At 43.8% G+C, this 72,089-nt stretch overlaps 1 protein-coding gene across 1 annotated transcript; it reads right to left on the minus strand.

Moving 5' to 3' along the window:
• Nucleotides 1–24,854: 24,854 nt before the first annotated feature.
• Nucleotides 24,855–59,643, minus strand: Rpia (ribose 5-phosphate isomerase A). The gene is made up of 9 exons (XM_051154683.1): nucleotides 59,359–59,643; nucleotides 52,458–52,518; nucleotides 50,539–50,594; nucleotides 44,590–44,649; nucleotides 43,152–43,216; nucleotides 42,079–42,147; nucleotides 41,304–41,445; nucleotides 29,779–29,878; nucleotides 24,855–24,963 (listed from the first exon to the last, which is right to left on the minus strand). Exons 1-9 carry the CDS (start codon nucleotides 59,620–59,622, stop codon nucleotides 24,869–24,871), a joined length of 912 nt encoding a protein of 303 aa, XP_051010640.1. The 5' UTR covers nucleotides 59,623–59,643; the 3' UTR covers nucleotides 24,855–24,868.
• Between the last annotated feature and the right edge of the window lie 12,446 nt (nucleotides 59,644–72,089).

Below are 72,089 nucleotides of genomic sequence, written 5' to 3' on the forward strand. Positions count from 1 at the left end.
ATTTCACAAACTCCTAAGGGACAGAATCTATTGTCTGTTAAGCAGAAACTGACACTGTTCCATTAAAAGCACCAAAGCATTTGATGATTGTAATCATAGAGGACTGAGAGAAAGTCAACCTTGATGTCCATGCTTCAGCTTGGAAGTTGTCTACCACTCACTGGAAACCTAAACTAGGAATTTTCAAACCTTGAACTTTGTGTAACTGTATAGGTGTTCCAGAGCTTTGTACAAAGCATAGTGCCTTGGTCAGACAAGCATCTGTTGAATAAATGAGCAGATGAACAAATGAGTTGTTCGCAGCTGTGGACCTATGTTTGTCAGGGTTTATAAGATTGTTTTTCAGTAAGCATGGGTGTGTTTGTTTGTTTTCTGGATACACTGACTGACAGCGTGTGACATTATTATTACCTTCTGCTTACAAGTGAAGAAGCAGAACCACCTAGAGACTCACTCATGTGGAAATCACCCCTCGCACCTGCCCTATGCAGGCTTTCTGTGCACACAACCAATTGCCTGGATCAATATCACTGGCTTCACGGTCCTGCTGCACAGGCAATCCACTCTCTGTTTATTTTTCTACTGTCCTTGTGTCACATCTGGGCATTGTTACCTGAAGCTCCAGAGACACTTTCTGTGAGAAAAACAGACTATGCCTTCTGGATCCAGACATCTAGAAATCATCTTTCACTTCTCCTGACCCTGGATAATCCAGTACTATTCCACCAGCACCACCTTCCACCCAGTACCATGGCCAAACTCACCATCTCTGAGAACACATAGCCATTTGCTGTTAGAGTCAAGAAAGCAAGTCTACACTGGGTCGGGTGATTTGATCCCATGTAAGAGTTCACTAAGTTGACAGGGAAAAAATGGCTTAGTCACTCTGAGTGCTTTAGAATTACTGGTGTTTCACAAGTAGAACTGGTTTGTGTGTGTGTGTGTGTGTGTGTCTGTCTGTCCAGGCAAATTTCTCAAATAACCTCACTTAATTATAAGAATAAATCTTTTTTTTAAAACTTTTCAACATTTGTTGCAATATATACATATATATGTATGATATGTAAACATTCCAGCTTTACTAAAAATTTTCACCACTTTTCACTTAAGTTACAATTGTTCTACAGACATGAGAAAGAATCTAAAGGATAAAGGTGGTGCATGCCTCATAGCAGTGGCCTGACTTACTCAGCCCCATTAGTAGCTAACACTAAAACAAGACTAAAAAACAGGTCTCAGGACTTTCCATCCTGTTCTTTCTCTATACTCTTAACCTAGCATAGGCCAGGAGGCCATGAAATGCTGTCAAGTGGCATGAGAAATGGCCATGAGCATCCCTCAGGTATGAAAACAATAGAGCATGTCAGCCACTATGCTTAACTTCTAATTCAGGCAAGAACTTGGTCACTACATTCACTGACACAAACACTCATGGATTTAGGTGACAGTTGCATTGAACAAGTTTCCCTGGGTTGGCTTGGATTAAACTGATGTGACTTGAATTACACTAATATCTGGAAGGCTGGCAAATGTCACAGTTGTATTGTGTGATCTCAGGTTCCTCTCCTCAGCAACAACCCAGCTGTTCAAGTCCCAGAAGGAGAAGCCCCAAGAATGCACCGTTAGCCATAGCATAAGGTGCTACATGGAGTCAGCACATTGCTAAGGAGCCAAATTTTTTAGTTTATAAGGAGTTCTTTTGAGAGTAAAGCCTCCATCAGCCAAAAAATGTAGAGATGGGGAGATGCCCCAGTTGTTAAAGCACTTATCATGCACACAAGCATGAGGACCTGGGTTCAGATGCCCAGACACAGTAACACACCCTTGCAGTTGCATCACTCCTACAGTGACATGGAAGGTGGAAACAAAAGAATCCTTGGAAGTGCACAGGCCAACCAGCCTGGAGTATGCAATGGCAAACAGGAGACCCTCTCTTTTACAACGTGAAGGTGAGGACCAGGGCCCAAGGTTATCCTCTGACTTCTACACAAAGCATCATGTGTCTGTATTCACATAGAACACACACACTTCAAATGGATGATAATCCTCTCCTCCCCTATTGTCTACTCGGCAAGTTGACAGTTACCATACTGCTTCTTTTTTTTTCTTTTCCTTTAAAGGATTTGTACTTCTATTGGAACTGACTAGTTCTTAGAAGAACTGGGCACTTTCCAAAGGAACAGTAGAACAAACACCTGAAACCTGACATCAAAGCTCCTAGAGCCTCCCCCTCCTTTGGAGGATCTAGGAAGGCAGAGCCCCAGCAAGACAAACAGGAGAGAGTCCCATTATGCACTGTGTGTGTTGCATTCTGCACTCTTTAATAAAACCATCCATCCAAGACTAAGACACAGTGAAAACCAAAAAGGAAGCTCTGCCCCAGCCAGAGATGGATGGAGATCACAGGCAGGGACTGCTTGATTATTCAACCCAGTTGTTATTTAACATTTTTAAAAAGGTATCTTGTCAATTATTATTAAAGAGAAAGCCTTTGAATCCACCTATAAATCTCTATCCCTGGCATCTACTACCTTCAGTTCTCACATTGTGTTCTCCTCCAATATTTATCTGCATATCCCATGCATAGCCCCTGGTTCAGCCACAAAATTACAATTTCATGCTCAACTCTATGTAGGCAGAGCACTTTTTTCCTATCTACGCATTGCATAGATCACATTGAATGCTGCACGTTATTACCATCCTAACAGTCCAAAGTTGACTTAGCCTTTTCTCTCTTGTTACAGCTCTGATCTGTGGTCTTAACTTTTCCCTAGAATGATCAGCCATGCTGGCTCTCTGTGGGAAGCTGAAGCTATCACCCTTGCTAAGATGGTGCCTGGCAACCTGCCAGGCAGGATGACTTGCAATTCTGCTCCTGGTAAACAAGTCCTTATTTGGGTTGTGGGCCGTGCTTTGCTCTGACGTATGCATCCCGCTTTGTCAGGAACCAATTGGAGCTACCGACGTAAGGGCTGCTGATTGGGTGAGGCAGAGGATATAAAGGGGCACTGAGGTGTTGGGGGAGGGAGGAAAAGGGAAGGAGAAGCGAGCGAGCGAGGAAGGAAAAGCTTGCTGAAAAGGTTCCTGAATAAACTGCCTGGAGAAGAACGTTCGGGTAGCGTCCTTATTTTCTGCTGGTCGGAAGGGTCGCGACAAGAGTGGTGGCTCGTACGGGGACCCTCGTCATTTACGAGCGCTCAGAACTCCTGGTGGTCAGGGCAGTCGACTGGAAAGTTCCCTGGTAAGCAAGGGACAAATAAAGTTCTCAGATACAGAGACTATAAGGTTCTGGTTAGGACTATAAAGACTGGGTATAAGCGATGAAGTTCCCTGGTAAGCGAGGGACAAATAAAGTTCTCAGATACAGAGACTATAAGGTTCCGGTTAGGACTATAAAGACTCGGTACGAGCGATAAAGTTCCCGGCAGCGGACAAAAGCGAAAGTAAAACGGGAAAAGTACCATTCAGCCCTGTGTTTATCGCACTTAAGGACTTGTTAAGAGCAAAACCTGCAAAATCTGTAACATCATCAGATTCAGAGGGGGAAGACTCAGAAGAGGAAGTAGAAAAGCTGATTCGGAAAATGGAAAAGCTAGAATCCAGGGTGGAGCCTTCGGCTCCTGGGCCGCCTCTACCTGAGTTGTCTTGGCCTCCTCCCTATGCTCGAGAGAACGGCTCGGGGACAGGATGGGGGACAAGGCCTCTGGGCCCGTGACGCACGGCAGGCCGCCAGCGGGAGCACGAGCGGCTGAGCAGCGGCGGAGGTGTCTCCACTGAGAAGATGCTCCCCTTGTCGCTGCTGAAGACAACACAGAATCAGCCCATGCTGGTGGAGCTGAAAAATGGGGAGAAGTACAACGGGCACCTGGTAAACTGCGACAACTGGATGAACATCAACCTGCGGGAGGTCATCTACGCGTCCTGGGATGGTGACAAGTTCTGGCGGATGCCTGAGTGCTACATCCGTGACAGCACCATCAAGCACTCATGCCCCCAAAGAGGCTGGAGATCAGACCTCTACTCCCACCTGTTGCGTTTTAAAATAAAGAAGGGGGAACTGTGGGAAGCTGAAGCTATTGCCCTCGCTAAGATGGTGCCTGGCAACCTGCCAGGCAGGATGACTTGCAATTCTGCTCCTGGTAAACAAGTCCTTATTTGGGTTGTGGGCCGTGCCTTGCTCTGACGTATGCATCCCGCCTTGTCCGGAACCAATTGGAGCTACCGACGTAAGGGCTGCTGATTGGGTGAGGCAGAGGATATAAAGGGGCACTGAGGTGTTGGGGGAGGGAGGAAAAGGGAAGGAGAAGCAAGCGAGTGAGGAAGGAAAAGCTTGCTGAAAAGGTTCCTGAATAAACTGCCTGGAGAAGAATGTTCGCGTCACGTCCTTATTTTCTGCTGGTTGGAAGGGTCACGACAGCTCTCCACAGTCTCCATCACTGTGAGAATTCACCTGGTCTTCCTGGGGTATGTTTTAGCCAAGCCATCAATTGTTCATTTTCTAACAATCTATTTTGTAATTGTTTCATCTGTATTCATTTGGTCTCATGAAAACATGGCTGGCTGGTTTGATAATTGCAGTACAATGTTTGCTGGCATATCCAAGGCCCTCAACTTGATCACCACAACAACAACAGTAAACAAATAAATAAAATTTCTAGCTTAGTTGAGATGAGAGAGCGGCTCATCTTAAAGATTTTCAAGCCTTGTAATTAATCACAAGCTAGTGCTCATAGCAAAGGAAATGGAGTCAACAGTTTGACCCAGAGTGACTATTTTCTTGATAGTTAGCCAGACACTTGCTAAGTAGTACTGTGATTTCTTCTCATTTAATGTCCATAAAGCACTGTTAGATCATGACCCTCACTGTCTTCTTTGTAAATTAGTAATAATACCCTATTCTTGGAACTGTTGTAGAAATTAATACACTTTAATAAATACTAATGTTTTATAGTACAATCTCTCGAGATATTGAGCTTCTGAGAAGAAGCTTTAGTGTTTAAGCCAAAAAGTAAAAGCAGCTGCCACAGAAAGACCCATCCCAAATTTTAAACTGTATCATCTCTCATTTTCTGTGACTCTAAACATACAGATGAGCATTTAACCAAGCTTTGGGATGTAATTAACCATTTTAGAGGCATCACAACAGGGTAAACAGTGATGTCAAAACAGTGAGACAATGCATCAAAAAACATGGTTAGCCCCAGCTATCCTTGCCAGAACAGCATGGCTGGGAGAACCAAACAAGGCAAGGAGAATTCCAACGTCAGAGTCCTAACAGAAACATGAGCACAGAAAATCAAAGGTAGGAAGGATCTTAACACCACCAAGAGTGAGTCCTGGTCTACAAACAGAAAAACTAGACAAGCCAACTGAGAAATAAAATATCTCATAAAAGCCAAGAAAATGCCACAGAAAGGGACAGATCACCATTTCATTAATCTGAACATGAGATAATGAAGTCAGGGCTTTCCGTTATGCCACATCACACAGAATAAAGCTTCTATTTTAAGAGCCCCACCCTGCACCTGTGCAGAACAGATGGACTTTGCAAAAGAAGAAATGAAAACAGGCTTTTCTCATTGCCAGGCTGGCATGAAGGTGCAGGACACAGGCTAGATGGGCAAAGAAGAAGGAACCAAGTATGACTGGCATACAGGCCACAGGCATGGGGAGTCTTTTGCCGTATGATTCCCAGTTTTTCTCTCCCATAGATTGACCCCCAACACCAAGGAGGAAACAAGGCAAAGGCAGAGGGAAGAACTGTTAATATCCTGGCTCTCATGTAGTCCCCGTGTTTGCTGATTGAGCAGAAAGAATGGGATATTAAATTAAAGATTGTAGTACAGTGCTGTTGGCCAGAAGGGTGGGCCTGGGGCTCTGTGCTCCCTGCCCAGCAGCCAAGGGGAAAAAAACAGTTAGGCCTTGGAATGATTTGTCAACAAACACAGGAAAACATCTAAATCATGGTATCTTTAGTGTACTAACAAAACTACAGTGGAAAAATGACTAACTGTAAAGCCAGCAAACCTGATTATGGCCCTGGCACTTCCACAACCTGAGTGACTAGCCTTGACCAAATTGCTAACATTACTTACAGTTCAGTTCCCCAACTTGTAATGCTTTAATATAATAACAAAGCACACTTCTGAATGTGATTATAACTGTAGTGATAATAAAACAGCACCTAGGGAAGGAACCAAGTGGAAGGTAAATGCTTTTGTTAATTTTTTATATTATTTATTTGTTCATGTACAAGAGCTCACGCTCGCGCACACCCACTCATGTCCAAGTGTAGCACAGCATACATGTGAAAGTCAAAGGACAATGTGGGGGAGTCAGTTCTCTCCTTCTACCGTGTAATTTCTAGGGCTTAAACTCAGGTTGAGAGGCTTCGTGGCATGTGCCTTCGCCCACTAGGCCATTTTGCAGGTCTCAGTTCTCACTGTTATCAGTACATGTGAACACTGCTGAACGAACTCCAGAGCTCAGATAAGAGGCTCCTCTATTCTGTGTCTTCACACCAGAACATAAGCAATACTTGTCTGTAGCATCTCACCAGTGACACACAAAGGCCAGGTTGTACTAGCTTCCTTCTTCAGAGAATCTACCACTCAAATTGGAAAGAGTTTCAAATTTTAGCTTAAATCATGTCATTAGACCATCCTTTTCTATCAAAACCTGATTATTTAAGACCTACTGTACAGTGTTTTAAAACCTGCAAACTTGATTTCTTTAGCAAAAAAGAAAAATATGAAATCAAGGGTCTGGGGAGATGGCTCAGTGGGTAAGAGTACTTCGTGGCCAAGCATGAAGACTTGAGTTCAAATCTCCAGCACTCACATAAGAAAAGATGAAATTTTAAAAATCTCAATTCAGGGGCTGGAAGGGTGTCTCAGTGCCTGGGGTACTCCCTGCTCTGGCAGAGGACCCAGCTCAAGATCCCAGCATCCACGTGCGGTGGTTCACAGGATCTGACACCCTCTTAGGGCCTCTAGGAATCCATACACATGTGGTGTAAATAAATACACAGACATACATACATACAAAATTGTTTTATCTCAATTCAGAGCTTGGAATATATCTCAGTAAGAATAGTGCTTGCTTTGTAAGTTGATGTCCAGATTCCATGTAAAAACAGCCAGAAACAGTGACACACACTTGTAATGCCGGGACTGGAAAGGAAAGGTAGACTCCTGGGACTCACTGGCTGGCCTTCTTGGTGAGCTCCAAGCCCATGAAAGGACTTGCCTCAAAAACATAAAGGTGGACAGCCCTTGAGAAACAACACCTGAGGTTGTCCTCTGGCACCCACACACACATACATCCACACACACCTGTGCACACACATGTATACACAAAATCACACACACAAAAAAAACTCAGTGTAGAGATAAGGAAATGCCCAGAATTTGCTAGGGAACCTCAGAAAATTCCACATTTGCTGCCTTACTTAAGGAATGAGTGCTTTGAGTTAATATTAATAGTTTTAGGATCATGACTAAAATAAAATAAAAGCAGTATATATAGTTTCCTTTCATTACTGACTTTTTCCTTTCATAATTCATAAATTACAACAAAATGTTATTTTTAAAAAGCTAGTGAATTAAGACTATTTCCTGAACTGTTAAATAAGCCTTCTTCTACATATCCATGCTTCTGTGTGTTTAAAAGTTTACTGACTACAAAAGGCTCCATAATTATAAGGAGCTCCCAGTTGTGATTGACAGTCGCTGGGTCTGTTCGCCCAGAGACTAAGCACCACAACAAACACCAAATGGCCATAGAGGTGTCATAGACACTATACAGGAGCCTCTGTTGGAATCTACTTTGTTCACAACCGTGGGCAATCACTGGGCCTCAGTTTCCCTGTCTGTAATGCAAGAGGACTGATTGGATTGGGTACTGGGAAGATCTCATCATGTCTAACAAGCTGCTGTCTCTGCATGGCAATGTGAAGAGTGCTCATAGCTCTTTGAGCATGATCGCGTGGGAAGAACCACCTTACCATGAAAAGGGGTCATGCAGTATTTCCTATGGAGCTGATTTGTTAAGTTTTACCATATGAAAAATCACTTAGAGAAATACATCTCTAAGAAATAGGACTGGCAAAGAGAAAATAAAATGGCAAATGGCCAGTATCCATGATGCAGTTTGGCCCATGACCCCTCAGTGCTCCTGGCCTCAGACCATGAGGAACATCTGAACCAAATCACACCTAGATTCCCACACAGCTCTAGGACAAGAATAGGCAACGGTCCTGATTGCCTAAATAAAGTGAGTCTAGAAATGCTTGAATATTCTAAGTTGAGTGTCAAGAATTTTATAAACTTGACAAAGCAGTTGCTGTATTTTTCTGTGTCTGTGCTGTGAATGCTGATGTGGACACATAGATGATTAAAATAGTTGAGTGGTGGAAATAAAACTTTTAAGAAGGTGAATGGATCTGAAGACACTTGTACCTGGCTCTGGTTCCTCCCCAATGTAACATTGGGTCATGGTCTTCATCTAAAAGCACCTGCCTACATTTTGCACATCATTGAGTAATGGTCACACACACACACACACACACACACACACACACACACACACACACACACAAACTTTCTGAAACCTATTACAAATGTATACAATCCTCTGGAAAAAGTTCACAGAGATAGCGAGGATTCATTTCATGGCAGGCAACATGGTGGGCCTTTCCACCATTGTGTGTGATAGGGACCATGCTCTGCTTTCCTTACAGACTGATGTGGATTCTGTGTTACTTGGTCTTATGTAATTAGAACAGCAGGCACAGCTTCCCTTGCTCCCTATTTCTGTATAGACACCTGCAATTACAGAAACAGAAAGGCACTGTTTCTACTTCACAGATGGAAAAAAGCCTTCAGAATCATGCTTTCAGATAGGAACTATGTCCCCATTCATGAGACCCAAAGCTAAATTGGTCATTTTTGCAATTCTCAGTAAGAGAACATCTGCAGCATTCAGTACCTGGAACTCAGAGTTCACAGTAAACATCAACGCACATGTAAATCTGTGTCCTACTTCACCTCCAGGCTCTTTTTTTTTTTTTAAGAAAAGAAATAGAGATGTGTAAAGACAAACTGCAAAATAATCTTCACATGGTTGGAAAATAACACTTATGAAACATTTAATTCGTGCTATAAATCAGCATAATGTTTTGAAAATAAATTTAGTTAACACATTTTAAACACTACTAAAATTCCATTCCCTTTAACTCAGTGAGTTCGAGAAATCTAAACATTGAGCATTAAAAGGCAAGAGACATGGCTTCATGGCTGAACTCTTGTCTGGCATGCTCCAGACTCCAGGTCCAATCCCCAACATCAGTAAAGTAATAACAATAAAATAAAATAGCAAACAGCAGTAGAATGCTAAGTGACCAACAAGAGGAGAAATGGCCAAGGAAGTGTGGAAAACTATCTCAATGACCTATTCACTATCCTGTGAAAGGAAGCTTCCAAGGGCTGTGTAACATGAATAGCTACATACTAGGGAGATATTTGTAGTGTCGAATCCTATACAATCAGCCCTGTGGAGAACACATGTGTTTAGAAATAAGGATTAGAAACAGAACCCAGACAAAATATTGAGCATATAGTGCATTTAAAAACATGGTAAACCAGGTGTTCACGGCACACATCATTAATCCCAGCACTGGGGAGGCAGAGGCAGGCAGATCTCTGAGTTCAAAGCCAGACTGGTCCACAGAGTGAGTTCCAGGACAGGAAACAACCAAGCCTACACAAAGAAACCCTGTCTTGAAAAAAAAGACCTATGCCTTTAGTCCCAGCACTCAGAAGGCAGAGGCAGGCAGATTACTGTGAGCTCAAGGCCAGCCTGGTCTACAAAGTGAGTCCAGGACAGCCAAGACTAACAGAGAAACCCTGACTCAAAAAACAAACAAACAAAATGCTTGTTTATTGCATCAATGTTCATAGTGTCTACACTATGGATCAGCTTAAATGTCCATCCATAGATGAATGAACAAAAAAAGGAAAATATGGCACATATATACCCCTGCAAAAATTTATTCTCTCCTTCTATCATGAAGGTCACCAGGCTCGGTGACAAGCACCTTTACCCAGGGAGCTATCTCACCAACCCTCCAGTGGAGTTTTACTAGGTCATAAAGCACTAAATTATGTTATTTGTAGAAAAATGGGTGGATCTAGAAATCATTACATTAAGCAAAATAAGCCATATTTGGACAAATACCACGTTTTTCTATCAAGTGAAATCTAGATTCTTTTTAATGAATGAATGCAGAAAGAGGACCATTTGGGAAGAGAAAAGGGACAGAGGGAGGATAAAGAAGGAGACAAGAGCAGGAAATGAGTGACTATGATCCAAGCATGTTATATAAATGTATAAAGTACTATAATGAAAGTTGGAATTTTGTACAATTAATATAAACTAATAACTTCTTTTGGTAGGGAGGATTCAAGACAGGGTTTCTCTGCATAGCCATTGCTGCGCTGAAACTCACTCTGTAGACCAGGCTGGCCTTGAACTCATAGACATCCACCTGCCTCCACCTCCCAAGTGCTGGGATTAAATGAATGCACCACCATGGCTGGGTTCACTAATGACTTCTTGATGTTGAATACTGTTTTATCATAGGGACTATCCAGCGACTAGAAGAAGCAGAATAACTTGACTCTGTTCACAGTGGAAGAGTGACATCAACCTCTGTCTTGTTTTTGAACAGAGCTGGAGCTGACGCAATGCCCTCTGTAGATCATCTCACAGCAAGGAGAGCCTGCTCCAGCCCCTGAAGTAGAAAGCTGCTGTTTCACCAAACATGCAGGCTAGTAGCTGCCTAACAGCTGGAATTTAATGACCTGAGAGGTAAAAACCTCTCTGCCTACAGCAAACAGAATCAAGAAATGAGTAAACTATAAAAGCAGGTTAAACCATTGTGAAAATGTGCTATGCTTATACAACTGTCTAGAATAAAGTAAGAAGGGTATGCCTGGGATCGGTGCATGTTTTCATTAAGCCATTTCTCTCTAACTCCCACATCTGTGAGTCTACTTGTATCCTTGAGCATTTCCAGAACAAGTTAAAGAAACTAAAGATGAACGCAAGTTCTTACTGCTGGAAATTTCTTCATTCAATTTTTAGAGAATACCTGTATTATCAAAATATTCTAGTAGTACAAAGGAGGAGCTATGAAAAATAATCCTGTCTACTACCCTGTCTCCCAGGCTAAGACACTTTTAATGAAGCATTTTAGCTCTAACAGAGAACTTCTGAAAGCCAGCTCAAGACCAAAAGCCAGTATGTCATGGAAGTAACTTAGTCGTATGAGCTGTCCTCAAACAGCAAAAAAATCTCTCTTAAGATTAGCAATATCAGAGCTGTAAAGCCAGGTGTCTGGTCTGCAGAACAAGATCCTATCTCAAAAACATAATAACAAAAATAACTTTTGGAATTTGTTTAGAATTATCCTTACTTCATTTTATTCAAACCACTATAGGGATGAAGAGATTTTAGTGGAGACTAAAAAACAAAACAAACAAACAATAAATAAAAACCTTTGGGAAGCTGGCAAGTGAATTTAGGTAAAAACTACAAAATCAGCCAGGCACAGTGGCTCATGCCTGTAATGCCAGCATTCGGGGAGGCAGAGGCAGGTGGATCTCTGTGAGTTCAAGACCAGCCTTGTCCACAGTGAGTCCAGGACTGCCAAGGCTACATCCTGTAGCCTTTCAAGAAACCATGTCTCGAAACTGTGGTACATTTACACTATGGAATACTACTGAACTATTAAAAACAAGGAATCCCAAAAATTTGTGGACAGATGGATTGAACTAGAAATTATCATAATCAGTGAGTTCACCCAGAAGCAGAAAGAGTCAAATAGCATACACTCACTTATATCTGGACACTAGCCCAAAGGGCATGTCCCATGAAAGTTTTCACTTACCAGGAAAGTGGGTCAGAGGGGAGGACATCTTATTGGGACTCTAGGTGAGAGAAGCATGGGAGAATGGGGAAATAGAAGGATCCAGAGGGTCCTAGAAACTTACAAGAGGAACATTATGGCGGGCAGATCTGGGCCCAGGGGTACTGCTCAAACTATGGCACCAGCCAAGGACAATATGGGCAGTAAACTTCAAACCCCTACCCAGTTCTAGCCAATGGACAGGACATTCTCCACCACTGAGTGGAGAGTGGGGACTGACTTTCACATGAACTCTGGTGCCCCATATTTGACCACGTCCCCTTGATGGGGAGGCCTGGTGGCACTCAGAGAAAGGATAGCAGGTTACCAAGAAGAGACTTGATACGCTATGAGCATATACAGGGGGAGGAGGTCCCCCTCAGTCACAGTCATAGGGGAGGGGAGTAAGGGGAAAATGGGAGGGAGGGAGGGAGGAATGGGAGGATACAAGGGGTGGGATAACAATTGAGACGTAATATGAATAAATTAATAAAATATTTTTTAAAAAAGAAACCATGTCTTTTAAAACCCCCAAACTAGAAACCAAAACAAAAGAAGAATTATCTTAACTTCTAAAATTACAACTTTATAAAAGATATAATTATTTTAAGTACAGAAAAGTATTCAGAAAAAAAATGTCTTAGAAAACAACCTTGTATTTAAGTAATTGTTTTGGATCATTTCTCCATTGCCATTAGTTATACTTAGAGACAAACTGAGGACTAGAAGTGATCTTGTGGGGTGCCTATAAAAGGGTGCCCATGAATAGACTTTATAATCATCGGATGCTATATACATGCAATCAGAAACACAACCAAGATTACTCAGAGAAAAGATTCCTTTCTTGAAATAGAGCTTTATGTGCATACACATTATACATCAACATGTTTTGAAAATAAATATGTATATAAACTATATCTCAATAAGAATTACTTTAAAACAAAAGAAGAATTTGTAGCTGGCCATGGTGGTGCATGCCTGTAATTCCAGCATTCTGGGGGGCAGACACAGGCGGATCTATGTGAGTTCAAGGACAGACTGGTTGACAAAGGGAGTCCAAGACAGCCAAAGGATGTCAGAGTCAGACAGTGGAGAAACACTGGAAATGCAAACACACTGAAAGGCCTAAGGGATTTCCTGGGCGAATGCCACAGTGGGCTTTATGGGGCACATACTGTCCAGCACTCCAAGTCCTTTCAGGCTGTGTATAGCCAGTACAGAGAGGCTCTCTGGTCAATGGGCATATCTATGAGCGTGTGCCAAACATCCCAAAGGGATCAGAAAGAGCCCATGAGTTCCGGTGGTGTTCAGCTTAGCTTTCTGAGGAATCATGGCAATAACTTTCCCAAAAAGGAAGGACTACTCTGAAATGAAGACGGAGATAATAAGCTTTTAGGGACAGTGACAGACAAGGCCACTTCTCCCCAAGATCCCACTCCGCTGTGGCCACAGAAATCCCAGCCACAGCCTCTCCCGGCCTTGACCTGCTGGGCTGGAGCGCCCCCTTGTGGCCACTGCCTTGGAGAACACCAAGTTCTGAGGCCACTGAGTCATGAGACTATAAAATGTCACCATTTAACTGTCACGGCCATCATTATGTTGGCCTTAAAATGTCATTACACACACGCGCGCGCCTTCCATTTTTAATTTTGCTATTGTTTAAGTTCTTTGCAGAAAACAGGAAAGTATGAAGTAGCTATCAACCCATCAGCGAAGACAACTACCTTTCACATCATTTGCCATGCATTGTATTCACATAGTTGAGATCATGTTATGCAGTAAAGTTCCATCTACTTCTGGCTTCATTCCCTGGCCTGGCCCCCATCAAAGTGGCTTCCCGCTATCCCATTAGTATGGGCCCTGGGAGGCACTGGCAAATTTAAAGAGTAGAAGGGTCAAGCCAGAGTATTTCACGCCCCCTGCCTTGGGGAGGAATTTTCCAGTAGCCATGACTCTTGCTCCCATCAAGTGCATAACTTCTAAGCTGTGAGACCACCTCTTACAGCCCTCATGTTGCTCAGCTCTGGGTCCCTTCAGCTTAATGAAAAGTTCTCTGCTCTTTGTTACCTATGAATAGGTCCCACAATAATGTTTAAAATGCCCAGAGCAGTTTATTTTCCTAATCACATCAAGACCAATCTATATATTCATTCAAAATTATTCCACATGGGTTGTCAAGTATAATTATTTGTAGATTCTGTTGTTTTGTTTTGTCTGAGACAAGGTCTTATGCAGGCCAGGTTGGCCAAGGGTGACCTTAAACTTAGGTCCCCCTGCCTCCACTCCTGAGTACCGGAATTGCAGGTGTGTGTCACCGTACTGGCTTTTATGTGGTGGTGGGGATCAAACCTGGGGGCACTCTAGGCAGTCACTCTACCAACTGAGCTACACTCCCAGGGAGCAAATTCCATCTTAAAGACTGGATAATGTAACATCAGGTCTTAATTCATATCATTTAGGTTTCCATATTGACTAAAATACAACATTGGAAAGAATGTCTTCATACTTAAATTTGTAACCACCCTTCAATGTATTTGCACAGGCTGTTTCCGGGAAGTAACTAAAAATGAATGGAATGTTTTATGTTTCCTGGTACATATTGCCAAAAATCTCCAGTAAGAAAGGTTAGAAGAGTTTACAACCCCACCAGTGAGCTGGGGCAGCTTGTGTCACCATCTCCTTCACAGCTCAGACTGTACTGTTGACGTTGAGACAGCAAGAAGGGCACCCTCCTGCTGCTGTGGCTGCTGCTGATTAATTTAGGTGTTTTGTCTTCATTGTTAGCGAGGCAGAACATTTTTCAGGTGTTTCCTCTTTGGTAAACTATGCTGTCTCTTACTATAGAGTGCTCACTTGCTATCTTACAAATTAAAGTATCAAATTCTTAGGTACATAGACACTGGCTGTGATGGCATTAAGTAGAAGGGAAATGTTAAAAGTAGAAGCACGGGATTCTAAGTGCCCGAAAATTCAGCTCAATAATTAGATAGAATCAATAGATCCTGAAAAATGACAAACAGGATCCCACCCTAAAACACTTTTAAAAGATGGCACTGCTGACTATGCTGCCCTGGATAGGGTTATTGGCATCCCTGTGCCTTCCCCAGTCAAATGAACAGTAAGCCATTTATCTTTGTCATGCTCTGTGAGGACATGGAAACTGCGTTAATGCCTTCTCTCGTAGAGTCTCCTTCTCCAGCTTCTTTACTATGAGGAATACAGTAAGTAGGTGTGATGCTGTATACTCTCTGAGAAAGGGCTGTGGCTTCCATAAGAACTTTCCTGCTACGGATCCAGTAAGTGTCTCCCAAAGGCCAATGTGTTAAAAGATTTGACACTAGCCTGTGGTACTGTTGTGAGGTGGAAGAATCTGTGGGAAGCCTAGCGCGACATGCTCTTGAACTGAATATTGGGACCCCAGCCCTCCCTCTCTCCACTTCCTGGCCTCCATGAAGTGAACAGCTTCCTTGGTTTTGTGTTCCTGCCAGGATGTGCTGTCCCACCACAGGCTCCAAAAGAACTGGGGCCAAGTGACCAAGAACTGAATCCTCTGAACCCTCCAGCCAAACGAAACCTTTTCTTCTATATTGATTACCTCAGGTAATTTGTCACAGTGACAGAAAGCTAACATTGACTTAGTCCATCTGCTCTATGCTGTGAGGAAGCCCAAGATGGTCCATGGAGAGCTGGAGGCCCAGGCAACCCCCACAGTGCTGTACTAGTTCAAGTTGCTTCAGAGTTGAAAGCACATGTAACAGTGCCTGCTTCGTTTGCAGGACTGTGAGAAACTGCTGGTGCTCCATGCCACTAAGGCCAGGATGCTCTCAGGCATCAAGGTAGCGCTGAGATGCTGCTCCCTTAGCATCCAGGCCCTGGACAGGAGCAGCAGGAAGGGTGGAGAGTTCAGCTTCAGTGGAGAGAGGAGATCTTGTTCTTCCTAGAGGGAAAGAGGGAGTTTCCACAGCAAGGAAATCGCTAAACAGAAGCTGGAGTTCCAACACTAAAACAACAGAACAATGCGAAGTTTCCTGTCCTCACAGTACCTAGTGACACTGTGTGATGTCTACAGACGTACACGGTGTGAGAAAAGAGCACTTCTCTCACAACCCAGCATTTTGTGCCTTGAAAGTAGAAAAGTTATAATTAGCTAGGGCAAACATAGTTTTTTTTTTTTAAATTCAATTCAGGAAGGAGAATTTCAATAGTTGAAATGTATATATAATATACATTACATATGTGCATACACACAAATATATCAAAGACAGCAAAAATATGAGCACAGAAAACTGTACACACAAGTCCCTTGGGCTTCTGTATATGCAAAAGTAAAGAAACAAAAAAAAAAAACCCAGACACTAAAGGTTGAACAACTAGAGTGTATATACATATACATATATGTGTGCATACATTTACATATATGTGTGTATATGTATACATATATGAGAATATTATTCAACAATAAAATATTAAGTGCTGATGGATGATATACGCCAAAACATAGGTAACTTTTAAAGACTGTGCTACAGAGGCCCCCAGAGGACTGGGCATTTTGCTATTTACAGGAATCACAGATGACAAGGCTTCTGCAAGCAGACATGACAAGTTTTACTAGGTGCATAGGAATACCATCTTAGACAGTGCTCTTGCTCTTGTTAAGACCGTTTCGGTTTTGTAAGTGTATCACACATATCCACAGAAGCTGGATTCTCATGAGCAAAGAATGTTACCTACACAGTTGCAGAAATCCTACCTCCTTGGACCAACATCATGGCATGCCTGCAAAAGCCAGCATTTGGGGGCTAGCAGCCAGCCTTGGAGACCCTGGGTGAGGGTTTCCTGTTTGGTTTCTCTCTCTCTCTCTCTCTCTCTCTCTCTCCTTCTCTCTCCTCCTCTCCTCTCTCTCTCTCTCTCTCTCTCTCTCTCTCTCTCACACACACACACACACACACACATTCTCTGAAATCAGCAGAGAAGGGGTGTGTGAATTATCCCTTCTGGTGTCACATTTAATATTAGATTTTTAATGCCTGACCCTAGTTAAATGTGAAAGAGAAAAAGCGTGTTCCTGGTTTTTTTTCTTTTTTTTATTAATTTATTCTTGTTACATCTCAATGTTTATCCCATCCCTTGTATCCTCCCATTCCTCCCCCCCCCCCCCCCATTTTCCCATTATTCCCCTCCCCTATGACTGTTCCTGAGGGGTGGATTTCCTCCCCCTGTATATTCTCTAGGGTATCAAGTCTCTTCTTGGCAACCTGCTGTCCTTCCTCTGAGTGCCACCAGGTCTCCCCCTCCAGGGGACATGGTCAAATGTGAAGCACCAGAGTACGTGAGAAAGTCATATCACACTCTCCATTCAACTGTGGAGAATGTCCTGTCCGTTGACTAGATCTGGGAAGGGGTTTAAAGTTTACCACCTGTACTGTCCTTGGCTGATGCCTTAGTTTGAGCGGGACCCCTGGGCCCAAATCTGCCTATCATAATGTTCTACTTATAGGTTTCTAGGACCCTCTGGATCCTTTTATTTTGCTATTCTCCCATGCGTCTCTCATTTAGAGTCCCAATAGGATGCCCTCCCCTCTGTCCCAGTTTCCTGGTAAGTGAAGGCTTTCGTGAGACATGCTCCTTGGGCTACTATGCAGATATACGTGAGTATATACCATTTGAGTCTTTCTGCTTCTGGGTTAACTCACTCATTATGATCATTTCTAGCTCAATCCATTTATCCACAAATTTCGGGAATTCCTTGTTTTTAATAGCTGAGTAGTATTCCATAGTGTATATGTACCACAGTTTCTTTATCCACTCTTCTACTGAGGGACACTTAGGCTGTTTCCATGTTCTGGCTATTATGAATAAGGCTGCTATGAACATGGTTGAGCAAATTTTCTTGTTGTGTGCTGGAGCATCTTCTGGGTATATTCCAAGGAGTGGAATAGCTGGGTCTTGAGGAAGCCCTATTCCCATTTTTCTGAGATAGCACCAGATAGATTTCCAAAGTGGCTGTACTAGTTTGCATTTCCACCAGCAATGAAGGAGTATTCCTCTCTCCCCACATCCTTGCCAGCATGTGGTGTCACTTGAATTTTTGATCTTAGCCATTCTGATGGGTGTAAGATGGAATCTCAGAGTTGTTTTGATTTGCATTTCCCTGATAACTAAGGAGGTTGAACATTTCTTTAAGTGTTTCTCAGCCATTTGATATTCCTCTGTTGAGAATTCTCTGTTTAGTTCCAAGCCCCATTTCTCAATTGGGTTATTCGGTTTGGTGGTGTTTAATTTCTTGAGTTCTTTATATATTTTGGATATTAGACCTTTGTCAGATGTAGGTGTTCCTGTTTTTAATCCACTCACAATCCCATGTCCTCTATAGCAGTCCTGAGTCTTCCCTAGCATTCTTACTTCTGTCCTCCCAGGGCATATTGAAGCAGCATGAGCAGACAGTTCCCCCTAGCTAGCTGTTTTATGTTGTCTTTGGAATTTCTGGTGCTCAAGGAAACACTCAGCATTGTATCTGGTTGTGTGCTTCCCCATCTCATTACAAACAGGCCGACTTCTCTGGGTATCTCTGCCATCCTTACAGAAGTGGTTTACTCTCCTTACTCTGACACTGTAGCTACATATAATGTTTTCACTCAGGCCTGGCAAATCCTTTGGGTCTAATTCTGTGAGCATACCTCAGCCCTGGGTGATGACATCTGCATCCCTTCCTTTAGATCCCTGACTAACTTTAAAGCTCTTGTAGAAGTATAAACCAGCCTGTGACAGTTTTCTGTACGTTAAAGAACTTGATTGTTCAGTTTTCATGATGGTTGCTTAAGGAAGTCTGATAGAGATGGCTATCTCTCCTGGACCATGCCAACGACAGTTACAAAGTACTGCGGTTCCACGTCACAAGTGATTTGTCCCCCATAGCCTGTTGACCCTTTTCAGGCAGGCTTTGTGTGTGCTACTGATTTCCCCTTAGCATTGTATTGTTTTGACATCTATAAATGGACTGAGACCTGAAAGGAGTCCAGAATAAAATACATTTTGATTGAAAAAAAACAAAAATATGCTAAATAAAAAGAGCGACATATTTGCTATATTATCCCATTTCTATGCCTAGAGCTTTGGTGATGGACAAGGAACTGAAGGGAAATAAGGAGAAAATGCTAATAGCACAGAGTCTCTTTGGAGTAATGAACATACTCTGTTATTACCGATAGTGACAGCTGACGAATTCTGTGAATATGCTTTAAAACTTATTGAATTGTATAGCTTAAATAGGTGAATTATATAGTATATGATTTATCTCATTGAAGCTATAAAATTGGGGTTTTTTTTTCAAGTACAGAATAGAGTCCTTATCTGGTATGCAACAAGTATGCAACAAGTCCCTGGGTGTAATGCCCACTATTTTCAACTACAACAAAGGACACAAAGAGTCAGCTAATAACCTCTAAAAGGCTTTCCTTGGCTTCTCCAAGCAGTGCAGGGGTAGGGACAGCTGGAGAGTCTTCAAGCAGTGCAGGGGTAGGGGCAGCTGGAGAGTCAGCTCAGCTCGGTAGTTAAGAGCACTTTCTGCTTTCAGAGGACTTGAGTTTAGTTCCCAGCGCCCACATCCAGTAGCTCACAGCTGCTGTCAAGCCAGTTCCAGGGGATCTGACACTCTCTTTTGGCCCCCCAGGTATTCACATGCACATTTACTTACACACACACACACACACACACACACACACACACACACACACGTCAATAAATAATTTTTTAAGAAGAGAGCAGTGGACCACGAGGGACACCTCAGCAGAAGTTTTCCCGTCCACTGCCCCTTGAACGCTGCCATGCTCGTCATCCCCAGTCCCAAGTATGTAAATGGTTTAACAGCCACAGACACTGTCTAATCTCTCTGTCACCAACTGTTCTCTCTGTATAGTTCAGTGGACCCTCAAACGACCCTAGGAAGGTCTTTTAGGTAAAAATAACTGGCCTAAAAGCTAGGGAAAGAGAGGGGCTCAAACTTAGGCATGTGTCTCCATCACACTTACTGCTGAGAGCTTCCAACTAGAATGGCCACTGTGGCTTAGAAGCTGAAAGAATGAAGTCTTGCCACCCACCCCAGAGTGAAGGTGTGTCATCTCTTTGCCAGTTCTCTGACTCAACTCTCCTCTGCCTGTCAGAAACATAGTAAGACCACAGGGGAGCCCTAAGCTTGCTCTAAGAAATCAGAGAAGCCTTATGTAAGGCACCAGAGGGGCCACATCCACTGACACTCAATACTCTACCTGCGGTCAGTCCAGGATAAAACCCAGAGTCAATTATACATATTTTGAAAATGTAATTTAAAAAATGTAAAATACTGTTTTGTTAAAATAGGATCTTAGACATTTAGAATTAACTATTTTGAAATTGGTTTCACCTCTCTTTTTAGTGTGATGAATAGAACATTTTAAATCATGCCTGACATTTCTACTGGGAAACACTGCCATTGACTTGGTGCGGCCCAGGCGCCCTGGTGCCCTGAGGTAGCTTGCTCTGTGAATGCCCCTTACAGATTCCCAAAAACCAAGGAGTGCAGGAGCATCCTCAGTACTGAGGGATGTGGGCCCAAGTACAAGTAAATGCAAGGATCAGCTCCTGGGAAAGTCAGGACTCATCAGACAGCAGACTGGCCTCACGCCCCATCAAGACCAACTTCTGAGGTAAAATGAGGGTTAGCACGCTTGCCTCGTGGAAACTCAAGCTGGGATGCCAAACCATCTCCTCAGGATGCAATTCTATCAGCAGGGGACACTTGGAAGTCTGACTGCACCATCTCCTCAGGATGCAATTCTATCAGCAGGGGACACTTGGAAGTCTGACTGCCACTGGGCTAAGCCTAACAAGAAATTCCGCCAGACAGAAATTCAGTTCCCTGAGGCAGATACTTCCTTTCCCTCCTTGCTGCTAAGCCAAAATTCTGTGACCCAACGTAACAGAAGAGGTTTCAACTTGAATGTACTGTATTCATCAACCTGCATAACGCACTGGGTTATGCCTCCATCTAAAGCCCAACTAAGCACCTTTTCATCTCTCAGAGCATGGCTACATGTCTGCCTACTGAGACCCACTTGTGTCCAATCCACTGCTGAGTTATACTGGAGTGTTTTTGCAATCCTGTGATTCAAGCCAGTTGAATAACACAGTAACACTGAACCTGTCAAAACATCATATGATTACTGAGTTAGTGGAGCGAAGGCTGATGCAATCCTAAATCTGGCTGCATCCGCTGCTAGGTGTGACAGGAAGTATGCAGTCAGGCATCTGAGGGCACAAGAAATTGTTGTGGTCCCAGTGAAGTCTGGAGGCGGAATCCCATAACACAGGGTATCTGGGATCCCAAGTCATCCACACCAGTGTCCAGTTCACAGCAAGTGCGCAATGCCAAGAATCACAGGTGTGAAGAATTGCTAGCCCAAGGCTCAGGCCCTCTAGATCTCAACAAAGAGGAATGCTGTTTCATCTAGCACAACTGGTCTGACTCTGTCAGGCCTTGGGGTGGCTACCAGGCAGCCTGACACCCACACCTAAGCCCTGGGCCCTACTGGTGAACATAAACAACGCCAGCGGCCATTAGGCAAGGCCACTCCTCGATCATGACAAAAGCAAGGCGAACCCCTCACAATCATATTTGAACACAGGTGAAACACAAGTCATAAAAAAGACCAGACCTGGTCCTGGCTAATCGTAGCTGCCCACAGCTTTGGTCTCACTCCATTCTTCTTTCCATGTAGGTAAGAATGTTAAGATGCTGGCCCAAAGAATCATTCCTGCTTCCCATCAGCCCTCGGTCCTCGACAAAGCCTCCATCTTTACTGTGACCAAGAACAAGCACAGATCCTCTTAACACCAAGACATCCCACAGGCTACCCTTCATGTGGGTCCATGACTTGACTTTGGCTAAAGGGAATTCACAATTCCCTTTCCTGGTTTGTGCCTATGGTGGCCATCGTGCCCACCTCATATAAAGAACGGAGAGAGGAGAAAGAGTAGTTGCTAAGGGTCACTTCTATGACAGACAAGGGAAACTCTCCAACTAGATTACATTCAATGTTCTACTCCTTTCTTCCAAAAAAAGCTCAACAATGCAGAAACAAACAGAATTAGCCATGAGCATGCAAGCACATACGTGGACTTCACAGTTTAACAAATAACTAGTAACTCATGACAATAGATATGATCCAGGGACATAAGTTAGGCAAAACCCTACAACTACGCAGAAGCACAAGCAAGGCTAGGAACCAGAGAAGTCTACTTTGCTTTCCAGGGTGTAACCTGAACAAGGTACTTAAATTGAGCCTTGCTTTCTCACTCTGAAAATTAAAGCACTCATAAAGGGCCTGTGGGACAATGACAAAGTTCCAGAACAGTGCTTGGCAAAGGAACAATTTCAAAGAGAACACTCCTCTTTCCCGCATCGCCTTGAGCTCTAGCTGAAGCCAAAACTGAGTCAGTTCTACCCAAGGCCCCTGGCTTTCCTTCCATGCCTCCCAGAAGAGTGGCAGCCTGCCTTGACTACAGACTTTTCCCAAGCGCCCAACTCAAGGCCTGGAGAAGACTCAGGAGCTAAACAAACAGCATGCACTGACTGTTCTTGCAACACGCTCTTCTCACCGCTGTGGGCACTGACATCTGGGTGTACACACCCATACACAGAAACACATACACTCAGATACAGTTTTTGTTTGGGTTTATGACAGAGTCTTACTATGGAGCTCTGGTGGTCCTGGAACTCACCATATAGACTAGGCTGGGCTCAAACTCAAGTGCTGGGATTAAAGGTGTATGCCACCATGCCTAGCTACAGAAATATAGCTTAAATATATATTAAAAATATTTTAAGCCGAATTCCCTTGTCCTAGATGCTCAAGATAGAGCACAAGACACTAACAGAAAGGAAAGTGGCTTAGCTCAGTCATCACTTACAACGTCATATTTAATAATTTAGTGGGAAAATCCTTCATTTTAATTGAATCTTTCATCAAATTTTATCTCTAGGCTGCCCTATGGGGCCTACCAAGTGTGTTGTTTTTCTCTAACAGAAGAAAAACCTCACATTAACATTCAAAAAAGAAAAAAAAGCCTAGTTTGGTCACAAGTGCCAAAGCCTGTAAAACCAACAGGAAATTACATGTGCTGTGGAGCAAACAAGTGTTTCTGAAGACTAGCTAATCTTGTTTATCCATGAGTTAAGTCCACATCACACAAACAAACTTGTTTTGAAATCTTACTCTGTCTTACTTCTGCACAAAGGTTATTGACAAGCCAATTAAAATAAATGTGCTACTAATGGCAGCAGCCTAACAGCAGCTGAGACTATTTCCAGAGAATACTTTCAAAGTAAAAACATTAGAATTAAGCAAGGAGGAAAGGTGCCCTTTTTTGTTTGTTTGTTTGTTTGTTGAGACAGGGTTCTTCCCTCTGTAGCCCTGGCTATGCTGGAACTCTCTGTAGACCAGGCTAACCAAGAACTAAGGATCCACTGGCCCAGAGGCCAGTGATTACAGTGTGGGGATTACAGGTGTGCATCACCACTCTGGGCTAGAAAATGCCCATTTAAAGCTCAGTCCTGGTTGACTTTTATTCTAAAACTTGGTTCAGCAACAATTTGGACACCAACAGATGTAACAGAGGTCAAATTTGAAAGAGAGGGTAAGCTGAGGAGGTGACTGCTGAGTATGCAGTTAGCATGTGGGAAACAGGGCTCCCTGCACAGGCATGGTGACCGGAATGGACCGTGACGCCCTTCCACAGCTATCTCTAAGCTGGGCATGGCCTCCCTTTCTCTAGGAAGCTCTTCTAGGCTGTCTGCTGCTTACCAGGCAGTTTCTCTGAACAGCTACACTGCTCTCACTTAGACAGAAAACCAACACTGTGCGGCAAAGTTCCCCAGAACACACATGTCCTTAATAAAGGAGACAATCTATCAGAAACAACGAAAGTGTGTACCCATTCTGTCTCAGATTCCTGAGTGGATCCCACTCTTATCTAATATAAACTAGGAGAGCAAAATTGATTCCCATTTCAGTGCAAAATCTGTAGTGAAGACAAAGGGTCAACATGGCACAAAATGTTTATTTCAACCTTCAAACAGCACAAGTGACAGCTTCTGATGCCGAATCATACAAGCGTTATTAGAGGAGCAAAACAATATTAACACAGAAAATCATTCAAACAACAAAAAGTAAGTGCATCACATCTCATGTGATCTTGTGCGTTGCCAGCAGGTGGTTCCCACCAGGTGCTTCCAACAGCAGGACCCAAGCAAAGCCAGGGTCCCAGGTGTAGTGACCCAAGTCACTACAAACCCTTCGCTCCACTCAGACCTCTGTGCACCTGATCTTAAAACATAGGGTTTGGGAGTGGTAACAATGAAAACAACTTCAGACAAAACAGAGTGTGGCAAGAAAGTAAACAGTAAACCAGGTTTCCCATAAGGCATCAGGAAACCTGCTGGCTGGCCATTCACTGCACCAGCTCAGGGAATGTCAAGTTGTTATTTCTCAGCAAATACAAACTTCAGAAGCTTAACCAGCAAGTTGAGTCACAGCTTTCAGAGACAGTCCTCATCTCCTATTTTTATTTATACTTTTTTTTTTTTTTGGTTTTGGTAAATGTTTGATATAAAACATAAAATCAAGTTCTATTTTATTAAAAAACTGAATATTTTAATATTAAAAATATATATATTTAAATTTCTTTTTAAAAAGACACATAGCAATACTTCATAAGACTGGATTGGACTGCCCCCACCCACCCATGCATGGCCAGCTGTCCACTCTGGCACTGTGGACAGCTACAGGAAGGTACATTAAGGCAAAGGCTCCCGGAGATCCATGTCCACCGTGCCTGGGCTGGAGACTCAATGAGTTCCTCACAGGGTCAGAAGTGCTTCTCCCTCACGTTCACTGAGCCATCCTGCATCCCAAAGTAGACTTTCTCTGCCATGTTGATGAAGAGGCCTGTGTCTACAACGCCTGCAAAAAGAAGAAGAGCATTAAGGTCCAGCTTCCCAAGACAAGGGGAGCATCCCTGGGAGCAAACAGCACCAGACAAAACACAAACCCGAAGCTTGCTCTCTCACACACAGCAACTGAAAGAAACTGAGGCTGTTATGTGTTCCTTCCTGGCACCTCTTCCTTCCACTATGTCATAGCTTGCTCTATGCATCCAAATGTGCCAGCTTCATCCCACCTCAGATCCTCTGGCATGCTGTTCCCCTGCCTGACTGGCCATCCCTACCAGGGTCAAAGTGGCTGTTCCTCTTCATCCTCCCATGCACCTTTCTATAGAGACACACCAAGACTACGTTAGGTCCCTCTCCTCCCTTTTTTCATCATACTGCCAGCCTTGAGCACCTTCCTCAGAGTCAGATGCTCACGAGCACACACCTGACAAGTCACATCAGAGTCAGATGCTCACGAGCACACACCTGACAAGTCACATCAGAGTCAGATGCTCACGAGCACACACCTGACAAGTCACATCAGAGTCAGATGCTCACGAGCACACACCTGACAAGTCACATCAGAGTCAGATGCTCACGAGCACACACCTGACAAGTCACATCAGAGTGCAATTCCTCGAGCCACAAGTAATAAACAACCCAGCAGAAAAGTGAGTAAAAGGCCTAAACAAGTACTTCTTAAAGAAGCAATCCCAAAACCCCAGTGTTTAGGGGGATGGAGAGACGGCTCAGCGGTGGGAGCACTGACTGTTCTTCCAGAGGTCCTAAGTTCAATTTCCAGCAACCACATGGTAGTTCACAGCCATCTATAATGTGATCTAATGTGCACTGTATACATAAATAAATAAATGAATCTTAAAAAAAAATAAAACAGCGTTTAAAAGGGCATTCACGCTCACTAGTGAGGGCCAATCACAGGATGAGTGACAGCCGCTGACCAGAAGGAGAAAGCAGACAGGAGTGTCACTGAGGCTTGCTGGCCATCGTCCAGCTCCTGGTTCAATGAGAGACGCTGACTCAAAGGAAGACAGGACATACAACATACTCCTCTCACTTCTGCACATACATACTTAGGTTTACACACCTCATGTGTTTGCATGCACTCACATTCACACTCACATGTACTCACGCGCACACACACAGTAGCATGAATATATCTACACACTTGTTTGTGAACACATACTGATAGTGGAATACTACTCAGAAATGAGAATTAACAAACTATATATGGCCTTCACCAAAAATGTTTATATACACACACATATTAGTGAGATAACACTGGCCAACTATCAAAGAAAAGGGGAGTGAGCTTGCTGTGTAGGGAACAGGGACCTGCACTGGTGCCCTGTACTGGTAAACTGAGACTAATCTTTTTATCTGGTACTTCCATGCTACCACAGCATTAAAAATGCAAATGACCACTAGCAGAGATCTGCTTCAGTAAATTTTGTTACATGGCTACAAAATTAGAATATCCATTATTAAAAAAAAGAAAGTAAAGCCGGCCAGTCTTTTGGGAGTAGATATGTAACAAACTAAGACGAGAGGATAGAACACAACCTGAGCATGGCATGCCATCACTTCAGTTAAAAGGGGTGAGGCTGGCGCACACCTGTAATCCCAGCTCTCAGGGAGGCAGAGGCAGGTGGAGCTCTGTGAGTTCGAGCCCAGCCTGGTCTACAAAGTGAATCCAGGACAGCCAGGACTATAAGAGAAACCTTGTCTCAAGAAAACAAAAACAAAAACAAAAACAAAAAGGGGTGGGGGAGTGAGGCAGGGGATTTTCAACCTTTGTTTTGGTGGAAAATCATCTCAGAACGGCCACACAATTCTTTTGATAACACTGGCTGTCTTCAGACAGGGTTAACTGGCTGCCTGATAAAGAGGTGGAGCACTTGCCACTGTTGACTCATCATTTTGAACAAAGCCAATTTCCGAAGGATAAGTAAAAATAAGACATTTGCGGGCAGCCTTGGTCATGGATGTGTGCGGGTCCTGGCACAAACCGCCTGCACAACCAGAGCTTTCCAGGGATGAACAAAGCAGCGCTCAACATTCATTCTGATCAGAACCTTTTCAGCACAACCCAGAAGCTTCAATCTGGCCCCAGCAAAAGTAAAACCCACTTCAAAAGCTATAAAGAAATGGCAGGAAGCCAGGCATGGTGGCACACGCCTTTGTGAGTTCAAGGCCAGCCTGATCTACAAAGTGAGTCCAGGACAGCCAGGGCTACACAGAGAAACCCTGTCTCAAAAAAAAAAAAAAAAAAAAAAAAAAAAAAAGAAAAGAAAGAGAGAGAGAGAGAGAGAAAGAAAGAAAGAAAGAAAGAAAGAAAGAAAGAAAGAAAGAAAGAAAGAAAAGAAATGGCAGGGCAACAAAGGCATGATTCTGGATCCTCCAGCTAATAAGGTGCTAGGAGTAACTGATCCCCTCACCCAAAATAGAATCTGACTTTGGGCAGAGGGTAGACCCAATGAGACATGCACAGGGACTCTTTTCTCAGTATCTCACTAGTACAGATAAACCTGAGAATAAACATGAAGGCTTGCCGTTCCTCTTCTCCTCCCTGGATTTGTCTATTCTAATAAAAAAGGAGAGCAAAAGAGAGCCAGCGATTGACCATGGATGGATCTGTGGTAACATTCCATCTTCCTCAGTCTAAACTGTAACTCTTACCTCTCCAGGATGTAGATCCTTCATGCTTAATAAAAGGCAAGATGGACAAGACTTCCTCACATTCCTCACATATAACACTTCAAAGTCACCAAGATCAAGAAAAAGCTCCAGGAAGAGCAAGAGAGCCCCCTAGTGGGCTCTCAATCCTGGGTGGGTCTGGGTCAGCTCTGCCTACTAAGCATGACCTCCAGAATAACTCACCTTTTTCACCTAGTGAATGAAGGAAAGATTGTCAGAAGACTAAAGACTGTCAGAGGCTGGACTTGGAAGAAATAGCTGTCTTAATATACAGCATATATTCACACTGGTTTCATTCCCAACTAGCACAAATAACTTAGAACCTAGCAACACTAACAACAACAAAAAACAAATAAACAAACGAACAAAAGCTAGGCAGTGGTGGTACACGCCTTTAATCCCAGCAGAGGCAGAGGCAGGCAGCTCTCTGTGTTCAATGCCAGCCTAATCTATAGAGTGAGTTCCAGGACAGCCAAGGCTACACAGAGAAGCTCTGTCTAGAAAAACCAAAAAAGAAAAAAACATAAGAAAAAGAAAGAGGGATGAGGTCAGCCCACACTGAGACAAGGTCTCATACAGCCCAGGCTGGCCTCAAATTCACTATGTAGCCAGGGAAGTCCTTGACCTCTGATCATCCTGCCTCTACCTCCCAAGGACCAGGATTGCAGGCGTGTGTCCCTGTGTGGACACAATCTAGTAGTTAATTAATGGTGACAATAGTGTATCCTTTCTCCCTAGGCACTTGATCACTCAACACTGTTTTAGGAGGTAATCTCAATCATTTAATCCTCACAATGACCCTATAAAGTAGCTATTAATATTGGCCCTTTTTACAGAGGAAAAACTAAGACAAAGCTGTTAGCTGGGGCTCCAAGTTCACACTGCTAGCGCATGGCTGGGTTAGAATTTCACCCAGGCAGTCTGCTCCCAGCTTCCATTCAGCCACTACACTCTGACAAACCAATTTTATCTACCTCATTATCCAGATATGATTTAGATTATTCCTCAGCATTGCAAAAATGATGCCTTTTAAGTTACCTCATCCTGTAAATAAATCCCCTCCTACAAGCTCTGACCTGCCAGACTTAAGCCTGAACGCCAATGTCTCTGGCTAGCTCACTCAACCTTCACCCAGGAAGGTCCTCAACTCCTACCTAATTATACCTTGGCATAGAGTCAACGCTTATACCACGTTACTTCAGCATGGCACTTGAGCATGTGAGCATTCAAGTTCAGGGTCTAGGGCCTGGAGAGATGGCTCAGTGCTTAAGAGAGCACCCTGCTCTTGTAAAGGCCCAACTTCAATTCTGAGCACCCATGTTAGAAGGCTCACCACCAAATGTAACTCCAGCTCTAGGTCAGATACCCTCTTGTGTCTCTATGGGCACCTGCACGTAAATGCACATACAGAGACACATAAAAATCACACAAATCTTGAAAGGTCAAAGTCAAGAGGCAGACAATCTAGAGCTCACACCTTGATGCTGTAGTTGTTAGGCAAACCACTTAGCTTAGCTCTGGACCTGAGCTGTCCCAAGTAACTACCTCATCCAAGTGGGAATCCAGTGAAATTTTTTAGAATGCTAAGCGGTGTCTAGAAGATGCCATGGTAATACATGATCAACACCTCTTCTAAGAAACTGCCCCACACCTTACAAAGAAAGCAATCTCTGTGAACTAGACTTTTGCTATTTCTCCAGCAGAAACAGCCTTTCAGTATTTGCAGCCTACTACAGGTTTCCATCAGCTCAGTTCCATATACAGGTGTAGCCTCTTGCCTGTGACATGTGATCAGTGAATGGGGGTGGACTTTCCCCTACAACATCAAAGAAGCTGCAGTCAAGCTCCGGGAGAATGTCAAGGGTGGTCTCTCCCAGGGATGGTGACCTTACTTCAAAGCAAGCACCCTCTGACTTTCCATCAGCTCCAATGCCATCCCAACCCAAACAGACTATGAAATACATACACATAAGCACTGTTACATAAGCCAGAGGAAGGGAGGTAACTAAATTAAAATCCTCAGACATGGTATAAAGTGAGTTCTTCCCAACTACGTCCTACAAAGCACATGTCCATCCAGAAGACGGGGTAGTTATGGGTGACTATGTCCAGTGGATACCACTCAGCTTACCTGGAGTCATTTTGATAGCTGTGTTCACTTCGCTCCATTTGTGTACCCGGTCAAACTTCCAGTCCAGAATAAAGTTCCCATTATCTGTCACCACAGGCCCCTAGAAGATAATTTCCCACAGTGACCAGGATGCAAACACAGGTAGGCAAAGAAAAGTAAAGATGACAACCAGACAGACATCCCCTGCTCTGTGCTTCCCAGAAAGTGGTGCCGTAAAACAGTAGTGAGGAGGCACTTTGGAGTCCTAGATACTTGGATTGGATTAAGTCTTAATGCCACACAGGTACAGAATTAAGAAACTTACTGTTTCTCACGTGGCAAAGGGGGGAACAGAGATGCAAACAGGAAGGGCTCAATGAAGTAACGTTTTCAACTTGGCAGACTGAAAACCTCCAAGACAACTGACTACCAGCATCAGCACATCTCAACGCTTAGCACAAGCACCACCAGTAATGTAACTTCACACATCACACCCTCCACACAGCAAGTCTCACTGAAAGGATGGGGCAGACAGACAATCAGAGGTCAAATAGGTCAGAGAATGAAAAGTTTTAGCTATGAATCTAGAATTCCTCAACATCACTGGACATAGAAAATCAGACTATTTAGTAAGCAATGTTGACAGAACACAGGCAAGACTCCTCTGTAGCCTGGAGTGAGTCTGGTTAAAAATATGCAACGGTAAAGCAGGTGTGGTACTTATATCTATAATCGCAGGACTTGGTAGGTAGAGACAGAAGGATCAGAAGTTCAAGGTCAACCTCAGCTACATAGCAAATTAGGGAAGGTAATATGGACTACAAAAGACCCTCTCTTCAAAAAAACAAAAATTCAAGGGAAGGGGCTGTGGCCTCCATGAAGCCACTGTATAACCAGTTACCACAGCTTCTTTTTTAAAGGAAGTCAAGAAAGTGAGTCAGGATACAGTTATGATCATTTACTTTATCTCCCAATTTTTTCTAATAGCTACATACACTTCAGTTTGAGATCACTACTTTTGGCTGTTTATTTAAATACAAAAGAAAAGGTTTGGTGCCAAGCCCACTGAGCAAGGCCCACCCTCCAGAACTGCTGAAGAGATTTATGGACAACAAGTTATCGTTGAAATTAAATGGTGGCAGACATGTACAAGGAATACTCCAGGGCCTTGATCGCTTCCTGGATCTTGTGTGGAGACGGCAACTAGTGGGCGACAGAGCAACATCGGATGGTGTGGTGGCCGTGAGGACACAGCTGTCATCACGGCAGAAGCCTTGGAAAAGGTCTAAATAATGTCTGTCCAGCAGAGGCACCCACATGCCCCGCCAAAGGGCCTGTTTGATTGTGATGTAAAATTGGGTCATGTATATTTTCATATGCAACTTTTTGCTGAATAAACTTTTGTGATACTCAAAAGGAAGAGAGGAAGGGAGGGAGGGAGGGAGGGAGGGAGGGAGGGAGGGAGGGACAAAGGAAAGAAAGAAGAAGGAAAGGGAGAAAGAAAGGGAAAGCAAAGAAAAATGTTCTCTGTAACCCAGTTAAAAACTGAGAGAAACACCTCCACTGGAGTATCATGTGTTCTCCTCATGTGTCTACTTCCTGGTTCATTCAGACAGAAGGAGAGTGCAGGGGATGGAGCTCAGTGGTAGACTACTTGCCTAGCATTCCCAGAGCCTTGAGCCCAATTCTTAACACTAGAAAAAAAGAGGCTGGGGGTGAGGGGTGCCCTGTGCAGAAAGTTCCTGGAAAGATCAACATCCTCCTCCAGCCTTCTGCAGGAGGATCAACCAATGGGAATGTCTGTAGAACTCTGCTGGATAAGGTTGAAGTTTGACTTCTCCAGGTAGCCATTTCTGTGCTCAGTCCGTGTTGGTGGACTCGTTTTTCTCAGCAGGATTCTCACTTTACCTGATCTGATAACCCCAGATTTTCTAATGAATGTCACAGAGCACTCCAGGAAGATTACAGGCCCAACCCTTTCCTGATAAGGAACTTCTTCAAGAAACACAGGGAATTCCTGGAAGTTCCTCACCCTATGCTGAAGAGATCCTAGCCTCCAGTAAATGACCTTTAGTTGTACCTAGAAGTCATCCCCTCACACGCAGGATTAATTAAGTGCTGTTTTCTCCTTCTTGCGATTGGGCCTCATATTACTGACTGTAAATGAGGCACTGTACCACTGTATGTAGATTAAGTACCCTGGCACCCTTAACCCTAGCAAATCAGATACATTCACCCTCTAACCCCTCCCCAATGTCCAAGGATTATAAATAAAGGCTGGCTGGCACGTTGGGGCACTCTTCTGCTGTCTCTTGCTCATATGCTCTTCTGAGACTCCATTTGTTCTGAGGTGAACCACCACTGAATGCCTGGGGCTTGACTGCCAATTAAGGCAGTCAAGGCAGCTATGGTAGAACTGCCTTGGCAGCCGCTCCACCACTGCTAGCTCAGTGCTGACCCCTGGTGACACTGGGAACCTATCCTACAGGCCTCACCCTCAAGCTCTCTAGCCACCCCTGGGCAAGAAACAGATCCTTAGGACCTCTGATCCTGAGGTTCATCCATTCTCATCTGGAGGCAAGCAGTGCCTGGACCAGGCTGCAGGACAAGGGACCCAGGCCACCCACCCGACCAATGCTGACTGACAAATGTCAAGGGCTGTGGAGTTTATACTGTTACTCATCTAGGGGCAGATTATCTTGGGCCATCTACACCCTTTGAAATGTAGACATAGCGGGATTCCAAGATGGTGTCAACTAGTATGCACCATAGCTGATCTACTCCGAGGAGACCAGGGACGTGAATGGAGCCACAGGCTGCTGGATTTTGAGAACTGTAGGTGAGTGGGGCCCCAAACACCGCAGACCGCCAGTGGGTCTAACCCTGAGACAAGCAACAGCCCGGAGGTGCTAAACGCACTCCCCAAACTCTGAAACGGAATCCACAACCAAGCTGCAGCCGGCACAAAAAACCCAAACTCGCCATTTGGGGAGGGGATTTTCTGGAACCCCCAACCTGAGGAATCTCAACAAATAGGGTGAAACTACCACTGAACTTCTCCACCCACACCACGCCAAACTGCGGAGGTCACCTGCCTAGCCCAAGTGGAAACACAGGTGGTGGGGCTCACCAAAAACAGCTAGAGCTGGCATGTAGCTCACGGTCCGCGTCCTGGGCCCAATCTGAACCCAGACACAAAGGATTGACCCTGCAAACAGGGGCAGTTAGAAACCAGCGTGGACTGCTCCCACAGCCCAGTGGGACCGCCCACATTATCGGGAGACGTGGGTCTGCTTGCGATGTCTAACTGCTGACCTAAAGCGAGCTGGGAGCATTCTGGCTTTCACTGGCGGAAAGAGAAGATACAGGGATTCCCACCAGCGGTCTGAATCACCACTGTCCCCAAACAACAGAACTTAGCTGGGTCCATTCTTGCGGGTGCGACAGGACCTCCCACGATATAGGGAGCCTTGGGTCGTGCTTGCAGCGCCTAACTGCTGACCTAAAGTGAGCTGGGAGCGTCCTGGCTTACAGGGGCGTGGAAATTGCTGCCTCCTTGGATACTGCCAGTGGCCTGAAACCATATTGTCTCAGGCCCACCAGGAACTGATCCTGTAATCTCCAACAGCAGATCCTAGCTGGGTCAGCTCCTGCAGACCCAGCAAGAACTCCCAAATTCATGGGAGAGGCTGCTCGCTCCTACAGAGTATAGAGGCAGAGCTAAAAGACAGCTGCAGCCCAGAAGATCTGATCCACCTGGGGTCTTGGCTACAAAGCAACAGGAAGGACAGGCAGCTGGGATCAACCTACACAACCAGAGAGCTTGTGTGCTGACCTTACTCTAGAGCCCAAAACTGCTGTTCTGAATTACAGCAGTAAGGTGAAAAGGCCCAAACAGAAACCTACTTTGCATGACTCAGCCTGGAGCCTAAAGTGTTGAGAAAACTCTCCAGGAGTAGAACCTGAATCACCTGCCTGGTCCAGGGAAATACTCCCTGATCCCCACAGGCAAGGGCACCCTACCTATAATCAGGCATCAACTATCCACTCTCAAACAGGGAAGGTCACTACAAACCACGTCCCAACACCAGAGTCACCAAATTGACAAGAGGACAGCGAAAGAACGCTAACAAAAACCAAAACAGGTTGGTATCTCCAGATCCAAGCAATTCCAATGAAAACAACCTGGAGAACCCAACAACAATTGATATACAAGAAAATGACCTCAAGTCCTTAGTAAGTAGGATGATAAGGGAAGAAACAAATAAAATCTGTAAACAAATGCAGGAAGAGGCAAACAAGAAGGCTGAAGATTTAAGAGTCATATAAAGAGGCATTTGAAGAATTTCAGAAAAATACAATAACCAGATTAAGGAAATCATTAAAACAGTTCAAGACCTGAAGATAAAAAATGGAAGCTATCATAAAGAAACACACGGAAGAAAAACGTGATCGAGAAGCATCAGAAAAGAAAGCAAGCATCTCAGAGGTGGCCTTATCTAACACAGATTGCAAGAAATGGAAGAACGAATATCAGGACTTGAAGATACAATCACAGAACTGGAAACATCCATCAAGGGAAATTCTAAATCTGGAAAGTGCCTGACACAGAGCATTCAAGAAATCAAGGACACCATGAAAAGACGAAACTTGAGAATAATAGGGATAGAGGAAAGAGAAGATAGACAACTCCACAACCCAGAAAATATCTTTAATAGAATAATAGAAGAAAATTTCCCCACTTTGAAGAAGGAGATGCATATGAGCATACAAGAGGTATACAGAACACCAAATAGAATAGACCTGAAAAGAAAATCTTCCTGCCACATAATAATAACAACACAAAATATACAGAACAAAGAAAAAATATTAAAAACAGCAAGAGAAAAAGGCCGAGTAACATATGAAGGCAAACCTATAAGAACTACTCCGGACTTCTCAACAGAGACCATGAAAGCCAGAAGGGCCTGGACAGAGGTTCTGCAAACCCTAAGAGAACACAGATACCAGGCACGATTACTATACCCAGCGAAATTATCAATAACCATTGACGGAGAAAACAAGATATTCCATGACAAAAACAAATTCAAACAGTACCTAGCCACAAATCCGGCTTTACAGAAGTTACTAGAAGGAAAACTCCACCCCAATGGGTCAAACTACAACCAAAACTACATAGGATAGTAGATCACAACCTCACAAAATCTTGACTATTACAAATACCAAAAATGAAGGGACTTAGCAATCACTGGTCATTAATATCTCTCACCGTCAATGGTCTCAATTCTCCAATAAAGAGACACAGACTGAGTGGATGCATAAACATGATCCGACATTCTTCTGCATTCAAGAAACACATCTCAACCACAAGGACAGACATTGCCTCAGAGTAAAAGGCTGAGGAAAAATATTCCAAGCAAATGGTCACAAGAAACAAGCTGGGGTAGCCATTCTAATATCTAATAAAATAGACTTTCAACCAAAATTAATCAAAAGGGATGAGGATGGACACTACGTACTCGTCAAGGTAAAGTCAATCAAGAAAACGTCACGATTTTGAACATCTATGCTCCGAATACAAGGGCTCCCACATTTGTAAAGAGTTATTAACAAAGCTTGAACCACTCATCGATACCCACACATTAATAGTGGGAGACTTTAACACCCCACTTTCACTCAAGGATAGGTCTTTGAATCAAAAAACTAAGCCGGGAAATAACTTCATTAACCAATGGTCATGAATCATATGGATCTAACAGATATCTACAGAACTTTCCACCCAAACGCAAAGGATTATACCTTTTACTCAGCACCCCATGGAACGTTCTCTAAAATTGATCACATAGTTGGTCACGAAGCAAACCTCAACAGATACAAGAATATTGAAAATAATACCTTGTATCTTATCAGATCACCATGGTCTAAGGCTGGACTTCAACAGCAACAGAAATAACGAAAAGCATACTAACACGGGGAAACTAAACAACTCTCTACTTAATGACACATGGGTCATGGAAGAAATAAGGGAAGAAATAAAAGACTTCCTGAAATTCAATGAAAATGATGGAACAACATACCCAAATTTGTGGGACACATTGAAAGCAGTGCTAAGAGGAAAATTTATAGCACTAAGTGCCTTTAAAAAGAAAATGGAAACATCCCACATAAACAACTTAACAACACATCTGGAAGCTTTAGAAAAAAAGAAGCAGAAACACCCAAGAGGAGTAGACGCCTAGAAATAATCAAACTCAGGGCTGAAATCATAAATTAGAAACAAGAGAATAATCCAAAGAATCAACAAAAACCAAAAGCTGGTTCTTTGAGAAAATTAACAAGATAGACAAACCGTTAGCCAATCTAACTAAAGACAGAGGAACACTATCCAAATAACAAAAATCAGAAATGAAAGGGAGCCATAACAACAGGCACCGAAGAAATACAAAGAATCATAAGAACCTACTGTAAAGGCATTTATGCCACAAAATTTGAAAATCTAAGGGAAATGGACAATTTCCTCAACTGAGTCCATTTGTCAAAATTGAATCAAGACCAGATAAACAAATTAAATAGCTTTATTTCGCCTATAGAACTAGAAGCAACCATTGATAGTCTTGCAACCAAAAAAAGCCCAGGGCCAAATGGTTTCAGCGCAGAATTCTACCAATCCTTCAAAGAGGAGCTAAAACTGATAATATTCAAGCTATTCCGAAAGATAGAAATGGATGGAATATTACCAATTCATTCTATGAGGCCACAGTCACATTGATACCTAACCCCACAAAGACCCAACAAAAAAAGAGAATCTCAGACCAATTTCTCTTATGAACATTGATGCAAACATACTCAACAAAATACTCGCAAAGCAAATACAACAGCATATCAAAGACATCATTCACCATGACCAGGTAGGCTTCATTCCAGGCATGCAGGGATGGTTTAACATACGGAAATCCATCAATGTAATCCACCATATAAACAAACTGAAAGAGAAAAACCACATGATCATCTCTTTAGATGCAGAAAAAGCATTTGACAAAATCCAACACCCATTTATGTTTAAAGTTCTGGAGAGAGCGGGAACACAAGGCCTTATCTAAACATAATTAAAGGCTATATACAGCAAACCAATAGCCAACATTAAATTAAATGGAGAGAGATACTCAAGGAAAATCCCTCTAAAATCGGGGACCAGACAAGGCTGCCACTTTAACCCTATCCTTCAATATAGTTCTTGAAGTTCTAGACAGAGCAATAAGACATCAAAAAGAGATCAAGGGGATCCAAATGGGAAAGAAAGAAGTCAAATTATCCCTATTTGCAGATGACATGATAGTATATATAAGTGACTCCCAATTCCACCAGACAACTCCTACAGCTGATAAACACCTTCAGCAAACTGGCAGGATACAAAATAAAGTCAAAAAGTCAGTAGCTTTCCTATATACAAATGACAAACAGGCAGAGGAAGAAATTAGGAAAACTACTCCCTTCACAATAGCCACAAGCAATATAAAATATCTAGGAATAACCCTAACCAAGCAAGTGAAGGACCTATTTGAAAACAACTTTAAGTCTCTGAAGAAAGAGATTGAAAATGACATCAGAAGATGGGATCTACCTTGTTCATGGATCGGGAGAATTAACATAGTAAAAATGGCCATCTTACCAAAAACAATTTACAGATTTCAATGCAATCCCTATAAGAATACCTACAAAATACTTTGAAGATATTGAAAGAACAATTCTCAATTTCATATGGAGAAACAAAAAGCCCAGAATAGCAAAAACAATCCTACATAATAAAAGATCCTCTGGAGGAATCTCCATACCTGATCTCAAGCTATACTATAGAGCAACAGTAATTAAAACAGCATGGTACTGGCACAGCAATAGGCTAGTGGATCAATGGAACCGAACTGAAGACCCAGAGATGAATCCACACATATTTGGTCACTTGATTTTTGACAAAGAAGCCAAATCCATTCAATGGAAAAACGACAGCATCTTCAACAAATGGTGCTGGTCTAACTGGATGTCTACATATAGAAAAATGCAATTGGACCCCTATTTGTCACCATGCACAAAATTCAAGTACAAGTGGATTAAAGACCTCAACATAAACCAGAGACATTAATCCAGTTAGAGGAAAAAGTGGGGAAGAGTCTGGAACACGTAGGCACAGGAGACAACTTCCTGAACAGAACACCAACAGCCCAGGCCTTAACGTCAACAATTGATAAATGGACCTCATGAGGCTGAGAAGCTTCTGTAAGGCAGGTGACACTGTCAAGAGAACAAAGCGACAGCCTACAGACTGGGAAAAGATCTTCACCAACCCTTCATCTGACAAAGGTCTAATATCCAAAATATATAAAGAACTCAAGAAATTAAACACCACAAAACCAAATAACCCAATAGAGAAATGGGGCTCAGAACTAAACAGAGAAATCTCAACAGAGGAATATCAAATGGCTAAGAAACACTTAAAGAAATGCTCGATCTCCTTAGTCATCAAAGAAATGCAAATCAAAACAACACTGAGATTCCATCTTACACCCATCAGAATGGCTAAGATCAATAACTCAACTGACACCACATGCTGGCGAGGATGTGGAGAAAAGGGAACACTCCTTCATTACTGGTGGGAATGCAAACTAGTACAACCACTTTGGAAATCCATCTGGCACTGGCACTTTCTCAAAAAAATGGGAATAGGGCCTCCTCAAGACCCAGCTATTCCACTCCTTGGAATATACTCAGAAGATGCACTACCACACAACAGAGACATATGCTCAACCATGTTCATAGCTACCTTATTCATAATAGCCAGAACATGGAAACTGCCTACGTGTCCCTCTAGAAGAATGGATAAAGAAACTGTGGTACATTTACACTATGCAATACTACTCAGCTATTAAAAACAAAGAATTAATCCAACACCCATTCATGTTTAAAGTTTTAGAGAGATTGGGGATACAAGGCACTTTCCTCAACATAATAAAGGCTATATATATATATACAGCAAGCCAATAGCCAAAATCAAAGTAAATGGTGAGATACTCAAGGAAATGCCTCTAAAATCGGGAACAAGGCAAGGCTGCCCACTCTCTCCATATCTCTTCAATATAGTACTCGAAGTTCTAGCCAGAGCAATAAGACAACAAAAGGAGATCAAGGGTATCCAAATGGGAAAGGAGGAAGTCAAATTATCCCTATTTGCAGATGATATGATATGATAGTGTACATAAATGACCCTCAAAATTCCACCAGAGAACTCCTACAGCTGATAAACACCTTCAGCAAATTAGCTGGATACAAAATTAACTCAAAAAAGTCTGTAGCCTTCCTATACACAAATGACAAGCTTGCAGAGGAAGAAATTAGGAAAACCACACCTTTCACATGAGCCACAAGCAATATAAAATATCTAGGAGTTACTCTAACTAAGCAAGTGAAGGACTTGTTTGAAAAAAAATTTCAAAACCCTGAAGAAAGAGATTGAAGATGACCTGAGAAGATGGAATGATCTTCCTTGCTCATGGATCGGGAGAATTAACATAGTAAAAATGGCCATCCTACCAAAAGCAATATACAGATTCAATGCAATCCCTATCAAAATACCTACACAATTTTTTAAAGACATTGAAAGTTCAATTCTGAACTTCATATAGAAAAACAAAAAACCCAGAATAGCTAAAACAATCTTGTACAATAAAAGGTGCTCCGGAGGAATCTCCATACCTGATCTCAAACTGTACTATAAAGCAATGGTAATTAAAACAGCATGGTACTGGCACAGCAACAGGCTGGTTGATCAGTGAAATCGAATCGAAGACCCAGATATGAATCCACACACATATGGTCACTTGATTTTTGACAAAGAAGCCAAATCCATTCAATGGAAAAAGGATAACATCTTCAACAAATGGTGCTGGTCTAACTGGAGGTCTATGTGTAAAAAAGTGCAACTGGACCCATATTTGTCACCTTGCACAAAACTCAAATCCAAGTGGATTAAAGACCTCAACATAAAACATATACAGCACATACAGGGGGAGGTAATCCCTCTCAGCTACAGTCATAGGGGAGGGGAATAATGGGAAAATGGGAGGGAGGGAAGAATGGGAGGATACAAGGGATGGGATAACCATTGAGATGTAACAAGAGTAAATTAATAAAAAATAAAAAATAAATAATAAATAAAAACAAGGAATTTCCAAAATTTGTGGACAAATCGATTGAACTAGAAACTATCATAATGAGTGAGTTCACCCAGAAGCAAAAAGAGTTAAATGGTCTATACTCACTTATATCGAGACACTAGTCCAAGGGGTACATCCTCATGAAAAACTTTACCTACCAGGAAAGTGGGTCAGAGGGGAGGACATCCTATTGAGACTTTAGGTGTGAGAAGCCTGGGAGAATGAGGAAATAGAAGGATCCAGAGGGTCCTGGAAAAATACAGGCAGGTCTGGGCCCTAGGGTCCTCCTCAAACTATTGCACCAGCCAAGGAAAATATAGGCAGTAAACTTCGAACCCCTACCCAGACTAGCCGATGGACAGGACATTCTCCACCGTTAAGTGGAGAAGGAGATCTGACTTTCACACAAATTCTGGTGCCCCGTATTTGACCATGTCCCTTGGATGGGGACGTCTGGTGGCACTCAGAGGAAGGATAATAGGTCACCAAGAAGAGACTCGATACCTTATGAGCATATACAGGGGGAGGAGGTCCCCCTCAGTCACAGACATAGGGGAGGAAAATAGGGGGGGAAGCGGGAGGGAGGGAGGAATGGGAGGATACAAGGGATGGGCTAACAACTGAGATGTAATATGAATAAATTAATAATAAAAAAAGGAAAAAAATAAAAATAAATAAATTAAAAAAAAGAAATGTAGACATACTGTAGCTCCCACCAACCAAAGGGCTAAGACAGAAATGCTACCAGGACTGGGCTGTGGTGAGTCATGCCTTTAATCCCAGGGGAGGCTACCAGATAATACTAAGGCCTAGAGCTAAGATTTCCCCATTTTTCTGTGATCTGACTATCTGGTGTTTCCAATGTATTTGAAAAGTGTCATTTGTGACCTTTGTTTTGTCTCTGTGCAATTTAAAATTGTTACCTCACTGGGATGCAGAATGTGGAAGAACCTACATCTGTGTTCCCAGCGCTATTTGGCGCTAAAGTAAACTACCTCTTATCCTCTCTCAGATGAGAGTTGCATTCATGCACTGAAAGCCTCAAAAAGAGAATAGAGAAAAATATCATGGCACAGAACCAGAAAATATTTCTGCCCCACAGAGCTTCCCAAAAGACAGTGCTTACAGAATGTCCCCTGGGCAGTCCAGACTTCAAGCATCCCCTGGGATGTCAGAAGAGAACAATGCCCCCTTCTATGAGGGAATCGTGACGGAGCACAAGACACACACAGGTACACACGTACATAGACACATACACACAAACACAAATGCACACACACACACCCCAAAGGCTGCCACGAAAAGGAGGACAGCAGCTCGGAAACCTCCCTGGCCACTTACTGCCTTATTGACAGCCATTCGAAGTTCCACCTCACCCCCGAACTTCTGGGTCACAGCTCGGCTCACAGGGACATAGGCCATTGGGATGACCTCAATAGGAATCCCCTTGTGCCACCGATCGCCAAGGTTCTTTGAATCTTTCCTGGAAAGAAAGTCAATTAAATTAAATAAGTTCAATGTTCAAAACCAAATTCGGGCTAGGGGCTAAGTAGACAACTGGAGGGGAGGTGAGCAGGGACACACCAGGGCTTCAGGAACGTGGGCTGCTCTACACTGAAGAGAATCTTGAATGATGTGGCAAAAATGAAAATGTGCTCCAGCGGCTTGCTAACTAGCCTAGGTGGTCCTGGCAGCTACAGTATTTCCTGAGTAAATACAAATGCAGGTATCACTCCCAACATGCTCAGCAACTGTGCCTCCTCCCTCAGGCTCCTTGAAAGAAAATCAGCCTGGCCAGAGACTGAGCACAACACAGTCATGTGTGGCAAAGCCTGACCCGACAGGAAGCATGACGAGCTGAGTCACCGCCTGTGGACAGGGCTTGCCCTGTTTCCTGAGGCTCCCTGTGAAAATCTAATGAGTAACACATGCAGATGATTACTGCCAACGAGTGACACTGTTCCCTCCCGACTCCCAAACATGAAGTCCCAGCTCCATGCCAGAGTGCGGTGATAACCGGCAAGAGGGACATCCTTCCTGTACTCCTCTTATACAGGGACAAGACTTGAGAAGCCATATATCTTCTCAGCTGAAGCACAGGACCCTGGAACAGTACCTGAAATCGGCGATCACAATGAAGCGACTGGCATAACCAGCCACAATCTTCTCCTGGGTCAGGCAGCCTCTGATGGAGAAATAAGGAAGTCGACATTAAAGTGAGATAATCTTAATTTGGGAACTAAAATCAGATACAGGAGCCCCAACTGTGCTCAAGCCTGACACTTAAAAACCATTGTTAGGGGCTGGAGAGATGGCTCAGAGGTTAAGAGCACTGGCTGCTCTTTCAAAGGTCCTGAGTTCAATTCCCAGCAACCACATGGTGGCTCACAACCATCTATAATGAGACCTGGTAGCCCCTTCTGGCATGCAGGCAGAACATTGCATGCATATTAAATAAATAAATCTCAAAAACAATTATCAGTGGGACAAAGCAGCTGCAAATGTTTAAAAAAAAAAACATTTTTAAAGAGCCATCCTTAATCCTATCATGATACTTTCTAGAAACATTAGCCTGTCTCTGGTAAAACCCCAAAAGCAGACAGTGGTTCTATTCAGGCCAAGCACATCCCTCCAAGAGCCATCTAAGAAGCATTGTATTAGGGAGGTATCTCTGAACATGTCCTGAAAAGACTACCAGTTTGGAACACCACCTGCCCTGTGGACTATGTGACAGCACAAAGCCTGAGATACTGAGTCATCTGTGCTATTGCTATGGCTCCCTGACCAAATCACTTCATACCTGCAAGGAGGATTATATAACACATAAAGAAACATCAACACTGCGTTAGTTTAATAAATGTTTCCAAATAAAAGAGCACCCCAAAGTGATTACAAACGTCACAGCTTTAACACAAAAGCCTGACAGTCTAACCCAAGAATGGGCTGTCTACCCAGAACCCAGCAAGATAAACCATCTGACTGAAAAGGCTATACCCTGTCAGCACATAGACACTAATGATCAGAGATGCCAGGCTAGCTCAAAAGCACATGGTATCATTGTGCTTATAGATACATTGTAAAGAAAAACTCGTGCGCGTCAGGAACAGTTGTTTACCCTGTACTCCATTTTGCTTTGCTAAGGATCAGCTGACAGAGTCTCTTTAGCAGCAGAGTCCCCACAACACTCACCCACCACCCTTGATGAGATTGAGCTCAGCATCTACTTCATCAGCACCATCGATGGCGAGGTCAATCTGGAGGAAGGAAAGAGATGCTGTGCCAAACCACACCACGCAGTAACAGCTCACCCGGTTCTCAGCAGCCTCCTAACTAGGACCAGTATTTCCACTCAACCACCCAAAAGGCTAAGGCCCCAAGAGAGTAAAGTGCTTTGTGGGGTCACAAGGGAAGAGAGCAGAGGGCCTGAGGCATGCATACACTGTCCCGCTCTTACCCGCATTTGCTCTTCACAGGCAAAGCGGAATTGTCATCATGCATTCCCAACATAGGCACTATCATTCCCAAAGAAGTTAAAATGCTGGCTCTGGGTGGCAGTTAAGGGGAAAACTTATAAGAGACTGCAGTTTGGAGCCCTCCAAGGACCAAAAGCAGCTATACAGCAGGACTGGAGCTCTAAGTTCCAAGGGGAGAGGAAAGATCAATGATGAAAATGGCAGTGTAAAACTGATTCCAAAGGTGGAGCCAACATGGACAGAACAAGCAAATTTCAAATGGGCAAGAAGATTATATGAAGACATCTCTAACGGTGACAAACATTCAATACAATCTTAAATTAGAAACTACTTCTTCCCAGAGAAATCCCCCAAGAGGCCTTTCCCAAGGTTTCACCACGTACTCTATGTCATGGGCTGTTAGACCCCGTGAAATTCCTACTCCAGGCCCATCCCACTATGCTCAAATCACCCCAAAAAGTCTAGGTAACACCCACATGTGCTCACATACCCATAGCTACTACCTTCTCCTCCAAAGATCCTCTCTTGGCATCGCCATGGAGCTTGGTCAGCTAAGCACAAACCAAGCCTCTTTCCTTCACAGTGCTCTAGAGCCTTAGTGCACACTTCACAGTTCTGCTTCCGCCACTTAAGTAAATAACATGCCCTCTCCACATCCATCCACTGGAATAACTACAGTACCCACTGCCAAGATTAAACATAGCCCAGCCTGATGACAGCTCAAGTGTGCCTGGAGTGACACGGGATGCTGATCACTCCACAGCTTCAGTCTATTCTGGATACTATCCTGGAATTTAACAGCATTCTCCACAAATATTTACTTTAATTCGTTTTCAAATGGCCACGGCTGCCTCAGATATGACTTTTTCCACCATTTAGCTGTGAACGCCGAAGGCTGGCTCACTTATGACAAGAGAATCTCAAGAAACCGTGGACCAGCCCTGGGGCTGTCCACACCCCTTTACTGTGCCTTGGAAGTTAAATCTCAGGGAAGCTAACCACCTATTTGCTTGTGAGTTTGGTCAGAATTAATACCCAAAAGTCTAAGAACAAACATGAATCAATCTCAATCTCAACCAATCTCTCTCTCCCCTCCCCTACCCTACCCACCCCTCTCCTCTCCTCCCCTCCTCTCCCCTCTCTCTGTCTCTTACCTGTGGGTGTTGATCCAGGTCACTGAGGGTTAAGCCATGCTGCAGGATAAGCTGCCTGGCCTGGGGAAAGCAGGAAAAAGCCACCACAATCATTTACTCTGAAAATGTGCTGAGGGTCTGGAGAATTCTTTTGATGTGTCAAACCCTAACAATTGACCTAGATTCTCTCATATCCCAACCGGGTGGGAGATCTAGCCTCATACAGAGCAATGCTGACTGCTACTTCATTCCAGGCACTGGAACTGTGCAGCACACCGGGGAGACAGTTCCAGAAGTGAGCTAAAAACTGCCCCTCCCTGGTTGGGAAACAATGCTAGGGTACCCCTAAAACTTCTAGCAATACATTTGGGAGGCTGAGAAACAAAGCCAATTCAAACTTAGCCTGAGCTGTCTCCAAAGACCCTAGCATGCCCCAGCATAGGCGGGAGCAGGAGAAGTAAAAATCAGATCCAAATCCACAAAACACAGGATCAGAGAGCCTGAGGCAGAACCTTCAAGAATGGAAAAGTGGATTCCCAGGGGAATGCAGATCCTCTCCTATAGCTTCTTCTTCACCTCAGACCTTTGTCTCACCCGCCAACGCACAAAGCACTCTTTCCCTGAACACCATGCTGGATCCTTTCCTCCCCCTGTGGACCTCTTAGCATCCTCCTCACCCTTCTACACTGTGGGTGGGGAGCTGCAGGCTTTATGGCCAGCAGGGACACCATCAGGCTTAGGTAACAATGAAGCTGTTGTAAAGCACATGTGGTATCACTCATAAGAATGGGGTTTTTTTTAAGATTTATTCATTTATTTTATGTATGAGTGCTCTATCTGCACATACACCTGCACACCAGAAGAGGTCATCAGATCCCGGTATAGATGGGAGCCACCATGTGGTTGTCAGAAATTGACCTCGGGACCTTGTTTCGGCCCGCGGGGTCTTTAACAGGTACCTATGGAGGAGGCAGACAAATGGGGGGACAGGAGACACGAAGAAATGAGGGCAAGTCTGGATTCTGATCAAGCCCCCGTTATTGAAATTTTTCACAGGGTTTTTTTTTATTTTATTAGTTTATTCATATTACATCTCAATTGTTATTCCATCCCTTGTGTCCTCCCATTCCTCCCTCCCTCCCATTTTCCCCTTACTCCCCTCCCCTAAGACTGTGACTGAGGGGGACCTCTTCCCTCTGTATATGTTCATAATGTATCAAGTCTCTTCTTGGTAGCCTGCTATCCTTCCTGAGTGCCACCAGGCCTCCCCATCCAGGGAATGTGGTCAAATATGGGGCACCAGAGTTTGTGTAAAAGTCAGATCCTACTCTCTACTCAACTGTGAAGAATGTCCTATCCATCAGCTAGATCTAGGTAGGGGTTCGAAGTTTACTGCATGTATTGTCCTTGGCTGGTGCCATAGTTTGAGTAGGACCCCTGGGCCCAGATCTGTCCATCATAATGTTCTTCTTATAGGTTTCCAGGACCCTCTAGATCCTTCTATGTCCCCATTCTCCCATGCTTCTCTCACCTAGAGACCCAATAGGATGTCCAACCCTCTGACCCACTTTCCTGGTGAGTGAATACGTTCATGGGACATGTCCCTTGGGCTAGTGTCCAGATATAAGTGAGTATATACCATTTGAGTCTTTCTGCTTCTGGGTTAACTCACTCATTATGATCATTTATAGGCACGAAGGCATGAGTATTTGCATAAACGAGGGTTGCTATGGATACCTAACTGTGAAATGCTCCAACAGGTGTCTACCTTTATGGCTGTTATAACCACAGAAAGGGGAGAAATTTCAGAGAGAGAGAGAGAGAAGTTTTAAAAGATCTGGTTAGTCAGGAACAAGTTCCCAGAACTGCTGCTCACAGGCAGCTGGCCTTTAATCTGATCTTATCAGTAGTCTTACTGAAAAAGCTAGTTTATAGCCAGAAAGGAGTAGCTCTTACTATGAGCTCAGGGGTCTTAGAATGACCGTCCCCCACAATAAACCACAACAGGGTGGCTCCATCTTAATCTTATCTTTAGTCTAACTGCCGAACCAGGACAGGGTAAGCTGGTTTCTGGTAAATGACAGAGTGCTGGAGAAATAGAAGCTTAAAGGTGCAGGCTCTGACAAGATGGCTGAACACCAGCCATATGGCCTACTGTCCCTAACAGGACCTTTTGAAGAGCAGACAGAGCTCTTAACCACTGAGCCATCTCTTCAGCCCAAGAATGGGTTTTATAGCCTAAGCAATACTTAAGATTTGGGGGAATGATACTACAAAGGGATGAAGAGATGAGTGGGACTGGGGTGCATAACGTGACATGCACAAAGAATAAATTAAAAGTTTAAAAAAATAATAATTTAAAAAGTCTCCCAAGAGAGGGAAGAGGAGGAACAACCCAGGGCCAGATTATTTTAGAGCAGAATTCTACGAGTCTTTCAAAGGAGAATTAACATCAATAGATTATTCAACAAAGTAGAAACAGAGGGACATTGTCCAATTCATTTTACAAGGCCACCCTAACACCCAAACCACATAAAGAACCAACAATGATAATTCAGATCAATTCCCCATATAAATATAGATGTAAACATTCTCATTAAATTACTTGCAAACCAAATCCAAAAACATATCATAAAGATCATCCACCTTGATCAACTAGGCTTCATCCCAGAGATACAGGGATAGGTCAATATACACAAAACAATAAATGCAATCCCTCATATAGCAGAATGAAAAACAAAAACATGATCATCTCATTCAATGCACAAAAGGCCTTTGAAAAATCCAACACCCCTTCATGATAAAACTCCAGAGAGATTAGAGATACAAGGAACACACCTCAACATAATAAAAGGCAATTACAAACCCATAGTCAACATCAACTTAAATGAGAAAAGACTCATTCCAACAAAACCAGGAACAAGACAAAAGTTGTCTTCAATTTCTATATTCAAAGACTTGTAAGTTTTTATCATATAAGTATTTCACTTGCTTGATTAGAATTACCCCCCAAGACTGACTTTCACAGGATCTCTGGTGCCCCATATTTGGCTATGTCCCTTTGTTGGGGAGGCCCAATGGCACTCGGAGGAAGGATAGCAGACTACCAAGAAGAGACTTGATACCCTAGCACCATATTCAGGGGGAGGAGGTCCCCCTTGGTCACAGTCATAGGGAAGGGGGATTGGGGTGAAAGTGGGAGGGAGGGAGGAATGGGAGGATGTATGGGATGGGATAGAAAATGAGATGTAATATGAATTATTTTATCTTTCAATAAAAATGTGTTAAAAAAAAAAAAAAGAATTACCCCCCAAGATTTTCTATTATTTAGGGCTATTGTGAAAGGTGTTGCTTCCCTGATTTCTTTCTCAGTCCATCTGTCATTTGTATATAGGATACTATTTTGTATATGGGGTATATGCATAGATAGATAGATAGATAGATAGATAGATAGATAGATAGATAAATTTTTGTATTCTACTACTTTGCTGAAAGTGTTTATCAGCTGTAGGAGTTTCCTGGTGGACTTTTCAGGTCACATATTTATACTATCATCCTCTGCAAATAAAGGTACTTTGACTTCTTTTCCAATTTGTATCTTTTTTAATCTCCTTCAATTGTTGTTACTCTAGACTTCAAGTACTATGTTGAATAGATATGGAGAGATACCAGAGATGCTATCACAATCTCTGATCTCAAACTGAACTATAGAGCTATAGTAATAAAAAAACAGTATGGTTTTGACATAAAACACACATGTTGATCAATGGCATTTGACTGAAAAGCCAGACATAAGTCCATACACCTATGGACACCTGCTTTTTGATGAAGTCTGAAATACACACTGGAAAAAAAGACAGCATCTTCAACAAATGGTGTTGGTCAAGCTAGATGGCTACATGTAGAAGAATCCAAATAGATCCATATTTATCACCCTGCACAAAACTCAGCTCCGAATAGATCAAAGACCTCAACATAAGGCCAGATAGACTGAATCTAATGTAGAGAAAGTGGGGAATAGTCTTGAACTCAATGGCACAGGAAAGGATTTCCTGAACAGAATACAATTAGCACAGGCATTAAGATCAACAATTTATAAATGGGGCCTCAGGCTAGAGAGATGGCTCAGTGGGTAAGTGGCTCGCTGTCTGCTCCTCCAGAGGTCCTGCGTTCAATTCCCAGCAACCACATGGTGGCTTACAACTATCTACACTGGAATCTGATGTTGTCTTCTAGTATGCAGGCGCACATGCAGATAGAGCAGTCATACATTAAATAAATAAAATATTTAAGATAAATAAATAAATGGGGCATCATGAAACTGAAAAGCTTCTCTATGGCAAAGGACATGATTCAGACAAAGCAGCAGCCAACAGATTGCAGTAAGATTTTCAGTACCTGCACATCCAATAAAGGACTAGTATCTAAAATATTTCTTTTAAAAACTTAAAAAACTGGACATCAAGAAAACAAATACCTGATTTTAAAATGGGGTAGAAATCTAAACAGAATATTCTCCAAAGAGGAAACACAAATGGCTGAGAAACACTTAAAGAAATGTTCAACACCCTCAGTGATCAGGGAAAATACAAATCAAAACAACTCTGAGATCTCATTTAACAACTGTCAAAATAGCTATAGTCAATGACACAAGTGAGAGCTCATGTTGGTGAGGATCTGGAGCAAAGGGAACACTCTTCCATTGCTGATGGGAATGCAAACCTGACAGCCACTGTGGAAATCAGTGTGGCAGTTCCTCAGAAAGATGAAAATTGATCAACCTCAAGATGGCTATATCACTCATGGGCATGCATCCAAAGGACACTTCATCCTGCCACCAAACACGTGTTCAACCATGCTCATTACTGCTCTATTTACAATAGCCAGGAAGTGGATGAAGGGACAAACAGATAAAGGGATTTAAAAAAAAAGCCAGGCTGTGGTGGAGCACACTTTTAATCCCAGCACTCAGGGAGGCAGCGGCAGGTGGATCTCTGAATTCGAGGCCAGCCTAGTCTAAAACGTAAGTCCAGGACAGCCAAGGCTACACAGAGAATCCTTGTCTCAAAAAAACAAAACAAAGAAAAAAGAAAGAGAAAATATGGTATATTTACACAAAGGAGTATCACTCAGCTGTTTAAAAAAATTCATAAGTAAATGAATGAAGCTAGAAAAAAATCATCCTGTTAATATAGTTTCTGGCATAATGTATTTTATTGATTTCTTCTTCTCCCACATAACATTTTTATAGATCATCTGGGAGTTTCACATCATGCACCCCAAGCACAATCCCTTTCCAGTCCATCCATGTTCTTCCCGCCTTGTGACCTTCCGCCCACAAAAAAGTAAAAAATTAAAAATAAAAATAACAGGAAAAAACATCTTGAATAAGGTAACCCAGATCCAAAAAGACAAATATGGTTTGTGGATATGTGGATATTAGTTGGTACATCTTTGTTAAGAAGATTATAATCCATATAACCAAAGCTTTGGGTAGAGAGTAAAGTCAGATGAAAACAGAACCATATCCCCTTGGTTCTCAGTCTATTACTTTTAACTTCATCACTACCAGGATAATAATCCTTGAGACTAAAGAGATGCAGTCATCTCTGTATACTCCACAGTACCTGACTCAAGAGAAAATATTATTGAAGTAAATGAGCACAAAATTATACCTCCAGCTGGCATGGTGGAATATGCCTTTAATCTCAGCACTCAGGAGGCAGAGGCAGGAAGATCTCTATGAGTTCAAGACCAATCTGTTCTATATAACAAGTTCCAGGTCAGCCAAGGCTACACAGTAAGATCCTGTCTCAAAATATATTACACTACCAAATAGCAATGCTTGGTCAGCTCCTCTCCTGGCCTGGATACTTGCAGAAAACATCGTGGTGACAACACATTCTCAGGAACCCAAAAGACCTGGCAGCAGCTGCTAGGACACAGATGGGGACACAGGACCTGACGTACCTGGAAGGATGTGGGGATGCAGATGAGTTCCAGGTTCTCTTGCTTTACTCTTTCAGCTGTGGAGACAAGAGTTACTGGTAATGTTTCACTCACCATGCTTGATTTTTCTCAAATCCAACCAGAGGGGAAAGGCCTAACTCCCACTGACAGCTGCCTCAGCATTCTCCTATTTGCTGGAAAACCCAGTGACCTCACTTCATAGGGCCTCGGAGGCAAGTAATTACCAGTGAAAAAGCCATTTCAGTGGTACTGCTGCTGTGTCTGCAATTTGATAACAGATGTATATACATCAACCTTTCTAATCCTGACACCCCCAAGAGATAAGTTATGACTATCGCCCCTTCTTTATATATGAGGAAACTAAGTCACTGAAAAGCAAATTACCTTGGTAGTTACACAGCTTACCAGTGGCTGGAATATGGTTCTTGATGGTCTTTCTTCCCTTTTTTTTTTTTTTTTTTTTTTTTTTTTTTTTTTTTTTCTTTTTTTGAGGGGGGCAGTTTGGAGGTACGGCTAGAGACTCAAGACAGGATTTCTCTGTGTGGCCCTAGCTGTCTTTTTTTTCTTTTGTTTTTTCCTTTGGGTTTTCCAAGACAGGGTTTCTCTGTGTAATATTCCTGGCTGTCCTGGAACTCTTTGTAGACCAGGCTGGCCTCGAACTCACAGAGATTCTCCTGTCTCTGCCTCCTAAGTGCTGGGATTAAAAGCATACGCCACCACGCCTGGCTCTGGCCCTAGCTGTCTTGGAACTTAGACCAGGCTGGCCTTGAACTCAGAGATCTACCTGCCTCTGCCTCAGCTTCCCCAGTACTGGGTTTAAAGGTATGGATCTCCACTGCCCTTTTGGCAGCCTACTTTTAATTTTAGCTATAGTCCTACACTGCCTTTCCAGGAAAACATCAGAACTTTACTTTCCATTTAATAAGAAATATAAGGATCTTATAGGCCCCAGAGAATGATTAAAGTATGAGAAAGATACCTGTTAATTTTAAATTTGTTATTCATTTTAAACTTTCAGAAAATCTTAATTTTAATGAGTCTTAAAAAGCTGTTAGCCAGGTGTGGTGGCATACGCCTTTGATCCAAGTACTCAGGGAGGCAGAGGCAGGAGGATCTCTGTGAGTTCGAGCCCACCCTGATTCTACAAAATGAGTTCCAGGACAGCCAGGGTGGTTATACAGAGAAACCGGGGTGGTGGGAAGGGGGGTGTTGTCGTCTTAAAATGTCAAGTCTTTTTAAGTCTGTCTCTCGGAAGGTTTGGATGTCACTCCTGTGAATCCACAGTAATTCCTGTGCCCTAAAACTCCATACACAGGGTTAAGGTAGATATGGACTCCCATCAGCCATCACCCTGTAATACAACCACTTCCTGCCAAAAATGGACATTTGGGCAAGCCTCTCCCAGGCTTTCTTTTTATCAACAGTGAATAGGGCAGTAGAACCTGTTGAACAGCCATGGAAGCTGATAGTGCCTGAACCTTTCCTAAGCACAAACAGGACCAAATCAAAGTGAAGTCAGTACCTACAAAAACCAGCCACCAACTGCAGGAGCCTCATCCTTGCCAGGGTCATGGACGGGACACTGTGACCTCAATTTGTTTGTCTAAGAAACACACAGGCTTCAGAGGAAACCCCAGACACACACAGAAGCCCTGCTGGAGCCTCATCTCATCAGTTCCTCCCCTCTAGCTATTCACAGTAAACATGGGCATGGGCTCCCCATGTCAGGTAAGAGGGCCAAGAATTCCTCTTTCCTAAGAACAGCACTCTAGCCTCAGAGCAACTGCCTGCTCTTCCCAGCTCTGCAAGGCTGAGTGGGAACTAAGATAAACACCAACCCTGTGCCCACTCCCTCCCCTTCCTCCACCTCCTACCCCCATGAACACACAAGAAACATCCAGTACAGTCTAAGAACTTACCTATTCGCTGTACAGCATGGACAATTGTAGAACCACTTCCAATTCCCAGCACTTGGTTATTCTGCCAAAAAGAGAAATGGAAAAACAAACGTCATCACTACAGTACTTTACTTCCTTGGTCTACATCACAAACAGCAGTTCACTAGCACCGGTGCACAACAGGCACTTGGGTCTACTTTACAGACATGTAGCCCCTGAACCTCAACTCAAAGCTGTACTTTATCCTGCTGTCTCTCCAGCAGGCAGAGCCCTCCTCTTTCTGACATTAACACTAGCCCCATTTCACCACTCCTCCCTACACACTCCCCATAGGAATAACCGGTTCGAGTATTTATACCATACATCAACTCCACATTAACTGAACTGGCCTCACAGAAATAGCCTGCGAATAACAGTGACTAAGATTCCTGCCAATCTAAGGGAGGAAATGAGAAAGGAAGAAAGAATGAGGGGTGGCGGAGTGGGGGGAGGGAACAGAGCCTGGGTAAACATAGAAAGCTGGGCTTTCTGGCTGCCTCTTCACACAAGCTCAACTCTTAGAAGGCAAGGCACACCTTTAATGCCAGCGCTTGAGAGTCAGAGGCAGGCAGAGCTCTGAGTTTGAGGCCAGCTTGGTCTACAGTGTGAGTTCCAGGACAGCCAGGGCAATCTTTAACTCTGTCTTTAAAAAAAAAAAAAGCAGAGGACTACCATCATCTTCACATCGGTAACTCAAGAAATCTCAGGGATACATCATGCCTACCATCCCAAACTCTGTCAAAAGTCAGAAAAAGAAGGGGGGAGGGGTGTTGTGTGCGTTGTATGGGTGGTAAGGCCTGCTGCCTTCCAGTACACAAGAGCTAGGAAGGCAGCCCAACCCTGAGGTGGGACCGTGTCCGAAGGGTATCGTGAGGCACAGGAGCCCGGGAAACTCACAGCTCTCAGAGCTGTGAAAACCCTTCCACCAGAACACACGCCACACCACACACACAATACACAACGCACAGAACACCTTCCCTGGTAGCTGTATCGGCTGGAGAAGGAGCGGGACTCCGTCTCCAAGGCTCCTCAGTTCCTCAGGGTTTATGGGCAACCCTTCCCTGGGCGCTGCATTGTCTCTATTGGGGAGGCCTCCTCGCAGAGCTGTGACGGTCCAGGCCTCCCACCCACCCCCCCAACACAATGCACACAACTGGGTGGGAGTGACTTCAGACGTTGACCTTCCTTCTATCCAGCTAACACCACGGGCCCCTACATTGCATGGGAAAAGAATGGAAGCGTAGGAAGTTTTCATGTGCAGAGCATATCTATAGCCAGAATCTGGGCAGAAGGTCTGACACTGAGGACTAACATGTTAGGAATATAGCTGTAACAGTGAAAAAGCAGGAAAGGCCTTTACTCAATGGAGCTACTTCGAGAAGACACAAAGCAGGGATTTCAGCCATGAGCTTTGATTTAATTACAGGAGGGAGGGGAGTAAGTAATACTGGTCAAACTCTGGTCTGTTTGATCACTGTCACAGTTAAGATTCTACAAAGTGCTTCAAAGACGTCCTTATTGGTGGAGGAAATAACCATGAAATGACTGCTCCTACTTGGGGGTGACTTCACCCCACAGCAATGTCCCTCTGAAACTCAGGTTCAGAGAATGAATGGAGACTTCCAGGTGCCTTTGAGGGTCTAGAAGAGCACACTGTAAGAGCTGTGACAGTTGCTCCATTACCTCCAACCTTGAGGCGGTTTGAGCCAGACAGCACTGGTTCTTAGACCAACACTCCTTGAATAATCAACGTCCTCATGTGCAATCTTAAGCAAGTGTTTACTTCAAAGCGAATGCAGATTCAGATGGAAGCAGAAGATGCCAGGCTTTTCTCCTGCTATTAGTCACCTTGTGGGTCCTTAGGAAGAAGCAGTCTCTCTTAAATATCTGCTCTGCCTCCCCAAGTACAAAAGACAGGAAACATGTGTCACAACACTAACCCTGCCGTACAAGAAAAGAGACCTAGGACCAGAGGGTAGGACCACAAAGAAAAGAAAGAACGGAGACACTAACCCTCAAAGCCAATGTGGAGCATGGTTCCTAAGCAACTTCCCGGAACATTCTCCTTCAGGCTATGGCACAGTTGACACAGTGTAGCCACACTGACGCTGAACACTGCCTACAACAGCGGTTCTCAACTTGAGGGTCTCCACCCCTTGGGGGTCAAATGACCCTTTCACAGGGGTCACATATCAGATACCCTGCATATCAGATATTTGCATTATGATCCATAATAGTAGGACAGTTATAGTTATGAAGTAGCAATGAAAACAATTTTATGGTTGGAGGTCACCACAGCATGAGGAACTGAAGTAAAGGATTGCAGCCCTCAGAAGGTTGAGAAACACGGGCTTAAAGGGCCCACACTTGCGTTCTTTCCACCAAGAAGCAAAGCCAAGAGGATCTGCATATCTTAACATAAAGCCGATTTCACAACCACCCTATGACCTAGAGACCCACCAGCCCACTTGAGCAATACTGCAAGAAAAAAAAAAAGTTGAAGACCTTGAAGTCTTAAAGATTAAAAGGTTCCTTCAATAGAATTCTAACACATTCCTGTCCTACAAAAGTATATACAATTTGATGGCTCTGAACAGACTTCAAGCTGTAGAAAGCTGTTAGCAAACTGGGCATGGTGAAACATGCCTTTAATCCCAGCACTCAGGGCAGAGGCAGGCTGTTTGAGGCCAGCCTGGTCTACACAGAGAGTTCCAGGACAGCCTAGGCTATTACACAGAGAAACACTGTCTCAAAAAAACAAAACAAAAATCAAAGAAAGAAAAAAAGAAACTATTAGAAAATCTTATCCATAAAATCCAATTCACTGTGTTCCATAAGATGCAACTAGTTATGTCCTATGTTTGTTATACAATAAATTCTAGTCCTTAAAATTAATTTCATTTACATACATTTACACTAACAGCCAGGCGGTGGTGGCGCACGCCTTTAATCCAAGCACTTGGGAGGCAGAGGCGGGCAGATAGCTGTGAGTTGGAGGCCAGCCTGGTCCACAAAGCTGGTCCAAGACAGCCAGGGCTACACAGAGAAACCCTGTGCAGGGGCAGGCCCACAGCTCTTGGGTCCCACAATCCCATACCTTATTTGGTCCCTCTCAAAATTAGACTGCATCTAAAACTAAAAGACAGAAAGAGTGATCAACAAGTACACAGAATTCAGAAAAACAAAATCAAGTCCTAATGGCAATCACACATTCAATTTACACACTAAAAATGTTCCTAGTTGGGCCCCTCCTACCTACATTAGACTTTATCCATCATTTTCTGTGGGCCTATTGGAGGGGCTGGGGGCTCATTTCAAGATTATTGTACATAGAAATTCACAAGTCAAGGTAAAAGCACTGTTAATGATAACACTGTACAAGCTGTGGGGTTTTTAACAAGGGGCAGAGAAAAATTATGCTGTGCAAGGCAATCCTCACTTAAGCTGTAGAAAGTCCCAGGCACCTAAACCCAAGAACTTGGGGCAGTCATCCTTGGCCAACCAAACCTCAGTCAGGAACAAGCCTGTGTTCTTGCCTGCTTACCCTGTTAGAACTCACAAAGATCCACCTGCCTCTGCTACAGAATGCTGGGAATAAAGGCATGCCACCACGCCTACCAATATATGTCTTTTTAATCTGGCAGAAGCCACCACACCCAGCAATATCTGTGTTTTTAATCTGGTAGAAGGCCCCATGCCCAGCAATTTCTGTGTTTTTAATCTGGCAGAAGCCAAGGTTAATATATTGCTCCAAACTCATCAAATACACAAAGAGATTTAACCCACCACAGCCAGTCTTTTGTTGTTGTTGTTGTTGCTTTGTTGTTTTTCAAGACAGGGTTTCTCGGTGTAACCCTGACTGTCCTGGACTCCCTTTGTAAACCAGGCTGGCCTCAAATTAACAAAGATCCACCTGCCTTTGCCTCCAAGTGCCGGGATTAAAGGCGTGCACCACCACACCCGGCTCCCAGCCAATATTATAGATTCCACCTGCCAGGATGCCCTCAAGAGGCAGGGCACCTGATAAAAATCATCAGCTGCCCCCACAAACTCAAAATGCAAGGGAATTAGTACAAGAAAAGGAAGCTAACAAGGCATTTAAGCTGGCTAAATATCTCAAGATGCAAAGTATCCAAATAATGGTGAACATCTCCATTTCTTAAATCCTAGGTAAACCTAGGTTAACCCGACCTTCACATTTGACCTACGGCTGAGAACCTGATTACCAGATTCTTCATTAGCTCATGTTGCTCCCGGCAGTCTAGCAGTACACAGTCGAACTTAGTACACCAGACAGGCTCTATTCTAGAAGATGAATTGCAGGGGCCTGCCAGATCCTGCCACCCTGATATAAAATGATAAACTCAGGAGTCAGTGCCCTAGCCAAAGCCAACTAGAAGTGGCCAAAGGCTGCTAGCAAACTGGCCCAACAGCTGCTAGCCCTTCTAATGGACAATGCTGAACGGTGTGTCATCAGGTCTTATGGGGTAATCTCGAGAATCTATGAGGTTGGCTTTGGTGGGTTAAGTTTCTTGGTGTATTGAGTTTGGAATAGTATATTAGTAAAACAAGCTTCTACCAAATTAAAAACACAGAAATTACTGTCTGTGCTAGTGTACATCTTTAAACTCAGCACTAGAGAGGCAGGGGCAGACTGTGAGTTTGAGGTCAGCCTCCTCTACATAGTTAAGTTCCAGCACAGCCAGGGCTACTTAGTGAGACTGTCTCCAAAAGAATAAAACCAAAATACTGGTATCACTAATAATAATATTAATATTATTGTCTGCCCACTGGTTTCCTCAGGCTAAGACAATCTCAAAACAAAGCCCAGGCTCCACAGGCAGCAAAGGATGAAGCAACAGACCATGAGGACAGCACACACATGCACCATAACCACCCAAGCTTTTAGAATTAATGAAGGTCTGGATCTAGTGACAAAGATTCAACCGAGAATTCGGAGTTCTCCATTTACCCTGAAGTAGGAACAGTCATAGTGGGCTGGAGACACTGGAAAGCACACACTCAGGAGTCTAGGAAAAGGGCCACCACACCCACAACCTCCATATCAGTATTCACACCCTACACAACTCCCTGAACACTGCCTAAGCAGGTCTCACTGTACGCAACTCTGAATGTGTAGATAGCGCTACCTCTCCTCCCAGAGCTCATAGCAAGTTAGGCAAAAGCAGTGCACAGAGGACTAGAACATGGGTCGCATACAGTGTCTGGGAGTCACAATCAGAGGAAGCCGAGTGTGGTGCCACACACCCAGGATGCCAGCACTTGAGAGTCGGAATCAGAAGGATCAAGCACACCTTTAAAACCAGCACTCAGGAGACAGAAGCAGACAGATTTCAAGGCCAGCATGGTCCACACATCAAGTTCCTGGCCAGCTACATAGTAAGAAGGGAGGGGAAGGGAGGGTATCAAACACAGCCTAAGCCTCAAAATAGAAAGAGCACAATCCTCTCCTATTCTCCTTTGGAAGCCAAGGAAACACTGAAAGCAGTAAGGCTCTTTAACTCAAACCCTACAGGACAACAATGTTAGCAGATAGCTCCCAAAACCCAACAGAGATCCCCCCAGGATTCTTGGTAACTTCTTTGAATATAGCTAGAACATGAGACGAAGGCTCGCAGATTTTAATTTAATCAAGTACACAACTATAAGGCAAAGGTCAAGGAGACATGTGCCACTGAACATTAACAGAACAACTTAGATAATGGGCTTTCCTACTGTATAGATTTCGCTTATCAATCTAAGTAATTTCATGAAACTATTTTGAAATTTCACTTTACTGCCCCAGTTTTAAAACTGTGGCACTGAATTCCAAAGAGCCAAATTACACATTTTACATTTATAGTCATATCCCCCACACCCTCTTAATTCGAGTATAAAACCCTATGCAAAGTAGATGAGTGAGAAACTACACCAGACCAGGAGAGCACTGGAACCCAGCCTGATACAAAGATGAGGTGGCCATTCCTTCTATAGAACCAGCAAGCCAGAAGTTATCAGACCGGGTCCCACCCACTCAGACCACCCTCACTCTTGGCAGGAAAATAGCAAAAGCTCTTAAGATGTCATCTTTGCAAAGTAACTTTGTGCAACACAAAGGAAAAGAACTCCCTTTTACAGAGAACTGGATTCTGCTAACACTATCTAAGAAATAGAAAACAAGACCAGGAAACTCCACCACAGGGCAACAGAAGTAACACAATTAAGACAATTAGTCGGCTAGGGGACAGCAAATCCACCTACACTAAGAATCCATTCACAGCACCACACCTGCCACTTAACAAACAAGTGGGGACACAACCTTACTGAGTAACTGGTAAGTATCTAGACCCCACCTAAAGAGCAGCACCTCCTGATGTCCTGTCTAGCCGGCCCAGTCAACAGTAAGGCTGAACATGATGGCTTCTTTGTACAGACCGCACTCAAGTTCCCCAGCAGAAGAAGCTGAAAAGCCTGTTTGGAGTAAAATTTCAAAACACTTTGCAAAACAGCTCTCCCCTGGCTTCCCGGTAAGTGAGAAGTAAAGAACAGCAGCCTCGGGGCTCAACATTTTCAATGGGCTGATTAGAAGACGCGCGTAAACAGCCTGACAGACTCTAAACAGGGTAATGTCTGGCTCCACGGTACACCTAGTTCCAGCCGGACAAGGAATCTTTGGGGAAACGGCTCTATTTGGGGAAGGGTTGGCACCCACTGATTCGACGTCTAACAGGTCTTTCAGGGGTTGGGAAGAACAGCGTGAATTCGGGTACAAGGCTCTCCCTCTCCCCACTCTCGCAGCCCTCGCCCTATCAGGAGTCAAGAGCACCCTAGCAGTGCCCTGGGAGCGCAGCACGAAGCCATCACGCCGCCAACGGCTGCCCACCTTCACGTGGTTCTCCACCGCTGTGTGGCTCGCCAGCTTCTTAGCCTCTTCGGCCTTGGACATCCTGGAAGGGGCCGGGCTGCCGGAGCTCAAACCTCCCTTGTCGCCTTGGGTCTCCGACTGTGCACGCCCCGGCAGCTGCACATGGGAGCCAGAGAGGCCCCAGCTGTTCCCGCCCCCGCCCGAGGCCGCGCCCCCGGCCCGCCCGGGCAGTGGGGCCAGGACCCGCCCGTAGAGGGTGCTGAAGGGCCCGGGGCGCTGCATCCCGCCGCCTCGCTCCAGCCTCTGCGGCCGCCCTACCCCCAGCTCCTCCGGAAGTCGGCTGGCTCGCGCAACTTGGCCCGCGCGTACTGCTTAGTGCGTGCTGCTGGGAAATGTAGTCCTGTGGCGTCGGTGGCCCCCAAGCTTTTTCGCAATCTGGACTACAAGTCCCACAATGCCTTCGACCTAGTACGCTATCCGCCGGCCTAGACACCCGACTTCGTCCGGAAGGTTTAAGTAGCTGCTGTCTAAGAAGCTGACAACTCCCTACCATGGGATCAAGAGTTTACACATTTAGGTGAACTCCAAGAAACTTTCTGGCTATATACGGCATTCTAAAAAGCACTGCCAAAAAGAGACCCGTTAAAAACCTGACCTTGTTTTCTCCAGCAAATGAGAATGTTGAATTGTGATTATATGAATGAGCATGTGCTTGTGTTACACGTTGGTTATCTGACCACCTGGGTAGTGGGGATTGAACTTTATGGGTTGAACCATCTCATGTCACAGCATTCTTAAAGTGCTCTAGATTCACTCCTTGGTGATACCACGAAATTAACCTGCACTCACTGTGTAGCCCAGGCTAGCCTGGAACCTGGAGCATTCCTCCTGAGCTGGGATTACAATAGTATGCCATCGAATAGGGCTGGAAGTTATTTTTGTTCTTTTGTTTGAGTATTTGTTTGAGACGGAGTCTTTCTTTGTAGCCCAGGCTGTCCTGGAGCTCTGTAGACTAGGTTGGCCTTGAACTCACAGAGATCAGCCCACCTTTACTTCCCCAGTGCAGAGATTAAAGGCGTGTGCAACCACACCCACAAGAACCAGATTCTTCTAAGAATGCCTAGGAAAAATAAAAGTCTCGATGCCTTGGCAGGGCATGGTGGTGCATGCCGTTGATCCTAGCAGAACTTTTTGCAACTTTTATAACCTGAGTTTTAAACCAGAGACTGTAATCCTGCCCAAGGCACTCAGGAACCACTTGACAGTCTCCTTTACCAAAAAGGAGGGAAGAGTTCTTCAGCCACCATTACAAATGTAACTTCAGAAGCCACCAAAATGTACAACTACTGTTCAGCCAGTTAAATGAGACTCTTTTCTTGAGAAGCCCACATTATACTTGGATAGTAGTTAGAATTACTATTGCTGTGATGAAACACCATGACCAAAAGCAACTTGGGGAGGAAAGGGTTTATTTGAATTACATGTCCTTAATCATAGTCCACTGAGGGAAGCCATGGCAGCCATGCTGTTTCCTAGCTTTCTCTTCAGGAGTTACTTAGTCAGATTACTTATAACGCTCTGGACTACCAAGCCAGATGTGGACCCTCTCATGTCAATCCCAGAGAAGGTCCCACAGGCTTGCCTACATACTGATCTTAGGAGGCATTTTCTCAAATGAGGTTTCCTCCACTCAGATGACTAGCATGTGTCAAGGTGACATAAAACAAGGCAATATAGCTGGGCGTGGTGGTGCATGCCTTTAATCCCAGCACTAGGGAGGCAGAGGCAGGCGGATCTCTGTGAGTTCGAGGCCAGCCTGGTCTACACAGTGAGTCCAGGACAGCCAACGCTACACAGAGAAACCCTGGCTCAGGAAAAAAAAAAAACAACAACAACAACTAGGCAATACAGATAGTATCTCTCTTCATATTAACCCCATGTTTAAATATATCACAAAAATTTCTTTATAATAAACTGAACTATGATTTTTGAATCCTAGCTTCACCAGAGTAGAAGTCTCTGAAAAGAACTCAAACGGCTGCAGTCACCACTGTGGAGCTGCGTCTCTGGCACATGCCCCACTGCCACTGACAACAGGGCTTCACTAAGTTGGCCAGTCTGGACTTGACCTCATCCTGTAGGCCAGGCATCCCTTGAACTCTCAGCCCACAGGCCTTTTCTCAGCAGCTGGGACTACACCGCCAGCACAGAAGGGTTTTCCTTGATCTCTTACTCCGTTACTTGCTTTGTACTCATCATGCATCCTTCAGAGGCTATCAGGCTGCTGCTAACATGCAGATGAGCCTCAGCACATATCATGAGGAGGCCTGGGGAAACAAGTCTAGCCAACTCCATGGCAGGCTTCAGTTTCTTCTTAGCTTGGAGCAGGCCTGAGCCTCCATTCCTCAGAAATGAGCTCAGTGGTTCCTGGGAATACCACAGAGAACAGGCAGCCAATCAGGAACGGCCAAGCCACCTGGCTGGCAGGAGATAAGGTGTCTCAAGGTTACTTTACTGCAGGTCTAGAAATCTCTTCTCTTATGACTAACTCATGACCGCTGATTAAGGTTGCCCGCACCTTTCCAGTCTGCCCGCTCTTTATCAGTTTGAATGCTCCAATCATGTTAAAGGTTGCCAACCCTTCCCTTGGAATTCCCCTGAACGCCTTTAAAAAGGGCCTGTGAGCTCACCTCATGGTCATCATTTTCTCTACATGGTGATCCCTGCATCCAGGACTTCTGCAGAAATAAAGGCCCCTTGCTTTCACATATGAGTTTGGACTCCTGGTGGTCTTTGGAGATCTAACAATCTGAAGCAAGATAGAATAGCACCTGTTCTGTGGTGCCGCAACTCTACACTCCACCTTCAGTCATTCAGAATACCTGTCCCTTCCCAAGCATAGTATCAAGACTTCATTGTTTGTAGAACGTGGTGGTGCACACCATTAATCCTAGCATTTGTGAAGCAGAGGCATGTGTATTTCTGGATTTCCTGGCTGGGCTCTCATAGATGGCAGAGTTCCAGGTCAGGCTTGGCTACACAGTAAGACCCTGGCTTCCAAAACCAAAGATGGGGACTGAAGAGATTAGTGCTTGCTGCCCCTGTAGAAGGCAGCTTTCTGTTTCCAGCACCCACATCATGCAGCTTACAACCACAGATCCAGGGGATCTGACATCCTCATCTGACCTCCACATGGTGCACAACTCTATGTTTAGGCATTCCTTCACACACATAAAAACAAAAGCAAATCTTTTTAAAACTTCAAAAAAAATCTTTAAAATTTTTTAATTTATATCTCAGCAACACTTGAACAGGATACATGGGATCCTAGATTCAATACCTGATAGTGGAAACACAAGTTGCAGACTTCCAATATACAACATCACAAAATAAGCATTCCCATCCCAAAGGGGAAGAATGAGGACACAGCAAGGAAAAAGCAGACCAAGCCAAGGTAGAAACAGTTGTCAACTGCTTAACCAACTCTATAGCCCCTCTCCTGAGACCTACTTTAGTTCACAGCATGACTAGAACTCCTCTGTTAACACCAGCTCTTAGCATATTGGAAACCATTTTGACTCCATTTTGATTATAAGGTAAAATTAAGTTCAAGTTCTCATGCCCTACGTGCCTGAAACCAGGAAAGTTTAATGCTTGCGGTTAGAATAAAACAATAGGTGATAAACGCATGTTCTTCCTGGGTTAAAGATAAATGTGGCAGTTAGTCATCTCTGAAAATAGAGGTTACCTGCACGTAGGATGCCGCGTGGAAGGCAAAGCCACACTTCCCTGGTGGCCAGCTTAGTCTTAGCTTCCTTCAACAGCTTTTACAGTACGTTATAGCAGTAAATTGCCATGTGCTTTAAGCTTGTTAAAATGGACTTAGAGAACAAGAAGGCTTTCTCCTGTCTCCTTGCTATCACCCACAGATCTGAGAAACATCCTCATCTCAAGTATCCAAAGTTTATCCAAAACTCCATGACCTATGTCATACTGGCCCCTTAACTCTGTGACAGGAAGAATGGAAAAGAACTTACTGCTAAGGTTATTAACACCTTTGTGCACCGGGCAGAGGTGGTGCATGCCTTTAATCCCAGCACTTGGGAGGCAGAGGCAGGTGGATATCTATATATTCAAGGCTAGCCTGGTCTACAGAGTGAGTTCCAGGACAGCCAAGGTTACACGGTGAAACTCTGTCGCGGGGGGGAGGGGGGAGTCTGCAATGGGAACGAGAACCCAGAAGGTCAGCCTATGAACTGGAAACTCCAGCTAACTGCTTCAACGGCATTCCCCAAGTTTATTTCTGCTGGGTGCTGTACGGCCCAGTTTAAGGATCACCTCCCACCAGCAGCCATCTCTGCAGGGTACTGTGAGTGCCCACTTTGAGTATAGTTTGCTGTCTGCCTGCTGTTTCTCTATATCGGTATTTATTCTTTTGTGTTTCTTGCTATATATTTAATGAATGCATTCCTTTGAAACCAAAAGTACAACTATTGTAGATCATTGTCCAGACTATACAAAAGAGCCTTTCAGGACCCCTTGCATGGAATCCAACCATGCTACGTATTGTCTAATGTCAATGACTTTGGGGCAAGTCTCCATGACATCGTTAATCTTTCATTTGCATGCCTGCAAACCACATTAGTGAGAGACCTGCCTACCACCACACCATATGGGTGGGCTATAGACACCCAGAGGCCAAGGGCATCCAGAAGAGTGGCCCACCCACAGCAGGAGCCACTATAATGTGCAAGTATGCAGTGGACAGATGGGAAAGAAGAGAAGCAAACAGTTCAAGTGCTGGAGATGTGAGGGTGGAGAGGAACAGCCTGTTGTGAGTAGCCTGCCCTGCACCTGAGGCCACAGTGAAATATAAGCCCATCCCAGGGGTCCTGCTCAAACTTTGGCACAAGCCAAGGACAATACATGCAGTAAACTTCGAACCCCTACCCAGATCTACCCAATGGACAGAACATTCTTCACAGTTGAGTGGAGAGTGGGGTCTGACTTTCACATGAATTCTGGTGCCCCATATTTGACCATGTCCCCTGGATGGGGAGGCCTGGTGGCACTCAGAGGAAGGATAGCAGGCTACCAAGAGAGATTTGATACCCTATGAGCATATACAGGGGAAAGAGGTTCCCCTCAGTTACAGTCATAGGGGAAGGGAGTAAGAGGAAAATGGGAGGAAGGGAGGAATGGGAGGATACAAGGGATGGGATAACAATTGAGATGTAATATGAATAAATTAATAAACTATATTTTTTTTTAAGTTAAAAAAAAAAGAAATACCAGCCCATGTCTAGGTCCAGGACCATGCAGCAGCAGGGGTCTGTCAAGGTGTCAACGTCTATGGCTCATATTGCCACTAGAAACCATAAGGAAATCCCTAGTCTGGGCAGCTACCTGGAACCACATAGACGTCCAAGGGCTGTGCAGAACTGGCCCTGCCCCTCACTGGCTGTGGCATTCTGGAGAGTTGGCCCCACCTTTCACAGGCTGCAGGACTCTGGAGAGACTGACCTGCACTTCACCTAGGCAGCACAGTGGAACTGGCTTTGATATGGGGGGTTGGGGATGGGACAGAGAAGTTAGCTGTAAAGTCATAAGTGTGGGAGAGCTGACTCCAGCACTCCTCTGCCATGAGGTAGCATATGTGTGGAGGTGATGCCCAGCCCCCCACCTCATTCCCCTCACCACCTGCAGTAGTAGGGAGACCTGGCCCTAATGTCATGAAAGTGGGCCCTGCACCTTGCCTGGGCAACAAGGTGAAGCTGGCCCTGATGGCAAAGGCATAGGTGAGCCAGCCCTGAGAGTGAGTGCAGGAGAGCTGGCCCAGGCCCTGCCGGGTACAGCACATGGGAGAGCGGACCCTGCAACTCCACTGGGCAGCACAGTAGAGCTGGCTCTGGTGGCGTGGATGTGGGTGAGCCAGCTGTGAGGGTGTGAGAGTGGGAGAGCTGACCCCGCCCCTGCTGGCTGCGGCACTCTGAGCTAACCAGGGCAGTGCTGGCCCTTATTGTAGAAGGGATATCAGACTCTAGAGCACTTCTGTACTCCAACTAGTCCCCAGATAATTGAGACAGAGACCTTCTAGATTCATAAAAGCATTAAGGCACCATAACCGGGCAGACATCAACCCTTGAAGCTATTTTGTTATTTCCCAGCTACATACTCCAAGTTACTTGCCATAATTGTTCCTGCCTGAGCTGCTTCTGTTCCATCAGGCCAGCCCTCAGGGCAAACTTCTCTTGGCTATGTGCTCATGGTCCGTGCTGCCCCATGTCAACTTCCTTCTTCCCAGCTTCTCCTCCTCCTCCTCTTCCTGGCCTCATTCTCTCTCTCTGACCCCTACGCACAGATCCAGGGCTTTGAGTTGCTCACCACCAAACTCTACCTCATCTATGAACTGTGTGTGAAATGGCTGGTCCTGCAGACCCATGACAGAAACACAACAGGAGGAGTCCCAGAGAGGATCGAGTACTATGGTGTGGCAGAAGCCAGAGGTCTCCAACCAGACGAACATTTGCAAGTAAAGATGTGTGGACAAAAGAGTATACTGTGGGACACACTGTGATGCACTACAACTTCCACGAGATAGTTTCTATGGGTTTTTTTTTTTTTCTTATTTTCGTCTTTTATTTTCTTTTGTTGAGGAGGTTGCAAGTGCGGAGCACCAATGTGAAGGGATGAGGAGAAGATGGGGCTCAGGTGCATGATGTGAAACTCACAAAGAATCAATAAAAAGTTTTATTTTTTTAAAGACAACACACATAAGTATCTCTGTTAAGTTCCTGGTTGCTTGAGATGTAGTCTGGCCCTTTTGTACCAGAATTGGCTCCTACGTGCCTTAATTGCTGAACTTCTCCAGGTAATTGCTTTTGCTGTACTCAGATCGTGGGACCCCCAAAAAAGACCATCAGGACTTGATACCAATGCAATACACATGAGGACCTTTACTTTTTCAACCCAAGCCCGGCTCTGCCAGTCACCAACACAGCGGTACCCAGAAAGAGCCCAGAACTTTGAGTTGAGGGTAAATTTATAGGTTCCTACCCCTCCCAGCGCCCCAAAGCAGGGGAGCTCCAGCCTGGCAAGCTCTGATTGGCTGAGTAACATAAGGAGGTCTAATGTCCAAAGGTAACAGGCTACAGAAAAAGGCGCCAAAACCACCCATGGCTTAGCTTTTTATGTTCTCTTTGTTCACTACCTTGTCCAGGGAAGTGTCTGGTTTCTTATTAACCCTATCTCTGGTGAGCAGGAAAGAGTGTGGCCATAAAACTGGTTCTCTTATCAACTCTATCTCCGGTAGGACCCTTCCGGTCAGTCACTAGGCAATGCTATCTCTGGTGGGGCTCTTCTTTACAGCTGGCCAGATTATCTCCTGTACGCCTATTTCTTAACCTTTGCCCCAGTAACCCTGCAATGCAATTTTAATCCTTCTTGTATTTCACTTTCAAGCAGAGAACACCTTCTGTTGCATTCTTGGCTCTCTTTTAAATGAATGTTGGTTTTTGTTGTTGTTGTGGACTTTTTTTTTGGTTTTGGTTTTTGGTTTTTGGTTTTTCAAGACAGGGATTCTCTTTGTAGCCTTGGCTGTCCTGGACTCTCTTTGTAGACCAGGCTGGCCTCGAACTCACAGAGATCTGCCTGCCTCTGCCTCACCAGTGCTGGGATTAAAGGTGAGTGCCACCACACCTGGCTCATATTACTGATTTTCTATAGTAGTTACTTTACTTGTTACTGAAACAAAGCAGCCTCAGGAAGAAAGAATTTGTGTTAGCTCACAGTCTGAGAGGACTGTGTACAAACCAGAAAGCAGAGAAAGGGGAATACCAGTGCTCAGCTGGCTTCCTCTTTTTTCCCTTTTTATTCAGGATACACGGATAGTGTCACCCACTTTCAGGGTGGGTCTTCTGTTAAACTCTGTCAAATTCCTCATAGATACAATGAGTCATCACTCCCACCAAATTGACAATGAAAATCAACCATTTACAATTGTGGTTGGAAAAGAAACTCTGTGAGCTGGTCTTTGCTAACATTTCTGTCCTTTGGCATTTGACAGCTGCAAGTGGTGGTGGCATCGAGGGTGCCCTCTAGTGTTCAGCTCTGCACAAGCCTCTGGCTCAGGCCTCTTGGATCTGATTGAGCTCATCACTGGCGCTCTCCTTGCTGCCCCAGCCATAGCAGAGATCTCCTGTCTCTGATGCTTCACATTACCAGCTCAGCCTACACTACCAAGTGTATCAACAAGAGGCCACTGAGGCCTAATGCTGCAACACCGGGGAGATGGCAGAAGAGAGTGGCTCCCAGATGACTTCCTGAAATCGATAGTCTAGGGATTCTGACCCACTTCCAGGGTCTAACAAAGTAAAATCCTTTTTTTTTTTTTTTTTTTTTTTTTTTTTTTTTTGAGATAGTGCTCACTAAGTAGCTTAGCTCTACCTCTAGCTTGGGAGTCTCCTGCCTCTGCTTCGTAAGTGTTGTGACTATAGGCATGCACCACTATCCCCAGCAACAACGTGAAGTGGTTTTGGTTTTGCTGTTGCATGCTGCTTCCCTTGGGTTTTTTGTTTGTTTGTTGTTGTTTTTGTTTTTCTCCCAGTACTAGGAATCAACCCCAGGCCTTGTCTACACTGGGCACGCACTCTACCATTGTGTCACATGCCTAGGCTTAGCCTAGTTGTTGTTGTTGTTGTTGTTGTTGTCTTTCAAGACAGGGTTTCTCGCTGTAGCCTTGGCTGTCCTAGACTTTGTAGACCTGGCTGATCTTGAACTCACAGCAATCTACCTGCCTCTGCCTCCTGAGTGCTAAGATTAAAGGCATGGGCCACTGCACCGAGTTCTACTTTATAAACTTTTTTGGGGGGTGGGTAGGTAGTTTGTTTGTTTTTTGTTTTGTTTTTGTTTTTTATTAATTTATTCATATTACATCTCAATAGTTATCCCCTCCCTTGTATCCTCGCATTCCTCCCTCCCTTCCATTTTCCCCTTACTCCCCTCCCCTATGACTGTGACTGAGGAGGACTTCTTCCCCCTGTATATACTCATAAAATATCAAGCCTCTTCTTGGTAGCCTGATATCCTTCCTCTGAGTGTCACCAGGCCTCCCCATCCAGGGGACGTGGTCAAACATGGGGCAACAAAGTTCGTGTGAAAGTCAAACCCCACTGTCCACTCAACTGTGGAGAATGTCCTGTCCATTGACTAGATCTGGGTAGGGGTTTGAAGTTTACTGCTTGTGCTGTCCTTGGCTGGTGTCATAGTTTGAGTGGGACCCCTGAGTCCAAATCTGCCTATCATAATGTTCTTCTTGTAGGTTTCTAAGACCCTCTGGATCCTTCTACTTTGCCATTCTTCCATGCTTCTCTCATCTAGAGTCCCAATAGGATGCCCTCCCCTCTGTCCCAGTTTCCTGGTAAGTGAAGACTTTCTTGGGACTTGCCCCTTGGGCTAGTATGCAGATATAAGTGAGTATATACCATTTGACTCTTTCTGTTTCTGGGTTGACTCACTCATTATGATCATTTCTAGTTCAATCCATTTGTCCACAAATGTCGGGAATTCCTTGTTTTTAATAGCTGAGTAGTGTTCCATAGAGTAAATGTATCACAGTTTCTTTATCCATCCTTTCCTGAGGGACACTTAGGCTGTTTCCATGATCTGGCTATTATGAATAAAGCTGCTATGAAAATTGTTGAGCAAATTTTCTTGTTGTGTGCTGGAGCATCTTCTGGGTATATTCCAAGGAGTGGAATAGCTGGGTCTTGAGGAAGCCCTATTCCCATTTTTCTGAGATAGCACCAGATAGATTTCCAAAGTGGCTGTACTAGTTTGCATTCCCACCAGCAATGAAGGAGTATTCCTCTCTCCCCACATCCTCGCCAGCATGTGGTGTCACTTGAATTTTTGATCTTAGCCATTCTGATGGGTGTAAGATGGAATCTCAGACTTGTTTTGATTTGCATTTCCCTGATGACTAAGGAGGTTGAACATTTCTTTAAGTGTTTCTCAGCCATTTGATATTCCTCTGTTGAGAATTGTCTGTTTAGTTCTGAACCCCATTTCTTTATTGGGTTATTTGGTTTGGTGGTATTTAATTTCTTGAGTTCTTTATATATTTTGGATATTAGACCTTTGTCAGATGTAGGGTTGGTGAAGATCTTTTCCCAGTCTGCAGGCTGTCACTTTGTTCTCTTGACAGTGTCTCCTGCCTTACAGAAGCTTCTCAGCCTCATGAGGACCAATTTATTAATTGTTGACATTAAAGCCTGGGCTGTTGGTGTTCTGTTCAGGACGTTGTCTCCTGTGCCAATGTGTTCCAGGCTCTTCCCCACTTTTCCTTCTAACTGACTTAGTGTCTCTGGTTTTATGTTGATGTCTTTGATCCACTTGGATTTGAGTTTTGTGCAAGGTGACAAATATGGGTCCAGTTGCATTTTTTTACATGTAGACATCCAGTTAGACCAGCACCATTTGTTGAAGATGCTATCCTTTTTCCATTGAATGGATTTGGCTTCTTTGTCAAAAATCAAGTGACCATATGTGTATGGATTAATATCTGGGTCTTTGATTCAATTCCACTGATCAACCAGCCTGTTGCTGTGCCAGTACCATGCTGTTTTAAATACTGTTGCTTTATAGTACAGCTTGAGATCAGGTATGGAGATTCCTCCGGAGGATCTTTTATTGTACAAAATTGTTTTAGCTATTCTGGGCTTTTTGTTTTTCCATATGAAGTTCAGAATTAAACTTTCAATGTCTTTAAATATTGTGTAGGTATTTTGATAGGGATTGCATTGAATCTGTATATTGCTTTTGGTAAGATGGCCATTTTTACTATGTTAATTCTCCCGATCCGTGAGCAAGGAAGATCATTCCATCTTCTCAGGTCATCTTCAATCTCTTTCTTCAGAGTTTTGAAATTTTTTTCAAACAAGTCCTTCACTTGCTTGGTTAGAGTAACTCCTAAATATTTCATATTGCTTGTGGCTAATGTGAAGGGTGTGGTTTTTCTAATTTCTTCCTCTGCGAGCATGTCATTTGTATATAGGAAGGCTACAGACTTTTTTGAGTTAATTTTGTATCCAGCCAGTTTGCTGAAGGTGTTTATTAGCTGTAGTATTTCTCTGATGGAATTTTGGGGGTCATTTATGTACACTATCATATCATCTGCAAATAGGGATAATTTGACTTCTTCCTTTCCTATTTGGATATCCTTGATCTCCTTTGTTGTCTTATTGCTCTGGCTAGAACTTTGAGTACTATATTGAAGAGATATGGAGAGAGTGGGCAACTTTGCCTTGTTCCTGATTTTAGAGGAATTTCCTTGAGTATCTCACCATTTAATTTGATTTTGGCTATAGCCTTTATTATGTTGAGGTATATTCCTTGTATCCCTGATCTCTCCAACACTTTAAACATGAATAGGTGTTGAATTTTATCAAATTCTTTCTCTGCATCTAAGGAGATGATCATGTGGTTTTTTTATTTTCAGTTTGTTTATATGGTGGATTACATTGATGGATTTCTGTATATTAAACCATCCATGCATGCCTGGAATGAAGCCTACCTGGTCATGGTGAATGATATCTTTGATGTGTTCTTGTATTCGTTTTGCAAGTATTTTATTTAGTATTTTTGCATCAATGTTCATAAGAGAAATTGGTTCGAAATTCTCTTTCTTTGTTGAGTCTTTGTGAGGTTTAGGTATCAATGTAACTATGGCCTCATGGAATGAATTTGGTAATGCTCCATCCATTTCTATATTTTGGAGTAGCTTGAAGAGTGTCGGTATTAGCACATCCTAGAAGGTCTGGTAGAATTCTGCACTGAAACCATCTGGCCCTGAGCTTTTTTTGGTTGGGAAACTATCAATGATTGCTTCTATTTCTGTAGGGGAAATGGGACTATTTAGCTTGTTTATCTGTTCTTCACTCAATTTTGGCAAGTGGAATTAATCAAGAAAATTGTCCATTTCCCTTTGATTTTCAAATTTTGTGGCATATATGCCTTTGAAGTAGGATCTTATGATTCTTTGTATTTCTTCAGTGTCTATTGTTATGTCTCCATTTTCATTTCTGATTTTGTTGATTTGGATAGTGTCTCTCTGCCTTTTAGTTAGTTTGGCTAACGGTTTGTCTATCTGGTTGATTTTCTCAAAGAACCAGCTCTTGGTTTTGTTGATTCTTTGGACTGTTTTCTTACTTTCTAATTTACTAATTTCAGCCCTGAGTTTATTTCCAGACGTCTACTCCTCTTGGGTGTTTCTGCTTCTTTTTTTTCCTATGGCTTCCAGCTGTGTTGTTAGGTTGCTTGTGTGCGATGTTTCCAATTTCTTTTTAAAGGCACTTAGTGCTATGAATTTTCCTCTTAGCTCTGCTTTCAATGTATCCCACAAATTTGGGTATGTTGTTCCTTCATTTTCACTGAATTTCAGGATGTCCTTAATTTCTTTCTTTATTTCTTCCTTGACCCACGTATGTGTAGGCTTTTTGTTATTTCTGTTGTTGTTGAAGTGCAGCCTAAGACCATAGTGATCTGATAGGATACAAGGTATTATTTCAATCCTCTTGTATCTGTTGAGGCTTGCTTTGTGACCTACGATGTGATCAATTTTGGAGAAGGTTCCATGGGGTGCAGAGAAGAAGGTATATTCCTTTTTGTTTGGGTGAAAGGTTCTATAGATATCTATTAGATCCATTTGACCCATGGCATTGGTTAATGATGTTATTTCTCGGCTTAGTTTT

This window comes from Acomys russatus, chromosome 13 (assembly GCF_903995435.1).
Source record: "Acomys russatus chromosome 13, mAcoRus1.1, whole genome shotgun sequence".
NCBI classification, from domain to species: domain Eukaryota; kingdom Metazoa; phylum Chordata; class Mammalia; order Rodentia; family Muridae; genus Acomys; species Acomys russatus.

Excerpts from the sequence above, each read along its gene's own strand:
- Rpia (XM_051154683.1), bottom strand. The coding sequence starts at position 59,622 with ATGCAGCGCCCCGGGCCCTTCAGCACCCTCTACGGGCGGGTCCTGGCC. Across the intron at positions 43,217-44,589 it reads ACCTGGATCAACACCCACAG|ATTGACCTCGCCATCGATGG; the intron begins GTAAGAGACAGA and ends TCCTTCCTCCAG. Across the intron at positions 42,148-43,151 it reads AATCTCATCAAGGGTGGTGG|AGGCTGCCTGACCCAGGAGA; the intron begins GTGAGTGTTGTG and ends TTTCTCCATCAG.